The sequence below is a fragment of the Melopsittacus undulatus genome, chromosome 5, assembly GCF_012275295.1.
Source record: "Melopsittacus undulatus isolate bMelUnd1 chromosome 5, bMelUnd1.mat.Z, whole genome shotgun sequence".
NCBI lineage: Eukaryota > Metazoa > Chordata > Aves > Psittaciformes > Psittaculidae > Melopsittacus > Melopsittacus undulatus.
Window position 1 is genome coordinate 81023295 of NC_047531.1, and position 70469 is coordinate 81093763.

A 70469-nucleotide genomic window follows, 5' to 3' on the forward strand; every position below is an offset into this window, starting at 1 on the left:
AAACCATCTTCAAGCTCAGAGCAGGGAGCCCAATCAAGAAGCACTGAAAATACACCTGCTTTTTGATCTGCTGCTGTTTGAATATGGAAGACTCCTCAGTGACAACCCAGTAAAGCCTTTATGCTGGGGGAGTAAGGGAACACAGCACATGGTGAGGCAGTTGCAGTCTCAGACAAAGAGGAAGATTTGCCTGCATTTACTATTCAGATCTCCAGCCTGAGGATCATGCTAGATCTTCAGCTGCAGAACACCGATGTATCATTACAGAACATAGGCATTGTTTTTAATCTCTACTTTCCCTGTGCCTGGCCAAGCTACTGCAGCTTTTGACCCTTCTCCTGGTAACTGTGACTTTGTGGAGAGAGGGACTGCTGCTCTGGATAGTTACTTGGACACCAGTTCAGCAAGACAAGACAGAGCAGTGAGAAAGAAGGTATTTCTTCAACATGGTGTTCATGTACATGCTCCACTGCTGGCACTCCATGCATTTGAGGCTTTCTGACCAGCTACTGACCCTAAATTCCTATGTCTAGAACCTGCCTGTAGTACGCCCCTCCTAGCACTGTGCCATGCTGCCAGCAGCACTTAAGTCTTCTGCCTTAATCTGAGGGCAGGCTGGCAGGAAAAGCAGCTTCCACAGTCCTTGGAGCAGATAATCCACAGAGGAAGCAATGCAAGCACTCCCAGCAGCAGCTCTTAGATAGGCACAGCAGCAGGCACAGCAGAGCCCTCAGCTCCAAGCAGCTGCCAGATGCCAAGCTTTCCTCTTGTTGTCTTACAGCCATACTTGAGACCAAACTACCAATAATGTTTAGGGAGCCTCAGGTTAAACTGGTTTAGGCTATTGCAGAAAGAATGGATTTTCTTAGAAATTTAGAATGTTTCTTCTAAAGAACCCAAGAAAAATATTGGAAAGCTGCTACATGTGCTTCTTAAGAACACACCTTCCTCTTAACACTGACAGACACTTGAGAGAAGCCTTAAAGTTCCCTTGTCAAAGTTTAAAAAAGGGGAAAAAAAGCTTTAATTTAAGAAGTTACTGTTCCATGCCACACATGATGCCACTTTTTCCTCTGCACACACAACTTGAGGAGAGCATTTCCTCCTGCGGCCAGCACTTAGCCTCTGTCAGGCTCCTGTAACTCACTTCACAGAGGCTATGGCTGCGGCCTTCCCGAAAGTCCCATCATCATAAAACACTAGGAAACAAGCATGCTGTCATTTTATTAAAGACTAAGGGCAGGAGAAGCACAGAGCACAGGCAGAACTCGCACCTCTTTAGCAGACTAAAGCCCCCTCAAACGCCGTTTTCTTGGCCATGACTACAACCGCCCGCGGCCCCTTGAAACGAGCAGTCACTCATAGTTCCCTCTCCTTCCGCTCAGCGCTGAGAAGCCGCCGTTGGCACCGCCTCTCCCCTCCCTCTGAGGGGCGGCTCTTGCTCCCCATGTTCCGGTCTGCGCTGGGGTGGGCAGCGGCATTAGGTAGCCTTGGTGTTCGGCAATGTCGGGAGACAGTGAGGAGGGTTTGTCGGCCTTCGTCGCCCTGCATGGAGCCGCGCTTCGAGCCTCGGGGGTCCCAGAGCTGTACTGGGAGAGCCTGTGCCGCAAGCTGCGGGGCGAGGTGGGTGACCCTGGAGTCCCTGCGGGAATGGTGCTGAAGGAAGCCCTTTCTTCGGGGGTCTTTCTGGCCGAAGGGGCTTCTTAAGTGAGGAGGGGATGGCGAAGTAATCTGTCTAAACTGGGTCCTCCTCTCTCGGCTGGGTGAGGAAGAGAGCCGAGAGGTTGTTGCTCAGCAGGGGAGGGTGGTAAAAGCTTCGTGAGGGTCGTGTTACCGAAGGTGCAGCTTGGGAGTGTAAAAGAGATGGGGAGTATTGTGTGTAGCTGGTTTCGTCTTATTGTTGTCAGCGTGAAGCTTGAAAGCGTTTTGGGATGCAGGGAATTGGAGATCTCATACTGGAGGGAGGTGATGACTGTGTCTTAAAGCCTTCAGCCCTTTTTGCCGAAGAGGAATTTGAAAAGGCAGCAGCAGTAGTAGTAAAGTCAGGGAATTGTTATGTGTTAATGCATTGTGGTTTGGGTTGGCTTTTACCTGATGTTATTTTTACTTTTTCTCAGTTCATTTCCACACTGGTCTACCCTGTTCTCAGTCATTTATAACTGTGCAGAGCCAGCTCAGTCAGCTCCTGTTGTGTATGCACGAGTTACCTGTCTCAGGCATGTTTTCTGGGAGCGTTTTCAGCTAGTTGGTTTGTTCACTTATTCCTGAGCTGAGTAAAAGCTGCCCAGTTCTGTCAGGGAACAGGGTGGTGGGAGAAGCTTGTTCTGGTAATGTTTCAGCTGAAGCTTGTTGCACCAGGAGTCTCTGGATCTGACCCTGAACTAAAGGAGGCCGGATGGGCACAGGCCCAGCAGGGAGAATCCCTTTTTGCCCATGTTTTTAGCAATCATCTGCTTGCTCCCTGGGGCTTTGTGATGAGGAAGGGAAGTGAAAAATAAGTTGAAGAAAAAAGAGTAATTTTGGACAGCTTGAAAAGACAGAAGTTGAATTTAGAAGGTTTTTTTCACTTTGCACATGGACAGCTGGCCTTAGTGGTGAGGAAAGGTGCCTTGGGTTTGTTGGAGTAAAGGAACAGGGAACCAAGGAAGAGACACAACCTGAAACTGGTTGTCTGGAGACTTGGGAGTGCTCCAGGGAGTCTGGAGGAGTCGACCTGGAGAAGGAAAAGAAATGAGGTGAACTTTCAGCCTGGTAAAAGATCTGGTGGAACCTCAAGGTGTGGAGAGAGAAAGGAACTAGCGGTGGGTGCCAGAGGGCACGATGAGCAGGGGAGAAACAAGAGAGATGGGATAAGACATTGAACAGGAAGTGCAGGATAGTGGGGTAGGAGAGGGGACTATAATTTAACACCCATGTACAAGTAAACTAATCTGTAAATACCTGAACACTTCTTTTCCCTGTCTCAGTTTTAAAAGTCAGGGCAGGAGGGAAGCACAGCAAGTCATGAGATAACCTGAGTGTTTATAGTCAGGAAGGATCTGAATATGTTCCTGCTGCTTTCTGGCTGTTGTGTATCTGGTACTGCTAATAACAAGAATCCATATGTATTACAGAGAAAATAAATATACATTAACTGAAGCATATGCCCAGTTATAAACTTTCTGTTGTATTATGCCTCCTAACAAGCATACATGCAAGTGATTTGGAGCAGGGAGCATCTTCTGCTCTGCTTAAACAAGAAGGGATGTGTTGGAAGTAGAAGGCATATAAAGCTGATAAGGAAACACAAAGTTGCAAGCTGTTGCATTGCCATATGTCAGTAATATGAAGTTGGAGGTAGCTGGCAACCTCAGGGATGTGTGAAATTTAGAAGGTGAGACAATAGAGTGAGAGGCTATGGTCCCAATCTTTCTAGGGAGGCTAGGAGGGCAAAAGGCCGGATCCAGAAACCATATGCCCTTCTGTTTCATTTTGCTTGCAGTAGTGCTTTCTTCTGTCCTAAGTGTTCCACTGTGTGTGGAGAGAAAGATTTAATGACTTCAGCATGCTTAGGAAGATAAATTAGGCTGCTGATGGTGCTTGTCTCTACTGTTGCAACTTCTTGTGTTTTCTTCAGAAGGGCAAAAGGATATGGAGAAGACTGGGATGTCCAGGGAAAATTACTATGAGGAATGCTGTGGACTGAGATGAGCTCCTGGGGAGGCAGAGACTGAACTGCAGTACCAAGCAGTACATGAGCTATGTGTAGTGGCTGGAGGAGCAGCAGTAAAGAAAGCAAAGGAGGTGAAGGGGAAGGATGAAAACGTTTTGGGAGACTAGGTAATAACTGGGAGGTTGGATATCAGTACAACATGGAGCATTGCACGAGTTTGTTTCATGTGTGAGGGTGGGAGGAATTTTTCATTTGCCCTAACCTGCCACAAAGATTAAAACTTTCTAGCATGGAACTTGGAAAATTTGCATCAGATGAAAATCTCTCTTACATCAGTGCCTCTAGAACCCAACCCAGGCTGCTGTTTTCCAACGCACACACGTGCTTCAGCAGAGTGAGTACATTATGTAACCATGAGTTAAATTGGATTGCTCGTTCAAAACACAGCATATCTGTGAGATCAACAAACCTGCTTTTATTTATTGATCTTGCATTTAGCATTGGGTTTTTGTTTGGAGGCAAACTTTCTCCTGTTTCTGGCAGAAACTTGAAAAACAAAACATAAGCATGTGTAATGTTTACTATAAGCCCTAGAATTCTATTTCCAATGTAGTAGTTGTTTTATATGTTACTGGTGAAACCATGTATAAGCCTAGGAAGTACAGTGCCTGCATCTAATTTCATTCATAATCTCTTTTTACTGTTCAGCCATATGTTGAGTTATATGGCAGCCTTCTCTGTATTGCAGCAAGAGTTTTCTGGTGCTGGGATGTTGCTAGCAAAGGACTGCTTAGAGTGTCATCCCAGATAGAAATTAAGGCTTGTAATTAATTACTAGAAGGAATGCAGCATGATCAATACTACTAGACTTTACTTTCCTGAGCAGGGGAGGGCAGCCTGTGGCCTTCAGAGCAGTTTGCAGTAAGTCTAAAAGGAATCTGCTGAAGGTGCTCGTGCATGGTAACTGTCATGACATGTGCCTGCTTTTTTATCCCATTCTCTGGTTTGTTAGGTTTGTTAAGTTGGAATAGCACCTGTATACAAAGAGGGAGTAATTTTGCCCAAGCATGCTTTGCTTGCCAACTGTTGTGCCACTGAAACGTGTTGCTATCCCTTTGCTTGTCTTGTAGAGGTTATTACTTACTCTGGTGGAGTGCTTCATGCAAGTTCTCCCTATTCTGCTTCAAGCAAAATGTTATACTTTTAAAATTGGTAACATGATCCTATCCAGTGTTCTTTTGCTTAAGTAGTTTAAGATTTCCTTAATGGAGCTGCTGTGTCAGTGGGTTCACAATGTGACAGACCCTCAAAGCGAGGGAGGAAGAGAGGAGGACAGCAATGTCTCCCACAGCCCACTCAACAGGCTGTATTCACACTGCCCATGAGGTGCTTCTGCCAAACCCATCAGTTCACTACATCACTGTTTGCATTATCAATGATGAATTTAAAAATCCAACAAAAGCCTCTTACTAAGGTGGTCTTGAGCTGCTGCTCCAAGAAGTGCAAATTGCTTCAGATGAGGTATACACTTAATTTGCTATTTCAAGGTTATAAATTCTCTAGGAGAATTTCTTTTGTTAAGCGTAACTGTTGAAAAGGTATTAAAAGTGGGGATTTTTTTTTTGCTAACTGCAGCTGCTACAGTCTCATGCAGCTGATGCTCTGTTGACGGAAGCATGGCTTAGGCAATTCAAAGTCCCTTCATTCCTAAGTCTTTAGTTGATACTTAATAAACTGTAAAGCCAACAGCTTCTTTAGTGGTAGAACTTGATGATAACATCCATCATGGGTGTTTGGTAAATGGGTAGAGCCTGTGGTGAGTGAAGGCTGATCTCCGAGTCAGCAGCTGGCTCACCTCATGTCCCTGCTCTTACAAGCTCCTCCAGACAAAATGTCAAGTGCAGAAAGCATGTGTAGTGCCATGCTGTAGCAGGTGTCAAGTGGACTCCAGTGAATCACACTTGCAGTTTTACTTTCTGATGATTGCCAGGCAGTTAGCTGAGGTTTCTTCTGCTGGCTGATGAGGTTGATGGGGACAGCTCTTGATCCAGCAGCAGGAGGAGGAGATGTCACTCCAGGGAGGAGTGGAATTCGTGTCTCCTGTTGCGGTTTTGTGCTGCCTGCTGTGGGCTGGGATTAACACTTGTACAGTGGGGCAGATCAGGGAACTGATCCAGCTGGGAGCTAACCTGATGGAATAAATCATGAGCACCACTGACTGCCACACAGGGAAGGACTCACTTTTGCTGGGACCTGCCTGCAGTTACATGAGTGACTACAAATTTTACAGGCAGCTGAGCAGAGACTTAAAGCAATGTTAATGGCTGCTCTTAAAAGAGCAAGAGGTGGTGATATTACTTGCTGTTAAGAGTATTGTTATCCTCTTCTAGCAAAGCTGGAAAACTAGGAATAAATTAGAAATGCTGGTTTGATACCTGCTGAACTGGAAGAGACTAAGTCAGTGTCTGATTTTTTTGTTTTGTTTTGATTTTTAATGGGTGTATTTTTAACCTCCAGGGAGGTTGTTTACCCTAAGAAAAATGTGTATGTGGAATGAGCCAACATATTGTTGGCATCTTCTTTTTCTACTCCTCCCCCCCCCAGCCTAAAGGAAAGTATCATCCCCTGCTCCTCAAGGGAATTTCCAGCACTTCTCCACTTGGATCTAGTCTTTGATACCATGTTGTGGCTTAAGATCTGAAGTAGATGTTGTTTCCCTGCTACCTTCCTCCTTTGCAGCTGTCTTTGGGCAGCTATCTGCTTTGTCTGGTGGCGTTGCTTTGCTAATGTGGGGTTGATTTCCTCACCCTTCTGTTGGGGCCTGGCAGAAATAGTTATCCTGACGGGACATTCACATAAATTAATAAAACCTTGTAACTGCTGCTGGGATTTTACAGCTAGTAAATGTTGTTGATGTCTGAAAGTAATGACTTCTAATAATGTGGTGTCAGAGGCTAGGTGTACCTGCACTTGGCGTGTTAAACCAGTCATTCCAGAGGTCATGCTTCTTTCTCCCTCCTTGCTACCTTCTAGTGAGATCAGATTGAGGCAAATGATTTATCTACTCCTTCCCGATTCATTATGCAGTGTGTGAGTGACTTAGCAAAATAACTCTCTCATTTTAAAGGATTTGAAAAGTCTCCCCAGGCTTGACACATTCTTTTTCTTCTGAAAAGCATATGTTCACTTTGAAATCACAAAAGTTGTCAGCATAGTTTTAGTTCTGCAAAAGATATTCAAGCCCACCATTTGGCAGGATTTTGGGCAGAAGGGAAACTTGAGTAGACCTAGATAAAGGTCTTGCTGTGTCAGCAAGAATGCAAGCAATTCCCTTTCAGTACATTTGTAGAGGTAATTGTATAGACCCTAACTTGCAGCAGTATAAGGAATCTCCCAGTTCATCCAGAGGTGAGTGAGCACTGAGCATGGGCTCCGTTTTGTAGGGAAAGAAGAAGGGGGTGGGGGGGTGGGAAAGCATGCTGGGATTTTTTAACTGGTTCAGAGCTCTATTGGTAAAAGCTCTTTTTCTTCAGAGATCTTAATATACTTTATTATGGTTGTGGAGCCTGGGTAATACTGGGGTTTGAGGGTCTTAAGTTGTTGATTTTAGCAAAGTTGAGCAAAGATGTTCTGTTTTATGGGGAGTTAAACTAACAGACAATCATCAGTAGACCTCTTGGTACCAAAGAAACCAGAAAAGCTTCCTGCCAATATTAAATAAACTTCCCAAGCAGACAGTTCTATTAAATGAACAGCAGTATTTATTCTGTCACATTTTAGCTGTTAAGTTAAAAATGCCATTTTTTTTTTATAGGGCTGCAGTCCAAAAATGTCTACAAGCGCCTTTCAGTGTTGCATTATGGATATCAAGGTATTGCCTCAACCAGCTGCTTAATATTTTGTGTACTTTCCATCTCAGGTATTTGATGCTGGTGACTACTTTGGGATAATGCAAGTAGAAGAGGTGGATGAGGAGGAGGAAGGTGATGAAGAAATGGAAGAAGAATTGAAAAAGAAACCAAATCCTGGAAATGAACCTTGTTTCAAAGTTATCGTAACAAGTGAGAATGGGCTTCAAGCCTCCAATCCCAATAGGTGAGTAGTAATTTCAGAACTAGTGTTCAGCCTTTGAATAGTCTTAAATCCTAAAATTGTATAGGCAGTTTGCTTTAAAACTTGTTTGATCCTATTCAGAAATCCTCTATGAGGCAGGTCTTGCAAAGGGTACTAGGAGTGCAAGTATCTTAACGTTTCTTTTTTAAATCATGCAAGAAGATGTTTAGGAATTTATTTTAGTGAACTGAGGGAGAGAATAGGGAAAAGGCAACCTTGAAATGAATTCTGCAGAAATAAAACAAAACTTTGTATCTACAAGACCGTGTGTCCTTGGAATTAAAACCAAAATAACCAAAACCAAAACAACCCAATATAATTGTGATCTTTAAAATGTAAATCTTAGATTTACAAATCTCAGGTTAAGGAGGTATTAAGCAGCTTCAAAGTAATGATCCATTGACTATTAAATTTCTTCCAGCTGGCTAAAATATAATTCAAGAGTGTCATCATGTGATTGCATGCTGTGATGCATGCATAATTGAATATATCAAGTTACTGTTGCCTTTCTTCAGAATCAGTTTACCTGTCATGGATATGAAACTACTATGCAGCTAGGAAACAAGTTGCATAAAAAACAACTTAATATTGCAACACACCTTTTTGTGTTCTTACTGATTTCAAACATAGAACAGGCAATTTGTCATACATTAATAAATGGCAGTGAGGTGAACTCATCTTTGGAGAGCAAAACACGATTCTGCTCAGTTGTAAAGAATTTCTTTTGCGAGAACTTTGATACTTTTTTAGACTTCGGATGTTTGCCCAAGACCTAAAATCTGAATTTAGCCTTGATGGGTAAAAACAACACAGAATACAGGTATCTGCCTTTACATGCCTGCTTTAACTTAAGTCATTGCCTTTTTAAATCTGAGAACATGCTTGAATTGTAAAGTTCGAAACAGCACCTATGAGAATCTTGTGTTTCTTTGCATCATTCAGATGTGTGTGTGAATGCAGGAACAGAACACCAACACTCCTCTTTGCTAACATTTCCAAAGAGCTTGACCATAGCATTCTCTGGAGTCTTTAATTTTAAAGTTAAATTAGGTTCCTTCTGTATGTGGAATCTGAGATACAATAATCGTTCAAGGAAACTCGCTGTACGTGATAGCCGACATGTGTTCAGCTTCCTGAAATACATGTGATGGGGTGGTTTTGTATGGGAAGGTTGTTGTGGGGTTTTCTGTCTGTTTGGTTTGGGGTTTTTTAGCAAGTAGAATTCAGATCTTTCTCTGACTTGGTTCAGTGAGAGGATATAACCAAAATGTGGAGAACCCTTCTGTTGGAATAACTGTAGTTTTTGTAAAACTCTGCAGCCTAAAGATGGGTTAAACTTGCCAAGGGAAGTTGTGCAACTTGTGTATGGTTTTGGTTTAGGTTAGATCAGTAATTCTTTTAAAATAATTTTTTTCTAAGAAGGCTGAGGGAAGGGGATGACAGTCCCAAAAAACCCCAAAGAGAAACAATGAAAAGTACCTTTAAACTTAATGCTTACTTAATTTACTTAATGCTAAACTTAAACTTAAAGCACATACAGGACTGGAGCTCTCCACCTAGATAGCACAGCACTCATGGCTAACAAGGCTCTTGAATAATTTTGCAAATTAATGTATTGTTTTCCTTCTTTAGGCAAGATTATCAGGTTGATGCAGTAGAGTTAATAGTGATCAAAAGGGAAGAAACTTGTGCTTCCAGCCTTTAAAGGGAACTAGGCTTAGAAACAGAGTGCCCTGTTCTGTGTTTGCTCCTTGTTTTCATGAGAATACTAACCAATGCATAATAAGCTTTCTACAACAAAAACAGAGTGTAAGTTACTGCTGAGAAGTTCTTCCTAACCTGTAATGTCACTGTGTGTGCTCTGGGAGTGACTTCAGGAGTAAGAGAAGACTTCGTCATCGAACCATGTACAAAGAAGTGTGGCTCTTATCCATGGAACATTTGTCTGTGTACCTGTAAAAATGAACTGTTGTAACGTTACCAGAATTCTCTTTCAGCGTTTTCCTCGTTGACCACGCTTGGACTTACCGTGTTGAACACGCCCGCCAGCAACTGCTGCACGTACCTGGCTTACTGCACAGGATGACCAACCTCATGGGCATCGACTTCCACGGCGAGATCCCAGACGAGGGCAGTATCGAGCAAGTGTTGCAGGAAATGTGGAAATACAATCAGACCTACCAGCTTTCTCAAGGGGTAGGTCTCGAAAGCCTCATTAGGATGCTAAAAGGTTCTGAGCAATCCTGAGTGAAGACATTCCAGTCTATGGCTATTAACAGAGAGAAATTTTCAATTAAAAAAAACAAAAGTCCTTTACAGGCATTTAAGAATAAACTTCCATTTGGAAGGGAAGCAAATGCTGTATAGGGATAAAATGCACAATGGCTTGCTAGCAGCTCTCTGATGAGAACTTTAAAGGGAGGTTTATAGGGAAAGGAAGAGTATTCCCCAAAAGAAGTGGGGTAGAAGGATGAGATCTGCTGTGTGTTATGTGAGTGTTTTCTACTCAAACTTTCTCATTGTGAAGCAAATAACCTCTCATTAATCAACTGTCTCACATCAAAGTGTGCATCTCAGCTACACTTGCAGTTTTCCTTGCCTGTATATAATGCTTTACGTATCAGGAATATATCTACACTGTCAAATAACTTCACGGTTTGTATTTGGCAACTGGTGTTAGCTCACCCTCCGCTGAGAACCGAGTAGCTTCAAGATGGAGCCCAAATGTTTCTGGGCATAACTTACTCCAAGGGCTGCTACTTTTAGGTAGTGTGGATAAGATCACACCATGTTTGGTCTCTCTGCCCTGTGTAGTCCTTCAGCACTGTCTTGAGCCTTCGAGCACCTTCAAGTGCATGCATACTATTTCAGAAGAAATACAACACACAGCGTTTAGTTAAAATCCCTTTTGTAGGATCTGCATAGTAGCTCCTAGGCTATTGTAAGTTCATGAATCCTTTGGGCCAGGCCCTGATTCAGAATGGGCAGGGCTAACCCTGAGCAGCGTGAGTGTGACCAGCCTGCCCTAGTAGCTCAGGGACTCGAGGTCAGTTTCTGGAGTGGACATCTGCACTAGTTAAGGTATCAGCTTAGCTCACAGTAGATTTGATGTGACTACTTTTTCTTTAAATACAAGGGAGATCTGAACAGTATCTTTCATTCTTTCTATCCCGTGTCTTTGTTTCATGGATGGTTTGTGAGCCACGTGAAATTAATTGTGTTACTATTTGAAATGTGATTTCCTGGAAGACAATTCAACCTGTAGTTGAACTTGTCTTCTGTTTCTGGCACTGAGCTGCTTGAATATCTGAAGTCTAATCTCTGTGCTCAATTTCTGCCTTTGTAAAAAAGCCACAGTAGTGCTACCAAGGAATTTAAAGCTTACTCATTCAGGATTTTGTCATGTCAGGTGTGAAAGGAAGGGGTGCTTTGATGATGCAGCCTCAGCACTCTCACAACCAGCTGTTGTGGCAGGAGGCATTTCTCTCCTTAACTCTTAATGATGTAAACTTCAGACTCCTTTTAGCATGCTTATTCTGGTAGAAACCGAAGGAAAACTAATCCTACCAAACAGCCTTCTGCTGGTTTAGCTCCCTGAACTGCCCAGTTCGGTACAGGGGAAGCAGGTCTGGTGGCAATAGCAGTAGGCGTTGCCATGAGAAAGAGGATGGGACTGTGCAGCTGATATGGGAAAGCGCTGTTCCCAGCAGCAGCTGGATGCTAGGCTGGCTTAGCCTCAGAGTTGCAGGGATGAGAGTGTTACCCTGTACCTAAAACCTGCTCACACTCCTGGCTAGAGCAGGAAACAGAAATGTTGTAGGGGTTTCTGCCTGCGCCTTCTGTCTTGAAGTGCTTTTCTAGCAATTGATATGGGCAGGATGTCTCACTCTCTTTAATTGTACAGACTGCAGAGGAGAAGGTTCCTGTCTGGTACATTATGGATGAATTTGGATCACGCATTCAGCATTCAGATCAGCCTAGTTTTGCAACAGCACCTCTGTTTTATATGCCTCAACAAATTGCTTACACTGTTCTTTGGCCTTTGAGAGACCTTGAAACTGGTGGTAAGTGTGGTTGTTATTTGCATTTTTTTTATGCTCACCATAGAAGACAGGCCATGTTCTTACAAATTATTCACTTCACAATAAAATATTTCAAGACCAAAATGACTGCATATTTTGTAATGCTATCATATTTAAAAGTTCTCTGCCTGATATTTCCGTGATGTCTGTGAGATAGACACCCTTGAGTTGAAAAATTTTGCTGATGTTTTATTGACAGAGAACTTAAATTTTGCATCACTGTCTCAGGGAAACTACTGATTCAGTCATCCAAGAGGTTAATAAAATTTCCTGAAGTCTGTGTTTGTAGCTTTGAGTTGGAAAATTAAGTATTGTAAGTTAGGAAATGCCAGTAATTTACTCCTGTAGTCTTTGAGGTAAATGTTCAGTTATCTGAATACACTGGCATAAGTCAGATGGTTTCAGACTAATTTTTGCATCCTAAATCAGTCCTTACCAATGTTGTAAAATTAGACATAATTAAAGAACATTTAACTAATAAAAGGTTGTGGCATTGTTAACTGTTCAGCTGTCATTTATATGATAGGCCATGAGGAGGATTTTCAGTGGAGAATGAAAGGCAGTTCCTAAAGGTTCTCCTTGTTTTGCTGCAGATGAAGTGACTCGTGATTATGCTTATGGGGAAACGGATCGCTTGATCAGGAAGTGTGTTCTGTTACCATGGGTGCCTACAGAAGTGTTGGATGTCAATTGTTTTACACCAGAGCCGTCAGATGAGTATTACCAGGTATAATTTTAAGAATTAAATCTCATACTTCATCTCTCTTAAGATGAGGCAGTGTCTAGAAGGCATTACAAGAGTTCTGATTTTTGCCTCTTTTTAGGCTTAAATATTGATTCAGAATATAGCTATTAAATAAATGTGGTGAGTCAAGAAGTGTCAGATACAATTTTTACCTGTTTAAAAACTGAAGCAACCCCAATGAGTTCAAATATGCTACTGCAGTATTGCATAATGTTTTTATAAGCATTCTATGAGGTACTGCATATGGGGTACTCACCTTCCAGTTACGTAGTTGGTATGTATTCTAATAGGCTTACTGGTTGATTTTGTTATTGTAGCACCTCTGGTCAGTCTTGAGTTACAGAAAGACTTGTTTTAGTATTTTAGGAGTGGTTCTATTTTTCAGCCTGGCTACTCATTTAATGTTGTGGTTTAGAACCGTGAAATACTGAAGCAGAGACATCTTTAATTTGATGGCACTGTTGTAAAGTTCTTATCTATTGTGTTTTGAGCTCTCCTTTCTGCTAAAGGTTTGTGATATTTTTAAGGGTGTGAAATATGTTGTTTGGAATCTCCTTTTCATGAACCAAACCTGCTTGAGATTCCTTTTTAAGAAAAATGAAGAAACCTGAAGCCTGTGAGGATGCTGTGCTGGCCACTAACTGCATTCACAGTGCAGCATTTAAAGATGAATCTGTAACCCATCTGTTTCTTATGATAGAAGATATGCAGAAAATACTGGATCCAGCTTGTTATTAACAACATCAGAAGTGAGGTTAACCTGCTTCTGCCAAATAAAGGTATACATTCAAAATAGGCTGTCTGTAACCTAAGTCAGATTGGTTGGTTGGGATTTTGCATTTTTGGAAGAGAGATAGATGTTCTTTATAGGTAGATGAGAAATGGCAATGTACCCAAAGCTGATGTCTTACAGGTGTTCTGGCAAAAGTGCCTGGATCTCAGATAAGGCAATTCTTTGCATGTGTGTTAATGCTGTTTTGGGATGATCAGCTCAAGTTAAAGAACTGTGTGTGCAAATGTGTGCAAAGAGGATCCTCTTTTATCACCCTACCTTAAAAACATCTTCTCAAAGAAAGGTGTTTTACTGTCTTTCTGCTGCTCAGCTGTTCAGAAGAGATGACAGCAAAATATTAATACTGGAACCAACCAACAGAGCTTTCTTTTACTCTAGCATGTTTAGCTGTAGATTCAAGTCTTTTAACTCGTGACAGACCAATGAAGAATAGCTTAAGGCACAGCATATCCTTAAGCACCAAAAGTGAGATGCCATGGGAGAGATACCATGTTGCTGAAACTTCTAATTCCCCTATTTTCACAGAAGCAGAGCTGCATGCATAAAAACATACAGACTACTTCAGAGATGTGTTTACAGCATTCATAGGTGAACCAGCAGCTCTGCAGGGAAATAAAATTAAGTGAAAATATTTCCAAATGTTTATGCAAGTCATACAGTTTCAAACTGGTTTGCTGCTATTGCTGTGCAGTTTCTGCAACTGCTTTACTACTGTGGTAAATAATCATTTGTTGTTAAATGGGCTGTTGATTTTTACTGTAGCTAAGGATGTTATATTTCTTATTCTAATTTTGTTCTAAATAGAACAGTGAAGCCTTCAGGTTTATTTAAAAGAATTTCAGAGTTGTTACAACAACATTGTCAAATCTTAACTTTTGCCTGGTTTTGTTACCTAATTCTTGTCTCCAGCACAGACCACAAAGCTTGTAATTTAAGTGGTACTATGGGTAAGGATTGGGCAACGATTGCAGAAACCAGTGTCAGGGAAGGCAGCTTTTAATAAAGTGTCTGGGATGGAAGAAGTATCTCTTTCAGGTACTACAGTAGTTGCTGTTCTGCAGTAGTTCCCCATGTGTGAGTTGTGGAAGAGACAGCAGTGAATCCCTTGGTACTGTTCTGAGAATTGCAGTCATCTTTTAAATGTAAGGTTTGCATTTCTTCTTGTTCTTAGGTAACTGCAGGAATTATTTTGTATTTGTACTGTCTTACAAGGTGATGATTCAGACAGTTGATTATGACTGATTTTGTTTATTCTTCTCAGTTCTGTATTGTATTCTCTGTAAAAGCCATAAAGGTAAAGACATATGTCTGTGGCTGGACAGATATTTCACCACTGCAACTTGCAAGCAGCTGGAATTCTGGGAGCTGTTGCAGAACACCAGCTACTCTGGTTTCTCAAGATGCACTTTTCCCATTCCAGAGTTTCTGTGAGCTGCTTGCTTTGGCAGGGTATCAACAATGACCCGCATGTGCATTTGCTTTCAGCAATCAGAGGTGGTGTAAAGGTGGAGTGAGATTTCATTTTTTCCCAAGCGTGTTTACCACTGAAGACTGCAAAAAGCCTTTTGCTTATTTTTACAGGAGCAGAATTAGGCTTCTGCCTCCTATAACATGTTTAGTTATCTGTAATAAAAAAAATGCCTAAATGGAAAATTTTGTTGTATTTGTTGGAAATACACCAACTTTGTCTCTTATTGCATATGATCATCTATTATTTGGTATGTTGTTAATATTTAGGAGAGATAGGAATTTCTCAGCATGCTTTTGACAGTATTGATAAGCCCTGGTCTTGAAGCCATATTTCTTGTTCCTTTTTTACTAATAGCCTCTTACCTCTGATTTCCTTCTGCCTCTGCTTTTGTACTGATTGTTTTTCCTGAGCAGCATATATTACACAGGATTCACTTGCACTGAAAACAGTGGGCTGATGAGACATGCAGGTGGACCATTGTTTTTACTATGACTACAAATGCATCTGTCTATGTGTAGTAAATACTTACATGGAGATAAGGAATTGCAGAAAATGACCTGTAAAGAAAATTTCAACAGGCTCTACTTCAACAGGCTCTTGCAAATAAAACACTTGGAAAAACTTGGACTCATACTGAGTATTTTACCTGTATCTTCCCCTTAAAGGTTGTGTTTTTTCAATCACTTCTTTTATAAACCTGATTATGCACATTTTAAAATTCCGTTTGATCAAAGCAGCTGTTCATATCTGCTGAATATTGCAGAGTGTGACCTGAGGCTGTTCATTTATTCTCTGTTTCTTTTCTTGTTGTTTTTTCAGGCTATTTTAGCAGAAAACAAGGAGAAACTTCCTGTAGCAATAAACCCACCACTTTATGACAAAGACAAAGTTTTCAAGTATGTATCTGCAAACAAAATGCTTTTTTACCAGGGTTAAATGTAATGATTGCAGTGTGCTAAGGCTGAACGGCCTTTTTGAGCATCAAACACCAGAAGCAACTCGAAGGTGTGTTTGTATACGTACAGCTACAACCACTTGCTTTGGATTCTGACTCTGGTTCTTGTTGGATTCTTCAGAGTAGGTGGATTGTCACAGATGTAGGAAAGATGAATTCTAGTTTTTAAGTAAGTGCCACCTTGTGGGTGAAAGAGAAGTTGCATAACATTGTAACACTTCACTAACGAGTGTTAACTAAAGTGCATGAGACTAAAAACCTCTCTTTTGCACTACAGCATGTATATCCAGCAGGTTACACGTGCTTCTCTATGCTGTGTGAATATAATGGACTGTTCACTTTCATTAGATGAGATTGCCAAATGGGAATCTTGTCAAAACCTGGGATGTTTTAAGTTGGATATGTGCCTAACTACTAAAATGGAGTATATTCTGTGAAACTATTTCAGAAGAAATCTAGAAAAGCATTGCAAAGATAAGAGATTTTAGTGACCAAAACCAGTGGCACTGTATGGCTAGACTGCCTTATTACTAGTTGGTTCCAGAAAAACATACTGTGACAGAATGTGCTGTGAGTCGCATTCTGGGGTGTTTGTAATCTGACACTGGGATCCAGATTCTTGCTTGCAGTGATTTACTTAAGGGGTGGCGTTAGGCTAAAATGTATTTGGAAGGTATTCTAACACCCCAGCCTCTTGTTGAGGGAACTTGTTATTCACTAGATTGAATTGACTTGAGAAGAACTACTGAAAATCAAAGTCACTGAGTTAGGAGGCATTTGTTGACTTGCTCACTGATAGTCTAGGTTTCACTATGTAGCTGAAATCTCTGTTTACAAACTGAGGATGAGCTAAAGCTATTTTTTCATCCGGTGTACTTGCCTCTATTTCAGATGAGGGAGTCAAAGGTAGATGCATTCTAATAGGGATGGAAGGAAACAGTGAGGATGTTGGGAAATGTAGACTTATTTTTCACTGCTACATTTTCATTTTGCATTGCATATTTCAGGTGAATGGCATTGACTTCAGGGAGGAAAGGAAACACATACCAAATCTTTGCTGCTCTGAATGTTATCAACACCCCTGGCCCTGTACTCCTAGGGTTTTCCTCTCTTCTTTGTCCAGTTCCTGTCTGGAGAGGAGAAAGGGAGAGAGCTTGAACTCTGCAGGAGGCCAGAAAGTCCTCGTTGTTGTGTTCTGAATTTCATCTACTAAAGTTCCTCTAGGAGCAGGGTAGCATCTCAGAGTCCAGATGACCTAGTGGGAGCTACAGTCTTCCAGAGGCAGAGAGGCCTCTGGAAAAGCTTTAAAGTTTTTAAGGCTGCCACCATGGTTGGGCAGATAGGAATGTGTGAAGCTGGGTAGATGTGGGTAGCCTGTTAATGTGCATGCTCTACCTTGTGCATTACTACTGTTTTAGGGATTTCTAAGAAATTAAATGCATGAGGTTACAAAGTTCAGAACTAGGGACAAATTCTTAGTCATCTTAATTTCATCTTAGTTTCAAAGTAGAGCTAAAACAGAGAATGAGAAGATGAAATAAATGTTTAACTTGAATACTGAAAAGCAAGGGAGCAAGTGCATGTAGTTTGATATAGCAAAATTGCAGGTTCAAGTAGGTCTTGTAGCAATCCTGCCTTAGGGAGATTGTTCTGTCCAGCTGTGCACATTCCTGGCTTCAGAAAAAAGTGGATAAAAGAACTAAATATTTCAAAGACAAAGTTCATAAGAAAAGTCCTTTCAGTTTGTGCTGGGCTTGATCGTCTGTTGATCTTCTCTTTCATGTTTCTCTTTGGCTACATCAGTCATTTTTTTTAAAGATGCCCAAAATTGCTGGTTTTGAGATGGCAACTCTGTTTTGATTGGTCTTGTCAGCTCTGTGCTTTGGGAGTTGATCCTCATAACTGCTTCTTAGCTTTAAATACTTTGAGTAAATTAAGTAAAATCTAGAATGTTTGATCTTACTTGCACAATTCCACTGAATAATACCTTCTTTAATCCCAGACTTTGTAGTGTTCCTACCAAAGATTTTTGTATGACTGGGGCAGCGAATAATTTGGGAAGTATGGTTAGCTGGCTTCATTCATTCTTTTAAGTGTGTCATCAGTACTAGAATGAAAGGTCCAAAATATGACAGTACTGCAGTGTAGAGGTTCTGTCATTTGTCAAACTCTGAATGGGACTTGGTGCATTTCTTACCTGCCTGTATTTTTATGTACAGATGTGTAGATTTTAGAATGTGTGTTACCAGTTTAAGTAAAACCAAGAGAAATGCCATGGAAGATCCTAAATGCTCCTTAGATAGCAAAGAAATTGTCCAGTAGTTGTCAGGTCTGGCCTTTGTAGTCCATGTTCTTCAGGGCAGAGGTCTTGACTTTTTCAAATGTATGTGTTAATACTGGGTATACTGAAGTACCTGCGGGAATCTGACCACCAAAATCGGTGCTTTTATAGTGTTTCTATGAAATCTTCATTCTCAAAACTAAATTGTCTGCCTCCAAAAGCCTTTGCTATCCCAAGACTTTTATGGTAAGAGGATTGGCTATAGAATGGATGAAATAACTGAAAACCCTGGAACAAGTGGAATGACCTTATTTTCCCTCTTATCTTGATCTGCACCAATTTATTTCAGTGGTCTTCCTGCACTTAGTGAAGATAGATTGAGCTTCTCTGCTGCTTTTGTGCCGCATTTTTGCATTCTATAAGGAAGCTTTAAGATACATAATCCAGAGTGCTCTGGCACATGAGGTCACTTAATTCAGAAGCAAGACTTCAGGATTAAGAAAGCAGGTGATTTATTGTTAATATGAGTAGCACCTCTAAAACAGCATGTATAGCTGTAAGCTACTGGGGCTGGGGAAGTCTTTCTGGTAGTTGTTGATAATTGTATGTTACAGAAGATACCAGTATTTTCTGTGTATCTATAAAAGCAGCTCAGTGTTTAGTGGGAGATTTTTTTACAGAGGAGTACTAGTTTTAATATGTAACTGGGAGAAAAAGAGTACCAGAACCTTTCTTTAAGCTTGCTGTTTGGAGTGTATGAATGCAGGGCACTACCTGTGTGGCATAGGGTGATGCAGAGTGAAGTGAATTAGCACTAGGGAGACATGGATTTTTGGATGTGCAAGAGGAGATGACTTACCTCTCACTGAATCCCTGATTTGTGTAAAGAATGCTCAGCTCTCCAGCTGAGAAAGTAGAATCATCAAATGATGTCTAGGGAATGATGTAGAATAAGATTTATTGGAGTTACCAAACGCTGTCAAACTCTCCAGGTGTCCTTCCATGCTGTGTAAAGCCAATTGCCTTGTCCTCAGGCCTTTGTTAGAGCAGTATTTTACATACTGTTGCCTCTTTTTTTTACTGAACTAAGGGAATTTGCCACATGGGTTATGTTTTCATCTGGCCTTAAGCACAGATTTGTAGCACCCCTAGGTTATAGTTCAGCCTCATCGTTAACCTAGTTGGAAAAATTGTGAGAACCAGTTGATCCGTTGATAATGTTTACAAATATGTAAAGGGTGGGTGTCAGGATGATGGAGCTAGGCTTTTTTCAGTGATATCCAGTGATAGGACAAGGGGCAATAGGTGTAAACTGGAGCATAGGAGGTTCCACGTTAACATCAGGAAGAACTTCTTTACTGCAAGAGTGACAGAGCACTGGAACAGGTTGCCCAGGGGGGTTGTGGAGTCTCCTATGTTGGAGATATCCAAGGCCCACCTGGACAAGTTCCTGTGTGATGTACTCTAGGTTACCCTGCTCTTGCAGGGGGGTTGGACTAGATGATCTTTTGAGGTCCCTTCCAACCCTTGGGATTCTGTGAACCAAAGGTTTCAAAGGTATTTGCAGTAGCTGCAGCTGGAGGGAAAGAAAGCCATACTGTTTGGACTCCCAAAGATTCCATACTGAGTAACATCCACTAATTTCAGTAAAAACCTTTTTTTGAACTTTAGGTGCATTCAAGGTCTCTGGTAGTTCATATGCAGATGTGGTGTGGATTTTTTAATGGGGCTGGGAGGGAATCTGTATCAGACCTCACAGTTGTGTTTACTTCCTGCACGTATGTAATGTACATACTTACCTATGTTTTGATTGTTTAGAAATGGCTGTTGTGAAGTTCTAAGCAAATGAAAGTAGTCTTCTGAAGCTACTGAGTTAAACTGACAAGATTTCTATTAACTTCCTTCTGGATGACAGCAGGTTGATTTTTAGAGCTTTTCCAGCAACAAAGGCATTTAGGAGGGATTCTCTGTCACTTGAGGACCTTTTGTATAGAATTCCTGTTAGTGCTTCTCTGTCAGGGAATCATTGTCTTCTGAATTGCTATTTTTGTGATGTTTTAGACCTAAACTGTGTTTGAGATTTCTATGTTTATATACTATTTTTTTCTAGTCTGTCCCACTTCAATTTAAAGTCTTGTATTGATAAAGCATAATTCCTGTAGAAAGCCAAGGCTAAAACTTGTTTCTGTTCAGGCACAGGTTGATCAGTTTCAGAAACCAAACTGATGTTTTTCTTCATATGCCTTTTTCTTCTAGGGTTTTCACAGACATTCAGCAAGTCCTCCACAACCTGACACATCCGCGGTTTGTGTTCACAGACAATGAGGGAGAAGCAGACATCCTCTACAACTTCTCACACTTCAAAGATTATAGGTTGCAATTGTTCCCCTGATCATACAAATTGGTTTTTTGCTATAAAAACTGTGTTCCCAAAGGCCTCCCCAACCTTCCCCCTTCACCCAACAACTTCTCTGTTTTGTAGGAAGCTAAGTGAGGAAAGGCCTGAGGTAATGTTGAATCAGTTCCCATGCGAGAACCTCCTGACTGTCAAAGACTGCCTGGCATCCATTTCTAGACGAGCTGGAGGACCAGATGGACCGAGATGGTTGCCTCGTACTTTTAACCTCCAAACAGAATTGCCTCAGTTCATCAGCTACTTCCAACAACGTGACAGAAGGTGGTTCCGCTTCCTTGTTTTGTTTTCTTGATCCCACTTTTCCCAAAACACCAGTAACCTGCATTTGGTGCTTGACAGCAGTTACACCACCAGGAGTTTGCTCTGGCTGCATTTATATTCCGGTGAATTTTACCCAGAATATGTGAGCTTTTTAGGTACTTTCTTTAATGTAAAAGTAGTTAAGCAATGCATTTTGAAACAGAAACTTCACCGTGATTTGAATACAGAAGGCTATTACTTTTTGTCTGGTCAAAATCTTACCTCTTGTATTTAACAGACAAAGGATCAGAGCATGTTTGCAACATATGTTGATGATGTTATTTTTTTTCCCAGGGGACAAGCAGCAGTTGTTCTTGCATTGAAGCCAGAATGAAAATATTTTAAGTACTCGGGTTCTGTAAGGTTGTGAAAATAAAATTGAGTTTTAGTTAAATTAGCCTATAGCAGTTGTGGAGCTTTAGGGTTTAAATCCACGTTCTTTCTGCTGCTGCAACTGTCTTTGAGTGGATGGAAACTGAGATTTTTCTTTTGGTAAAAGAGAAAGAGAGCTATAGGGTACTGCTAGCGGAATAACCTCTTATGCCTAGCAGGGAGTATTCTGGTTAAAAGGTTGCTGCTTTGGTGATACTTTCTTATGGTGCCACCTGCCAGGAGTCTCATTTGGCCATTCTTTGCTCTATGTATTCTGGTATTGACTGGCATTACCAGCAGAGAGCATTCTTTCCACATATCCTTTGTGTGTGGTGGTCTGATTCCTTTTTAATATCAAGAATTGACAGTGGATGCAGTAGCATGTAGAGAATGGGAAGAAGGGGATAGGAATTCTCAAATAAACAGAATGGACCCTCTTAAGTTAACATTACTAACTTCAGCTCACTTCATAAATTTATCATGCAGCTCAGGAAGTCTCTCTGGATGCTTTAGTAGATGAGGAAAGGAGGGCATCAAATTTCACCCTGCCCTTACTCAGAAAGACACATTGAAAGACCAGCATGTTCTGGTTTTCTTCAAGGACATTTCAAAGCATTTTGCCTCTTGAGGTGACTAGGTACTGGAAAGTGAGAAGATGGTGATGTGCTTTCATTTTCTTGCAATATGAACTGTTGAGATACTGTGTGATTTCTCCCCAAAGAGATGAGTTATGGTGTTACTTAGTATGAATGATTTGAAGGCATTATTGGGGAATCAACTTGGAAAATTGTAGGGTACCCTACCAGAATGTTCTCAGACTCCTGGCAGAATGATTTCCACACCATGACCTGAGCATGTTCATCATGATGCTGTTGTTGGGTTGTTTTCCCCTTTTGAAGGAGTCAAATGCAGGAGGAAACTAACAGTGAGAGCATGCAAGGACCTAACTGAAAAGATCAGTGCAAGCTACCACTGCCTACTGTTCCCAGCTGTCAGTCAAAAAGTCCTTAGTTCTTGCACTGCTATTTTCTCAGGACAGTACACAAATCAGTTCAAGTGGATGTTCAGACAGATGAATGAGGTGGATACTTATAGGTGTTGGCTTTTCTTTCTGTCTCAGAGGAGAAGATAATCACTGGATATGCAAACCGTGGAACTTGGCCAGAAGCCTGGATACCCACATCACCAACAGCCTTAACAATATCATCAGGCATAGAGAAAGCAGCCCAAAGGTTAGAGAGCATGGGTTTGAATGTGGTTTAAATGGGAGAGCTGAAAAACCTGCTTTCTAAAGGAGGTCTGAAAATGCAAAGAAGGGAATTTATTTTCTTCAAAATTCATATGCTGGCCATAAGCAGAGTTTCAGCCAGTTCAGAACTGATTGATTCAAATTGGTCAGCTCCATTGGTTGCAGTGATGAACTCAAGGAGCCTGGTGTTTTCTTATTTAGGAAAATAAAACTTGCGCTGACAGTAATGAATCCTCCAGTGTGATGCAGCTTTAACACTAATCCTCAGACTGGCAGGTGAACACATATTAGCTATAGTTAATGTTGGTTGTAAATTGTGGAACTTTATTGCTTCTGTCCCCTGGCTGATCGTTACTGCTGATCCACAGCTCTGCACAGTGGCACAAAGCACTGTCTTTGCCAGCAATAGATGAATCATGGAGGTTTTTACAAGGAGTGTGCCATATGTGGTTATACCTCATAGTGTCACTCCAGCTTTATTTCTGTTGGTGTGTGGACTGCATGTATTTTCTGGCACGCAGGAATGCACAAAGAATGGCTTCACCTTTCTGGTGCAAAACAAGGTTACCAAAATCATAAATAAGATTAACATTGATTTTTGTTTTTAAAAAGGTATATCTGGCCTCCACTTCCCCACCTCAGTGTCAATGAGTTTGATAAAAAGTGTCTGTTTGGATAACAACATTGTGCATTCATGCACATGCCTAAAGAGAAACTGAAATGCATACAAGGATACCTTTAATCAAGATCTAGTGACTCGTGGCTTTCATTTCAGTTGAATTATATTTACTGTGAATGTTTTCCCTTTGTTGTAGGTAGTGTGCAAATATATTGAGAACCCAGTCTTGTTTCACCGCGAAGATGTGGGGATGGTTAAATTTGACATCCGTTACATTGTGTTGCTGCGGTCCATCAAACCACTCAAGCTGTACATCTATGATGTGTTCTGGCTGCGCTTTTCAAATCGGTAATTACCTTCCCCCCATTAGTGTGGAGGGGCTTAGAATTAAATCTGATGGCTCAGAAACTAAGGAGTTGTTTTATTCGCCAGGGCATTTTCACTTGATGACTTGGATGACTATGAGAAACATTTCACAGTCATGAATTATGCTCCCGGTGTAACATTAAAACAGGTAAGCACACAGTCCAGAACACTCCTCACTTTTCTGTCAGAAAATCTTCCAGTGCCTCTTTTGTGACTATGGCCAAATAGCCTATTTGACATTCACTTAAACAAGCAGTCAAGGTGGTGGAAGTACCCAAAGCAAATACTTCCCTAGACTCTTCCCTAATTTACCCCCGTCATCTGTGATTATATGCAGTAATGTAACTCACTTCGATAGACCAGTAAAATAATCATTCAAATGGCTGGTAATAGTTGTCAAGTGATCTTTATGAGAAGAAATACTGTAGCAAGGAAGGTATTCAGGGACTGTCTATTCTATAGTTCTGTACCTGGGTTTGTGTGAGTGGAAAATTGTATTCAGTGTTCCATTCTCTTGTCATCTGATTGCTCAATCATTCCTAACCAAAACAATCTTTGTTGCTGAACTGTTTTAGGTACACTGTGAAGAATTTATTCCTCTGTTTGAAAAACAATATCCTGAATATCCTTGGGCAACAGTACAAGTAAGTCAGCAATTCATCTTTCTTGTGTAAATGTTTATGAATCCTTTTTTACTCGTCAGATTAGCTTTTCAAAAAATGTTGGGTTGCATGGTTGGTTGTTTTTTTCCTCCTAAAACACACTTCATGTCTATCAGTTCCACAAAGGACATCAAATATTAACCTTTACTTCAGAAGCTTCTTTTAACCTAGTGCAATTCCCCCTCAAAAAATTTTGTTGTTAGCATTTGGGGGGTTTATTTCATTGTTCACACTACAAAAATTCTTTATATTTAAGTTGGTAAGGAAGCCAGTCCTTACTACCCCCAGGAGCCTGGGACAAGAATCTTCCTCCATGCAAGTTCCATCTTTGTTTGCTGCAGGTTGCCTGTAGTCTAAGCCTATGGCTGTGAAGGTTTATTATCTTATGCGAAAAGGCAGGGAGGTCCAGAATATAAAGTGTGCGAATCACTACAGGTGTTGCTCACATGACTGTGGAAAAGTGGTTTTCAAAGTTTTCACTACTCTTAGGCAGAATATTAACTCTGATTCTGAAAGGTTGAACCCCTGAGGTATTCAGCTTTTTGCTTCCTTTGTTTCAAATGGCTTCACAAGACAAGGAGGTATCAGAACAAGCAGGAAACAGGAGTAAATAGGGAATTACAGTACATAGTAATCTCAGTGGAATGGCATCACAGGGTTTGGTTTCTCTATTCTAAGCAGATCTGTCAGTCTAAAGATCTACCTGTACACTTCCAGATTAGTTTGCTGCGCAGCGCACTGGAGCTCACTCACAACATAGGTGGAACCACTGTTTGTTAAATTAAATCTTGTGTTTAAGACTGCAGTGCAGAATTTCCAGCTGCTGCCCAGCTGCTCTGTGTTAGCAAGCTGGCCAGAGCCCTGCCCCTGATCACTGCATTCATACTTCCCACAGTAAGACAGCTGGTTCCCTAATACAAGGGCATCTTTTATCTGCAAAGAAGCAGCTCCAAATACTATAGTTTGATAAAACATGCAAGAAGGTGGATGAGAACCTTCTCGTTGATCAGTTTCATCTTGTAATTCATGCTTGAAAGAAAAAGCTGAATGTAAAGAAATAGTTCAGAAACATGCACAAAACTGAATTGTTGCATTCTTCCATATTTATCAGGAGCTAGAAGATGCAGAATGAATGGTAGCTGAGCATTTATGTGCCTCTGCTTTCAAAAGTGTATAAGTTACCCAACTGTGGATTGATTTCCATAAATTAATTTACATCAGTTTTAACTAGAACCTCATATTCAATCAGAGAATGACAGGTTTTGCAGCATTAGGCTTAAAATAGTGTGGAAGAAGATACTACAAGGTATGTCAAAATACATACTGTAGGTTCCTCAGAGGAGTACTGTGTACAGAATAGGAGATATTACACAGTCTTCTCATTTGCAGAAGGAATGATTCACTGCAGTATAAACTCAATGCGAAAATTCACACCTGTATATTCTTGGTTTATTTCACTTTCATGTTGAATATCTGACTGTTTCTCAAGATACCAATGTAGTATGTTCTTAAGACCTCCATGTCCCCACCACCCTTTTAGGAGTGATATAAATGGCTAGAAGGTTTTTCATTGCAGAACGAAACAGAGCTAGAATACAACTTGATAGGCAGGGAGAAGGGGCTTAATTCTAATATGAAATACCCTATTTTCAGGATTTCCATAGTACTGATTGGCTTTCCAGAAAAGTCCCTGGATGTTGCTGGTTGCTTGGCACTTCCACTGTGTTGTCTTTAGGTCTAAATGCACATTTTGACACTAAGAGTGTTCAGATTTTCAGCTGTTGACTGGTGTAATTTATACAAACTCTTTAAAAAGCTGTATGAATGAAGCAATTGAAAACATGTTTCTTGCTTTTATGGAACCTCACTTCTCATTCAGAGACCTTTTTCTATTGCCAGGCAAATATTTGTAAGGCATTTGCTGAATTGTTCCAAGTTGCTTCAGCTAAACCTGCACCTCTTGGCATCTGTGATTATCCGTCATCAAGAGCAATATATGCTGTTGACCTGATGCTGAAATGGGACACCAGCAGAGATGGTGAGAAGCTCATTGCTTTGAATTCTTTGTATTTGTGGGCTGTTTCAGAAATTTATTTCTTCTGTCTAAACTCTTACTGTTTCTCAGGCAGTGTGAGCTGTGTGCTCTGTGCCTCACACTGACATTAAAGCACAGCTGGAGTTGCAGATCTGTGAGGTTATTAGCATGTGCCTTGCTGGTTAACAGGAATGGTGGAGGAGCTGTTAACTGCTTGGCTGAGTTTTTGCTTCCCTTCTGTCCCTGCTACTGCTGTTCCCTGCTTTTAAAAACAAAGCAAACAAAAAGCCACAAACCACCACACGCAAACCCCAATAACTGTACAACAATCTTGTCACTCTACCAGCAGCAAGTATTCTTTCCATTTATGGTGACAGAACATCTGAAATACCTGTCTCTCTGTGAAAACCTTAAAGAAACAGCCTACTGAAAGTGACTTCCAGACTTGGCCCAATGTCTTCAATGTATGGTTACTTAATTAAAGCAAGGAAGGGACCACGTTCACCATGGCAGTGCTATTGACGTCTTCAGGACCATCACTTAGTTGTTGCCAAGTCTCTGCAAGAACATGTGTGTGAAGTTCCTTTGTGTCAGTGCCACAGCATAGCTGACTACCCACAGTCTTTCCTTCAGCCAGTGGTGGAGGACTGGTAGCAAAACTTGCCAAACAGGGCAAATTCTTTGTTATTTCACCAGGAGGCTCAAAAACGTTCTTATAGCGTGGCCCAACACAGACACATGTCTCTTGTAGGTAGAAAAGCAGCAGAGGCACCAACACAAAAAGGACTGCAGGGAGGTATTAAACAGAAATAAGTGTACCCTTTTCTTGTGAAACTCTGATCACTGGAACACAGAAGAAAGTCATTGCTTGTGCCCAGGTTTGCCAGAGGAGTTACTAGGTGATACTTGTTGGGTGGCTGCCCCTAGCCTACTGCTGGAGTGGCTGAATCTGAATTATACGATAGACAACTAATCACTTTCACAGAGGGAAATTATTGAGAAACAGGATGTAAAATGGAGACTTTGTCATTCAGGTGGAGCAAGGTTTTTAATGTGGATCTGCTACATCCACATTGAATGCCTTTTACCTGTCCCAGAGCTGTCTTTAACGGGAGAGGCAAAGCAACTCTAATACTACTAGCTCAAGGAAAGCTATTGTAGTAAAAAGACCAAATTCACATTACATCTGTGGCTGAATGTGAGCTGCATGGGTCGCTAGCCTTATGAAGATGGGGGGGTGGGTGCCAAAGTCATGGCTGTGGTGCTCTAGCAGGCTGCGGACAAATAGGTTGGTTGCTTTTGTGCAGAGCAGAGTATGGTTACCTGTGCATCAAAACTTGCACCCTCACAGTCACTACACCAGGCAGGAAATCGGATCCTTTGTTTCTCTTTGCACAGCATGCAGTTGATTCTGAACTGTACTGATGAAGTTTTAAGAGAAAATTTAACTTGATTTCCTTTAGGAATGAGTTGAAGTGAAAGGTGGGAGTGGTTGGAGTGTAAAGGAGTAAGACTGCTAGAACTAGAAAGGCAGATATCTAGGAGCTTTAAGAAAGGAAGCTTTGTATTGAAACATGAAAGGAGAAGTTTTCTGGAAGATGTTTTAGACTTTCAAGACAGGGAGCTCCTATTAAATTGCTTCAAATTCTCATTCTAAGTGAGGCATTGGATTAGCACAGTGAATGCAGAATCTGTTGGATGATTCTTCCTCTGGATAATGGTGGTAGAACAGACCTCCATCCCTCCAGAAATAAACAAACCAAACCCACTGAACTAAACCCACCCTTCCAGCTTGGGTTGTAAAAGATGGCTTTTCCCAGGCGCTTTGTATCATCTCTGGCTTAAAGACAATAGTGATTCTGTAGAGCTTGTAATAAGAGGCAATGTTTGTGTTCCCCTTCACAGGGAAAAGAATTATGCAGCCTCAGATCTTGGAGGTGAACTTTAATCCTGACTGTGATAGAGCCTGCAAATACCACCCTACTTTTTTTAATGATGTCTTCAGCACCCTATTTCTGGATGAAACAGACAACTGCCATGTGACGTGTATTGTCTAGCCACAGGAGGCTTCACTCTATTAATTTCTTTCCCAGATAAGCTTAACAGCAAGATTTATATTTCAGTTCTGTGAGCTGCTGAGGCAACTATTTTCCTATACTGGTAACCCAGGAAAAAAAATGTATCAGAAGAATATGCATATACCATACACTGTATTGATAATCATTTGTCTGCATTTTCTTTGTCTTGCTTAGTTCTTTAAATCATCAGTTTGTGTTGACCAAATGTCTTGTTTGTTGAATATGGGGGACCTCAAAATAGCACAATAACTGGAGCAATTTACCTTGGTTTTCAGTAGCCTGATTACTTGCTTGCTGGGAGATGCTGCACAAGTTCCCTGTTTTGAGAGTAAAACTATAATTTACTGGATCATGTTGGAGTTTGTATGTCTCTTATTTATCCCTCTTATACAAAGATCTAAAATATTATGATGGAAAAATAGTTTTTCAGTGCAATGAACTCTAGGGTAAGGGAATTTAAGGTTTGATGACTCTTTCCATTTTTCTTACCAAAAAAAAGGGCACAGAATACTGCTGTGACAGCCTTGTGCTGCTGGCTGTCATCCTTAGCCTGCCCCTTAAAGAAACTAGGGTTTTGGGAAGGGGTGAGGCAGGAAATGAGAGGGATGCAGTGTCTAGAGCAGCACAGGAATGCAGAAGAGGCCTGAAGGAATTAAAGGGATCTGGAAAACTCTGCTAGGAGCCCCAGCAGTCTTTGGACTTCAAGGTGTAGGGCTTAAGATAGAGGTATTTGGGACTGGGGTGTCAGTTTGAAATGAATCATTCCTAATCTCTCTCCTCAAATCAGGGTTAACTGGCTGAAATTTAGCAGTTTAGGCTGTATTTATCTTGCTTTGTGTATATGTACAAGTTGCAAAAAGTACTCTGCCCCTCATGAAGTGTGTTATGTGGGTAGTATTTTTTAAGTTAGTTTGCAGCAATCGGGATCTGTTTGAGGGCAAAGTACAGTTATGGAATTGTACCAATGTTCTGAACGTTGATCCAGGCCTTGCAAATACGCAACATTATCCCTCATGATCAAGAAGGGAGAGGGGTATTTTAAGCTATTTCAGGCTGGGCTGCAGAAACTACTTTTTTCCACTGACTGGAACACAGGCTTGAGAAATAAACCATCTTTATCTTAGGAACATTCAGCCTGCCCAGGTGGGCAAAGGGAGAGGGGATTCCTCAGCCAGGAATAGTGCTGACAGCTCTGTCAGTCTCCAGCTTGTGAGTCAGAACTTTTTTGGACTCCTTACTTAAGTGTGAGTAAAGAAAACATGAAGTGCTTAACACAGATGGTGTGACTACTTCTGATAGATAGTAATGGGTACTGGAGAATGGACATAGGAGGCATGCAGTGCTGCTCATGGAATGAATTTGCTCTTGTGGGAGAGCAAAAGACACTTCCTGCCTACAAAGTACCTGAAAACATGAAGTGCTTGGGGATCTAAGGGAGGATGTTTCCCTCATCACAAAGGGAAAGTGATGTCACATTTAGCAAATGAGAAGAATGACATCTAGAAAGTAGTGAGATTTGTGTAATGGGACCAGAAGCTGTGGGCAAAAACAGTCTGTTGTGCTCCTGGACAGAACAGATCTTTTTCTTATAGAAAGCAACTGGTTGAACTAAGCATCCCAGATCTTCCTGTCCGCAGCCATAACCTCAAAGAGGAGAAACCCTGGTTTCTGTTTCTGAGCAGCTGAAGCAAGAAGGTGCTGGTAGGAGACATGAATAGCCATGATGCCAGTACTGCCCTGCTGGGCAGCAGATGCACCAGTGGCCCAGCAGCTAGCTCCCCTGTTAGGGGCTAGTAGTGAACTGGCATCCCTTTGAGGGTCCAGGTGGAGTATGTTAGTGCTGTTGGGCCAGAGCTGCTGGTGATGCCTCAGAGGTATGTGCAGGGGTCTGCTGAATATTTCGTCTCTCTCAGTTTCTGCCCTGATGCTCTGAATTTCCTGTTTTGTCTTGCCCATCACAGGGGTGAGGAGTGATGAAGGAACTGTCTTTAAGGCTAGAGCATCTTCTTGCTTTAAGGTGTTTTTCTGCTCAAAGCCATTTTAAAACAATAAAAACAGGAGTAAGGTTAGTAAGCTTACATGTACTTTAATACATTCAGCCAACACTAAATTGTACAGTGCTTCAAAGTGAAAAGGCACAAAATGTGAAAAAGATCTCATCTTAAACATTTCCAGTAACCAGAAGGGAAATCTGGCAGCTGTAGTGGGACACATCACAGCACTAAAGCACTGTGTCTAGTGGTAAACATGAAAGATTCAGACCACAGTCATGCCTGTCACTGTTGATTCAGACCACAGTAGTATCTGTCACTGTTAGGAGCAGCTTTCTGGAAACTGTGTTAATATATGGCTGGATTTCTTCCTCTGGACATCACAAAGTTGGAGTTCATGCTTATTTCTTGTAACAGAATGCTGTTGTCATATAAACTGTTGTCGTGGTTTAAACCAAGTCCACACACAGCTCTTTCATGCCTCCCCCCCTTGCTCCCCTGACCCCTGGAGAGTTGGGAAGAAGAATCCAAATAATGTAGCCCCCACGGGTTGAGATAAGCACAGTTTAATAGCTAAGGTATAACACAAATCACTACTGCCACTACTACTACAAACAATAATGATAAAGCCAATAACAAATGAAGAGAATACAACACCTCACCAGCCACTGACCCATAACTCACCCCACCCTGCCCGTCCGAGCACCGACCGATACCTCTTCCATCCCCCCAGAGCTCCAGCCCTTCCAGGTCTCTCCCGGTTACATCCTGGGTGTGACATGCTATGGTATGGAATAAGGGGTGGATAATGTCCTGGTTTGAGCAGTAGCAGTCATTTTTCTCCTTCTTGCTAGCTGGTGCAGTGCTGTGGTTTGACTTTCGGGCTGAGAATGATTGCTGATAGCAAACAGGTTTTGAGTTACTGTTCAGGTGTTTTGTTTGTTCAAGGCCTTTTCTGAGCTCATGCTCTGCCAAGGAGGAGGGGAGGCGGAGGAAGGAGAGACAGAACACCTGACCCAGGCTAGCCAAAGAGGTATTCCATACCATAGCACGTCATGGCCAGGAGGTAACCGGGAGAGACCTGGAAGGGCTGGAGCTCTGTGGGGATGGAGGAGGTATCGGTCGGTGCTCGGTCAGGCAGGGTGGGGTAAGTTATGGGTTGGTGGCTGGTGAGGTGTTGTATTCTCTTCACTTGTTATTGGCTTTATCATTATTGTTTGTAGCAGTGATGGCAGCAGTGATTTGTGTTGTGCCTTAGCCATTAAACTGTGCTTATCTCAATCCATGGGGGCTACATTCTTTGGATTCTCCTTCCTAACTCTCCGGGAGTTCGGGGAGCAAGGGGGGGAGTGAGTGAACGAACTGTGCGGATTTGGTTTAAACCACGACAACTATAATGCTGTACTATATAGAAAACTAGTGCTTTTATAGCAAACTAACAGGTAGTACTGATTGAAAACCCAGTCAGGGATACAGCCCTTTGTGACTTGCCTAGTAAAGGCATAATTGCTTTAAACGAGTGCTGCTTTGTCAGCTTGTAATAGTAGAGGTAATTCAGCTAAAAATAAAGTAAGGCATGACTTTATTTAGAAAATTCTTTTGGGCGAAAAGAATATCTGTTTGGCTGAGAACTGTTTATTTGGATTGCTTCTTGTCACGATTGTGCTTCCAGACACAATAGTTGAGTGCAGAAACCAGGGTTAGCCAAGCTAGATAAGGAATCATCAAATAAGCTGCTGTTTTGTTGACTTTATACCAGGAAACAGTTGCAGCTGTCGCCGTAGCAGTCACAAGCAGGAGAATCACCAACCCCTGAAACACAGGAAGGTGGTCAGCGTTGGGTTTGCTTGATGAGTTTTCTTGACTTGTGTGCCTCTTTCACTCTGACACTTGTTAATTCCTTCTCAGAAAACCAGGCAGCAACAAAAAGGAGAGATTTCTGCTGAATTATAAGTCAGTTTGACTCATAAAACAATGCAACAGTCACAACAAAGGGTGTTGCTGCTGAGAGCAAGAGAGGGAGAATAAAATCTGACTCGCCCATACCTTCTTTTTTTGTTTCATTCACTACAAACCCAGTGTAACTTTGAGCAAGTCACTTAGCTAAGTAAACGAGTCCAGTCTTTTCACGTCACAGATGCAGCCTGAAGAGATGTGGTGTGAATGAAGGCTCATTTTCAGGGAGCAATGATTGTAACATTAAGCTTTCAACTCAGCACCTTGCCAGTGACTGCAGAAGTCTATGATTAAGAAACTAACTTTTCCACTTACCCATCCCATTTTGCGAGCTCTAAAAAATATTGGAGTCCATGAGCAGTTTAATGCCAGCTGCCCTGCATACAGACCCAGAGGAATCACCGACTTCTTGTTGAAGCCCCCCAGTTCCTTCCACACCAGGTAGGAGCCGTATCTGGAGAAAGCAAATGGAAGCTGTAACTCAGCACACCGGTTAGAAAGCAACCACACATTCTTGATCAAATGAAGCAACTTTAGTGCTAGGGTCTAGGTTGATTTGAAAAAGTAGACATCCAGGCACTACTTGGCAGAGTAACTGATAGCACAGGGTTGATCACCTGCTGTGGACAGCAATAGAGAGAGATTAATTCCCTATCCTGCCAGAGTACTCATTTCTAGGTGCAGAGCAGCAGATGATCTCCTGTGTTTCAGTCTTAAAAGAGGATGCCATGCTGAAATGGAAGCAAGTCCAAGATGCAAGGCTAAAGGATAAGTCTCTAAATAGTGAAGAAACTGTTAATTTTGGTACTGGGAGATGGTGCTTTAAAAATACATTTAAAAAAACCCAAACCCAACACAACCCATTCCCAACACAACCCATTGTTTAAGTGGATGAAATGAACACAAGAGAAGCAGGAACTGAGTGGCATCCCAAAGCACTAGTGAGGGTGAGGATGTATGGTGTTAGAGCAGGAGGAACCATATAGCCACTTTTCAAAAGGAAGGGAGATGAAGATGGGGAGAACAAAGATGTTTAGGAGTTCTGTGGAAAGACTCAACCAGAAGGAGCACCCAGCACCCTTCCTGTCTGCAGGATCCCAGCTGCTGAAAGATCTTCCAAAAACATTCCGAAGATTTTGAACAGATCTTCTTAATGCTACAGAAGATTGGTTTGCTGGAGGATCCCAGAATGTAAGTTGCTAAAGACAGGAATTCTCAGGGTCTGGGAGATGTACTAATATAAGATTTGGTTTTTGCACTGAAGAAGCCTGATTAGAAGGAGCATTGATCACCTACAACTCTTTTGCTCTTGTTTGATTAGTCATCAGCTGGATTTCAATCCAGATGACTGCATAGCCATCCCAGGTGACCACAGTAGAATGCCCTGGATGAAATGCCAACATCTGGAATTACACCCCTGTCTTAGGTAAGAGTAGACAGATTTCTATCCCGGCTGGATGTGAACTGGGCTGTACACAAGGCTGGACAGCAGGGGGCTCCTGTGTATCTCTGCTGGCAGCGGAGCAAAGCTGGAGACCAACTTTTAAGCATTACGGTTTCTAGGAGCAGACAAACATCCATAGGATTCATTTGTAGGTCACACAAGGATTTATGTTTTCCTGTTTAACCCAGTTAGTGACACAAGCTTGCTTCCTGGACATTACTTTCATAGGGGCTGAACTCTATTTTCAAACTGCTCTGAAATCCCAGCAGTTTGACTGCAGTGTTAGAAAGAGGAAAGGGGGAGCAGGGTGAGGTAAAAGGCATTAAGACCCGAATCTGTTCCTAAGTTATTTACAGAGCCACAGTGTGGGCTTAGAGTTGTTCATAATCTAACTTCAAATTCAGACCAATATCACAACATACAAATCTAAAGTTAAATCTTGAGGAAGGCTTGTAAGCTTATTAACTCCTCCTTTTAGCTACTTCTTGCTCTTAATGTATTCAAGATATTCTAAAGGAACCAGATGTCTTGATCAGTCAAGGAAGGCATGCACATGATGAATTACAGAAGAAAAGGTGTGGTAGTAAGTATGATCTTTTCACTGATGTACATAATCAGGAGCATCCACCTCTGAATATACAGATTCCGATAGTATCAAAGTATGTGATAAACTGTCACAACTTGAAGGAATGGCTTCACAGGAAAGCCACTCAGCTCTTGTCCCTTTGATCAGGCATTCTTTAACTCTCAGGACAATAATGATCTGATTCAAATGCTAATAACTCTTGGAATATACGAGAGTAGAACAGCACTTTTTAAAAGTACACACTGCAGAGAAAGTAAAGAGAATACTGATGGGAAAGGAGGGACAGTACATGAGGCTATAAAAATGACAAAGCTTTTCTGGAAAGCAAATCAAATGAGCAAATGTGTGAGAGCCAATTTAGCATTCAGATACAGTTTCAGACACTGCATCACTGCTGTATTTTGCAACAAGTAGTGTGGTATTTAAGATAACCTGCAGAATGACTTACGCAATGTTCACTTGGAAAAGATCTGAAACTTCATATAGTTAAGTCAGTGCTATATACACAGCACTTAAAATGTACTGTTGTGATGGATGAAACTAATGGGAGATGGGAGGGATTAAGCCATAAAAGGCATATTGCAACCTAAAAACTATTACTGTTGCATTAGCAACAAGGTGTATTTGATAACTGAGAAAAAGCATGATTGATCTTGCCGTGTAACTAGTTCTTAATGACCAACTGCAGAAGAAAGACAAAGCATCCCTTTGTGCTTGGGGGCTGCACTGACCTCTACTGAGGCTCTAGGAGCAGAGTGCACCCTCTCCTCTGTGGCACAGCTCACCAGAGTTAACATAAAAGCATGCAGTGTTGGGTGGACAGCTTCTAAAGCAGTCTGTGAGAAGTATCAAAACCACCCAGTCTCCTGAGACATCCTACTACCTCTATAAATATTTTTACCACAGCTTATTAAAGGTAACAGCTGCCAAAATACAGTATTATTAAACTTTCAAGGTCCTTTGGGGATGGTGTTTAGCTGTGTCATTCCTTGTTCATTTGACAGGAATTGCTCTGCTGTTAAATAAGGAGTCAGTAGATGTTTCAAACATTTAATGTTTAACACATATGTTTTGATTTTAGTTTCTTTTAATTGCGCTCTGTTAGAACAGTTCTATCCTAATTCTCTCCCTCCCCCCTTTCTTTTAGTATCATTTTCCTGAAACTCCTGAAGGACATGCATAGAAGAACTCCCAGTGCTGCTTTACTCCATCATTGACAGCTTGGCAGATATTCCCCTCAGGATGAATGAGGAAAGCAAGTTAATGGCAGCTTTTCAAACTCCTGCTTTTGATGTGGATACTTGTGCATACAAGATGTCCTATCAAACCCACACACAACTCCCAAAGCATGTCTCTACCTGTTAAACAGGCAGCTTGACACAGTTTCTTATGAACTTACAGCCACGGGAACACAATCATAATTCTTTGGTACAGCATTATACAATAAGCAACTTTGATATCAGGTAAATGCCTGAATACAATGTGAAAAACATACCCCATCGATGTATAGATAGCTCCCCAAACAGGAGCAAACGCCCAATCAGGTGGGCACCAGGATGGCTTCTGCAGAGATTCGTACCACACCGTCAATTGCTTTCTGGTTAGAGCGCTTCCTAAGAACCTTCCTGCAGGGGGCAGGAGTGTGAAACCCACTGCGGGGGCCCAGGCTGACACCACGTCCATCGGAACGGTGAATCTGGAACAGACACGAACATGTGGATTGGCAGAGCGATTTTAAAATGCAACTACAAAACATGTCCATTTCTAGCATTTCTACATGTCCATTATGTATGTGAACCGCAGCCTGAGCTTGTCACTGGGAATGATGGCAACTGAAATGAATGGATCTTGTACCAGGTCCGCTGGACAATACTCACTCCCATAAAGGAGCCTATTACTTGGTGGTGGTAAGTGAGGCCTTTACTTCCCTCTCAGCTTTGTGCAGTATGATTACTGAATTTTATCTGCATAAATATCTTTACCCATTTTGATATCATATGAACTACACTTGGGGAAAAAAATACACACTAAGAATTCCTTTGTATTCCTGTATTCACCAAAAAGCCCATTCACTCAATGAGATCGTACTGTCAAGAGTAAGAAAATAGTGTGTGTTTTCCTGTGCTCAACAAAAATAATTGTATCTGCTGTGCTTCATTTTTAGCCTCAAAAAGGTGCTGAGAATGCTCAATGCTGGTAAAAGTGATGTGAATTAGTGGCAGACACTTGAGAAGCTGACTCTGAAAATAAACAGCAGGGAGGACAAGGAAAAGGTAAGTACTTAAATGATGTTTTGCTAAACAAGGAAGGAGATGGCTGGTGGAATCATCCAGTCACTTGCAGCAATCTTAGCTGCCAAGCCCATGAATTGTGCTGCATTCAACTTGCCCACAGAAATAAAACCAAATCATGCCTTGCTCTGGTAGGACTTGCTGGTTTAGAGTACAGGCAGCAGTAAAAAATGTAAGCAAGGAAACAGGAAAAAGCTTCATTGCAGATTTTCTGGCCAAAAGCCAAATGCTACAGAAAAGCAGTGCTTAGCTTGCTAAAATACAAACAGATTAGGGGCATGATAAAAAAAAGGCAGAACCAAAATGCAATGCGTTATTTTTTCAAGTATACAGTAGGCAAATACACCCAATTCCTGTTCTTGTGTCCTGGGGGAGGGGGAGAGATTGCAGCAGTGGGGAGAGGGCAACTGTGGAAGTCCCAAAAGAGAAAACAAGTTTTGGAACAACCAGTATTTCACATGCTCATCAAAGAAAAGTGCTGTATTGACCTGGCTGTTCTCTTGGCCTACATTTAAACGTTTTTATTGCTGTAGTTCTGACTGTTGGGATGAGGAGGCAGGAAGTGGGAAGAAGAAATCCCCCTTGTAACAGGTGTCCTTAAACAGAAAGGAAATGGCTCACAGATGACGTTGCACTGTCACAGTTCTGCTGCTGCAGTGTTCAAGGCCAGGGTGCTCTGAGGAACCTGGTCTAGTGGAAGCTGTCCTTGCCCATGGCAGGGGGTTGGAACTGGATGATCTTCAAGGTCCCTTCCAATCCATTCTGTAATTCTGTTACACGGAATCATGAAAAATCCTGGTGATAGAAGCAAAGCAGAATTTTGAGGCAAACCAGCATGGAGGGACTGGTAAAGCATGCAGGATTAAAAAGCTTGCAAGGAGTAAGCAAGAAAGTGTGTGTAGGCTGCTGGGCTGTGGGCATGCCTTAAGGGAGAGTCATAGGAGGGCAAGGAATAGGAATGCACACAAAAAAATCAAAGCAGGACAACAGTCAAAGTCAAAAACAGAACAAAAGAACAAACAAGTAAAAAAGCTAAGTAGGGAAGAGCCCATTGCTGTTGTTACTGCTGCCATATGGATTCTGCTTACTATTTACCAGGGAGCATCTTAAATGTTCTTTCTCCTGGCCTAAATCTGTAGTGCTACCCTCCTGAGGGAGCAGGCTGTCAGCTGTGGCACACACTACTTGTCACCTGTATTGACAGCATGAAAGGCTCTGCTCTGACTAGGATGTGAAGGAATTGCTATGTGCAGGAGCAACAAGATGCAATGGGAAAAGAGCTCCAGCACAATAATTCTCTTTGGTTGCCTTCAGATAAGGAGGTTAAGTTAGAAATTTAAAGTTACTAAGATCTCATTAATTCCTAACCTTGCTGGTCTTGCTTTGCCTACAGGGAGAACATTAGGTTTGGTTCTCTACACATGCTGCAAAGTGCTGGTCGCCTGTGCAGCTCCAGCATAGCTGTCAAATGCCAATATAATTTTGTCCTGGTTTGAGCAGTAGCAGTCATTTTTCCCCTTCTTGCTAGCTGGTGCAGTGCTGTGTTTTGACTTTCGGGCTGGGAACGGTTGCTGATAGCAAGTATGTATTGAGTTACTGCTCCGGTGTTTGGTTTGTTCAAGGCCTTTTCTGAGCTCATGCTCTGCCAGGGAGGAGGGGAAGCCGGGAGGAAGTAGAGACAGGACACCTGACCCAGGCTAGCCAAAGAGGTATTCCATACCATAGCACGTCATACCCAGGAGGTAACCGGGAGAGACCCGGAAGGGCTGGAGCTCTGGGGGGATGGAGGAGGTATCGGTCGGTGCTCGGTCGGGCAGGGTGGGGTGAGTTATGGGTCGGTGGCTGGTGAGGTGTTGTATTCTCTTCACTTGTTATTGGCTTTATCATTATTATTTGTAGTAGTAACGGCAGCAATGATTTGTGTTATGCCTTAGCCATTAAACTGTGCTTATCTCAATCGGTGGGGGCTACATTCTTTGGATTCTCCTTCCTAACTCTCCGGGAGTTGGGGGAGCAAGGGGGGGAGTGAGTGAACAAACTGTGTGGGTTTGGTTTAAACCACAACAAATTTTTAAAGTGATAAGCAAGGACCCAAAGGGGTTTATGCTTTATTTGCCTCTAACAATACCAGGGTGGCTTCCTGCAGGCATTAAGCTACTGCACTTTGTCAGTGGTTCTGTCAGCTTCTCCCCAGGGAAGAGTCTGAAAGTGTTCTGCAAGCTGAAAGTGCTAAATGCTATCAAATTGGAAAAGTACTTCTCTGCTGCAGTTACTGGTGAATAAATGATGTTGCTATATTATTTATTTTTGCAGGACAAACCCCATAGTCTGTCTGCATGTCAGAGGAACAACACTGAAAGCTCTTAAGCAACATGAGAAAGAAAATCAGGCAGGCAAACAGCAATGGGGAAGGCACAAAGAACTGGGGAAAGTGCAGCCATGCGTAAAGAGGAAAGGGGAAGTAAAAGAAGAGATTGAACATAGTGGCTGGAATTGAGTGTTGGTGTCCCAGTCTTTTGACTACTCTTACTCCTAATTATATACTATGTTTTCCAACAGTATTTCTCATTACTTCTCAAGCTCTCTTCTTCCAAAATACTCTCTCTTGCGTAATACCAATGAGACAGAGAAAAGAAGGAACATGCAGCAAGATCAGAACATGCCTGTAGGGTAGACCACATCTGTCCATCAGCAGTGGCAGCTGATTATTTTAATCCACAAGAAATTAAATACTGATGTCAATTTCCCATAAAAAGCAGTAGCTGACTCAGGGAGCAGCACTAGTTGATTGTGGAAGAAGCCATGTCCATCTTGCTCTGCTTACCTGGTGTAGGTCTTTAACACGAGCATAAGTAAAAGGCAAAGATGCACTGGAGAACCTGTGCACTGAGCCGCTGCTGCAGTGTGAGTTTGGTTAGCTATGCAGCACAGACCTCTGTGAAAGTAATCACAGAGTATATAAAGAATTATCAGCTCTTATCCTTTTAGGGTACAGCTGATAACCCCAAAATTACTTGGTGATAACTTACACAGCACAGGTTTGCTAACACAGCCCCTCTGGCTACAGGTGAATTACACAACCTAGAAATAATTGCTATTTTCCTCAGCTCTACTTCAGGGCAAGATCTGGTTGTGCAATATTCTGGCACCCTGATTTTCATCCTGAAGAAACACGCATGTCTATGGTGGTACCTGCAGTGTGTGCCCACCAGATACTGCCTCTGAGAACCACCATAGTTAGAAATCTTTCCTTCCACACACACTTGTTTATTTCTGTTTCCACTTCTTATCTCTGCCCTGCAACGCTTTGTTCATCATCCTGCCCATTTTCTGTTTAGCCCTACTCTGAGTTCAGTCAGTTTAAGCAGTATAGTGAGGGCACAAGCGGTACTGCTGCTTGCACTGTTGGTAGAGGCAGGCACAGAGTGTGATGTGGTGATATAGGTGATATGTATATCCCGTATTGCTGCCCGCATAGTTCAGCTTACCAGAGAAAGTCAATGGTTTTTCCAGCTCTTGTACCTTGGAGGCTTACAGAAATGGGGGGAATCCTCTTACAAAGCAGCACAGAACAGGGATTAGGAAAGTGAGTGAATCTGCTCACTGGGATCCTTCTGAATGGATCTGAATTAAAACTCAACAGAACTTCATGCTGTTCTGACCCATCTTCCTTCTCCCAAGTTACACTGAACTGCCCCATGAGGTCTGACTGCCAGCTAGACACTGTTTCATAACCTTAAGTTATGCAAAGTCCTTGCACAACTGCAACTTTAGCATGGCAACTTTCACCTTTTTATGATCTTGCCACTGAATGCTCGAATTAGTAAAGTGCATTTTGTGTGATTTATAAGCACTACTTGAAAACTCAGAAGGAAAAAAGACCTTTTGCCCTTCAAAAGATGTCAAATTAAAAGCCAATTGCAGAGACCCTCGAAAGAAAACACCGTCAGGTTAAGAGTGGCCTGAACTGATCATTGCCAGGCGCAGTGGGCCGTGTGAGGAGGCAGAGAAGGACTCCTAAAGGCCCTGGCAGCGGGTTCACCCGACACCTGTGACCGGTTGGCTGCACAGCTGGACAGCGGTACCTGACCGGTGAGCTCCTGATGCGGAGAAAACTCCAGGGACAAACTTGCCAACAAAGTTTCAAGCTGACAAGCAGGTATTCTTTATTGCGGGGCCGGGAGACACGGGGGTAACTCCTTCTAACGTGTGTCTCCCTATTGCTACACAAGCCATCCTTATATAGTCCCTGGGCATACATACATATTCATGAGGTTACGTATGGATTACATCACTTTCCAGAAAGCTCCCCGCATGCGTACAGAACTGTGGTGGTGGTCTCTGAGGGTCCTTTACTTCTTCCAACAATCTTCATCACTTCTGGCAGCCTTTGAAGCACGCGCAGTAGATGCTTGTACCAGTTTAATTGGTTCGTTAGCACCAGAGACACAATAACCCTCCTATCCTCCTACTTATCAGTTAGTTTACCCACAGCCTATCCTGGACACCTGCTATTCCCAGATACTCCTTATCGCTGCATCCTGTTTTTCTAGACTGTTTTTCTTAAGACTACATCAATTATAACGATTTATCTTGTGCCAGTATGTTCTCTATCTGTACTCTATTTTTCCTATGTATTATGCACCTCAGTAATTTCCCACTGCTACTGTTACAAACCCATTGAACTTAACATTGCTTAAAACTAATTCTAAAGGTTTATATATTCCGTGATTTTGTGTTCCCCTTGTTTCACTCCGCAGGCAGAACCGCGACGGGCGGTCCCCGGCCCGTCCTGCCCGTGGGGTCCCTCCGGCCTCCACAGCGGCCCCTCCACCGTCTCCTCCATGCTCAGCCCCACAGTGAGGCCGCCATCACATCCATGCCCGCTCTCCCACCGCTCTCGCTCCTCCTACACCGTGAGGCGGCGGTGCCGCCCTCCGCCCGCCCGCGCCCCTCCTACCGGCTGCGCCCGCCCCGAGGAGCGGCCTTCCCCCGGCGCAGGGCGGGAGGAGCGGTAGTGCCGTGTGGTGGGCTGCGGCCCAGGCCGGGCTTAGGGCGGCGAGCGCCGGGGCTGCCTCCCTCCCTCTCTCCCTTTGCTCCTTCCCGGCGCCCGGCGGGAGGGCGGTTGCCGGCGGGGGCCGCCCGGTTCCCGTGGCAACGCGGGGCGCGGCGGCGCAGGCGGGCGGGCGGAGGCCATGGGCAGCTGGGCCGCGGCGACATGGCGGCTTGGTGGCTGCAGAGGGCGCGGCGGCCTCCGCGCCGTACCGCGGCGGCGGGGCAGCTCCCGGCCCGGCGGTGGGCACCGGGCGGCGACCCTGAGCGACCTGCTGCAGAGCTCGGTGGGGGGCGAGGAGCCGGACGCGGCGGCGGCGGCGAGGCAGGAGCGGCGTTCCCCCCGGGAGGGCACGGTGCTGCTCTTCCCCGGGCAGGGCAGCCAGTGGGTGGGGATGGGCCGCGGGCTGCTGCGGTACCCCGGCGTGCGGGACATGTACAGCCTGGCCGAGAAGGTGCTGGGGTACGACCTGCTCTCCCTCTGCCTGGAGGGGCCGCAGGACGAGCTGGACCGCACCCGGCACTGCCAGCCCGCCGTGTTCGTCGCCTCCCTGGCCGCCGTGGAGAAGCTCAACCACCAGCGGCCTGAAGTGAGGGAGCGGCGGGGCGAAGTGGGGAGGGTGAAGTCGGGCCCCATGGCGGGGAGGCCGAGGCCTGGTCCCGGCGGCACCCGAGGGGCAGTGGGACACCGGCTGATGTGTGGCCTCGGGTCTGTCTCTGTGCAGGTGGTGGCGAGCTGCGTGGCGGCGGCGGGGTACAGCGTGGGGGAGTTCGCGGCGCTGGTCTTCGCTGGAGCCATGGGCTTTGCCGAAGGTGCCCGGGGAATGTGCTGAACCCCCATAAGGGTCTCCCCTCTGCCCTGTGCTTTTCCCACCGTGTTCCTCGCGCTTTTGGTTTTGGTTTTTAATTACAGGCTGTATCTTACTTTCTACTTCCACTGTTCACTGTGTAATACAGCATTAAAAGCGTTGACGTTTCACAAGAGTAAACAGCCGCCCTTTCTTGCGCCGCAGATGCAAGGCGGTGTTGGCTTTCCGGGGCTCCTGTTTACCGAGCATCTCTCTTTCTCTCCTTAGCGCTGTACGCGGTCAAAGTGCGCGCCGAAGCCATGCAAAAGGCGTCGGAAGCCGTCCCCAGCGGAATGCTCTCCGTTATCGGTCGGCGAGAGGCAAATTACAAATTTGCCTGCTTGGAAGCCCGTAAACACTGCGAGTCTATGGGGATACAAAACCCCGTGTGTGAGATATCAAACTATTTGTTTCCAGACAGCAGAGTCATTGCAGGACACTTACAGGTATTGCTTCAGAGTAACTATCCCTTCAGCTGAGTTTAACGCTTCTCTTTTGTTACGTAAAACTTTCACTTTGTGCCTCTGTGTGGAAGTTATGTATGGCCTTAGTTTGCCCTCGGTTGTCGGGTAGGGAATGGAGTCCCTTTGCCACAGTGAGGCGGTTCTTGTGGGGGTGAACTGGGTGAACCTTTGTCGTGCAAGACTCTCACTTCTCTCTCTCTCTTATAGGCTTTGGAGTTTTTGCAGGAGAATGCCCGAAAATACTATTTTACACGTACAAAAATGCTTCCGGTCAGTGGGGCTTTTCATACCAGACTTATGGAACCAGCGGCAGAGCCACTGGCCGAAGCCCTAAACTCGATTGAGATTGAGAAACCGCTGGTCTGTGTCTATTCCAATGTTGATGGCAAAAAGTACATGCACTCAAAGCACATTCGGAAGCTGTTAGTGAAGCAGGTGGTTTCACCTGTTCTGTGGGAGCAGACCATGCATGCTGTGTATGAAAGACAGCAAGGAACAGAATTCCCTTATACATACGAAGTGGGGCCTGGGAAGCAACTAGGAGCTGTTCTCAAAAAGTGTAATTTAAAGGCCTGGAAACAATATAGCCATGTAGATGCTCTGGAAGATGAGGAAGCAGCAAAGACCTAAGTAACCTGTTGAGAAAAAAGTCCATGCAACTTGTTTTTTTCTACCTAAATTTTAAAAGGATAAACTTATTGTGCTCCCGGAAGAGGAGGTCTTAAACATTTTTAGCTTCCTGTGATGAAAAGAGCACTGTGCATGTAATCCAGATGAACATTTTCCTTTCTTTGTGTGCCTCAGGTGTGGGAGGGGAGAGCAAAGTCTGGCTCTTCCATCTGTGTCAGGACTGCAGAACTGCCAATAAAGATGCCAAACAGTTGCCTGTTTGGCCTCAATCCTGCAAGCAGTTTTCCCTCTCTTTTTCCTGTTTAACTGGGGTGTGTGTGTGTGTGTGTGTGTGTGTGTGCTGGAATGGACTCAAGTTGAATGTCGTAATGTGTACTACTGTATCTTGTATCCACATGGAAACAAGGTAGAGCCAGCCTGTTGGCCCCGGGTTGCTGAGGGCTTTGTGCTGGGCTTTGAGGTGCGTTGAGAGGAGCCATCTGGTTGGTACAGCTTTTGGTACGTTGATGTTCCTGTTTCGTACCTCAGTTGGTTTGCAGGACTCTTATCCCTGTAAAATTCTTGCCAGGCAGAAGATGTTATGAGGAACACAATTTTCTTCATGTTAAGCTATAAATGAACTCTAGAGCTTCTCCTGGTGTTTTTAGTGCTGTGAGGTGAAGGGATTGTTTAGTCTGGAGAAGGCTCAGGGGAACATTATTTCTCTCTACAACTACCTGAAAGGAGGATGGGGAGAGGAGGGTATCATTCTGTTCTCCCAAGTAACAAGTGATAGAACAAGAAGTAATGGCCTCAAGCTGTACCATTTGAGGTTTAGACTGGGTATTAAAACCAATCCCTTCACCAGGAAAGTGATCAGTTGTTGAAGAGGCTGCACAGGGAGCTGGTGGAATCATTGTTCCTGGAAGCAGTCAAAAACCTGTGTAGATGAGGCCCTCAGTGCCATGGTGGACTTAGCAGTGCTGAGGTAATGGTTGGACTTGATCTTAAAGGTGTTTTCCAACCTGGGTGATTCTATGATCACTGGCCTATAGTCCACACATAAACAGAACTGATTTCCCCTCCAGCTGTCCAGTGTTGGTTGTGCTAAGTCACACAAGAAACGTTTAACTGAAAGAAAGCTTTTCTTTTGCTGAAAGAGAAGCTCCCCACCCCCTTGCAGAAGTGCAGGGCTGCTGTCCCTGGGTGAGCTTCGAAGGCTGAATTAGCCTTTAGGTGACTTTTCTTGACAGAAGCAGGACACAGCAGCGCTGGGAACTTTGCAGAAAGATCTTGGAGGCACCTTTGTGCAGAGTGAACCCTGTGGTGACAAGAGTGCTGGGGAGGAGGGTTTGAATGCTGGTATTTCAGTTCTCTCCATATTCTTGGTTGCGTTCTGCCAGCTCAGGTGTTTTCTGGAAGCAGGTGATGAGCTGCAGAGGAGTGGGTTTTCCAGAGCCCTCCCAGGAAGAACTGTCCAGTTTCTTTGTGGGATCTGCCTGTCCTTGGATGAGTCAGGGCTGGTGGTGAGTTCTAGAGTTGGTGAGCTCTGAGGGAGCACACAGTAGCTCCAGCACCTTCCCTAGTGCCTACAGTGCTTGAGGGGACACTTAGAATGGCATTAACACCACATTCTTGGGTTTCGATTCTGTAGCCATCTTTGGTTTATTAAAAGAGGTCCAGTTATTCTACAGCATGGCACTGCCTGAGCAAAGATACCCACAGGGTGTGTAAAAAACATAAGCTTGCTTGGTCTGCAAGAGGCACAGAGAAGCTTAGGAAACAGGAGAGGGTGGTATTTGGTAGGGAATCATGAACAAACAAGCAAGAAGAGGTTCCATGGTGCGTGTTGAAGTGTGACCAGGAGCTCCAACTGAACTCTAGCTTTTTTCCTGTTTTATTTTTGGTATTTTAATGATATGTTTAACAGATAGAATTACAGATTGGTTATTATTGCGTGGCTATTGTTACTTAAATAACTACACACACCTTCAGTAATATATTATGAAATGCAGAATAACTTCCAGTTACAGTATTAATCATTTCATCATTTCACATGTCTGAAAAGTGAATTAAAAATATTGGCCTCAATTAAATGATGATCACTTAGTAGAGTGTATTATTCAGCAGTTATTTTTGTGACCTGACACTGGCAGCTGAGCCTACCTTTACAGTACAAATTCCACTTTTGGCATGTGTAAACATTAACGATTAGTAAAATCCAGAGGAATTTGTCAGCCTAACTGCTGGAGTACGAGCGGCTGCCAGTGAAGGGCTGGCATCACTGTCAACAAAATTACTTAAGTGAAGGCTCCTGTGTTCCATGTGAGGTGCTGACAGTTCCGTAAGTGTACTAGAGTTATCATTAGTGGTTAGGATATCTCAATTAAATCCCATTCATATTGCTGAATTATGTGCTGTTAGAAGCTTCGGACTACATCTTTTAAGACCAAAAGCCACATTACTTTGAAACCAGCTTTTATGATAGTTGGAACTGAGCTTGGCATGTTGGTGGCAATTTATATCAACTAAAAAAGTGTTATGGAGGCCTATATACTTCTGAATCGAGAGCGTTTGGGGTTTGATTTCTCGTAGTGCCTGGCAGCATGCCATCACATTGGTGGTATAGCTGTAGATGAGCAGGAGGGTGTCTGCTGTGTTGTGAAACTTGCCTGTGGCTTGGTAGAGAGTAGCAGCATGTGGAGTAATGAAATATCCTGTATCGTAGTACTGTTATCTGCATTTCTTTTACGTGCTTACTCATCTATCCCTTCTGCTTCTGGAAACTGAATGTTTAAGACATGAAAAGCCAGCATGGTTCCTTCATCTAGGAAGAAACAGAAACAGGATGTGGGAGGAAAAAAAAGTCAAGTGCCATAAACTCTGTCACATGAGGAAGTGTGCAGTAAAAAAACAAAGACAATTAAATTTGGGTCTCCTGAGTCACAGCGCAGAGCCTCTTTGCTCAGACCCACAGGTAAGAGGAGCCTCTCAGTAATGACCAGTTTGCACCGATTTTTGTTGCAGATGCCGTTTGTGTTTCACTTGCTTCATTGGTTTGATTCCATTTCTATATTCCTTGAGACTGTGTTTCCTCCAGAGAGGAAGGAGAGTCTTTTAACATGAAACGGTTGAATGAAATAGTCCAGTTGAGCCTTTTTAAGGATTTTTTGAGATGGGTGGTTGGGATCGTAATGGGATTTGAGCACCATTCATGAAAGAGAGGAAATAGTTTCTTAATTTGGTTAAGCTTGACTGGGTTTGGCATTTGTCTCCAATGAAGAAAAGAGTGGTTCCAATTGCTTCTCTGATGTAAAGCAGGGACTCGAACTTGAAACTCCCACCTCTCAGATGAGTGCTGAAATCACCAGGCCATTACATATATTTTCCTGTTTCAAGAGTGCGTTAACTGTAGCAGTCGCTCGCCTAGGCAGGAAGCAGGTATCCCTCTACTGAGGGGAATACCCAAACCACAGAGATGCACTTTCATTTTTTTCTGAAGAGTCTATAACTGTACAGTGAAAGACAGCTTCAACAGCAACGAGTAGGGAAGATGCACCCAGATAGAGAGAGGAACTTCATATGGTTGGGGCGCATTGTCGAGAGCTGAAACTCACCTGTGTCCTGATGGCAGTCTATGGGCTATGCACAGGTGATACACCATCTCCATCCTGCAAGCTGTGCTCAGGTTTCCCTTAGGCATCTCCTTACCCCTAAGCACATGCCTTTCAAAAAGACATCTGTCATCACAAAAATCTCTTTTCCAAATTCAGTCAAATTCTTGATTCTGGGTAACTCAAAAGTTTTACTTTGAAAAGAGGCAGAAGAATATAAAAGCAATTAGTGGATTTCTGACAAATTCTGTAAAGGTAATAGCTTGGCTTGAGTGGCTCTCAAGCACTATCAACCCAAACAACTTGCTTGCTAGCTCATCCTAACCTTTCTTCTTCCAATAAACTATCCATATGCTAATTTCACTACCTAAGAATCAAATCAAGCCTGTCCTGTAGCCTCAGGTAGCAAAATGCACAAGACAAAACACTTAGTAATGTGTGATAGCACAGTCTTGGAAAATAAAGTAGATAACACTGTGAAACATTTGAAGCAACAATTTAATTTTTTAAAAAAGTATGGTTTTAATCTTTACTATTGCTTTTACAGTGTTAAAATTGAAAGGATGGCCAGCATGCCTTCAGTCCTCCTCACATCCAGAATCTCTTTAAGAAACTCATTTATATGAAATAGACACTTTATATTGCAGTAAAACAAACTCAGAAAGACAGACTTTCTAATTGCCTGGAGTCACATTTCAAAACTAGCAAGTCAGGCAGTTATCCAGCAACAACCTCCTTATTTTAAACGTTTTTCTTCTTTAAAAAAGGTATGAAACAGCAGTGACCCAGCACTAGCCTAGGTTTTAAATATAAAAGAGATTTTTATCAGTGTAAATTTGAAAAACAAACCAACTGCCACCACCTGGGTGTTAATGATATTGGTCAGAGTCCAGCAATGACCTCCTATTGTAATTCTCTGTGTTAATTCTGCAGTCCATAATTCATGGCCCACCAAAACGCAACAACCAGCAACGCTGCAGGCACCAGCTTCTGGCAGACGCACCTAAAAGGAAGCCTGCAAATCTGTGGAAAGAAAAGGGAAGGGAATTAGAAAGAACAAAGCAGCAAAAAAGGTGGTGCAGGAAAGCTAACAAGAATGCCTCCATGTACGGTTAATGTGAAATTGAGAATACGGTCTGTGGCTACTGTGAATGCTGCAGTGGCAGGGTAATATCCAGCCTCTAAAGAATCCTCTTTCCTCTGGGGTAAACATGGTGAAACACCACTGGCAGAAGGCCTGCTGATCTCCCCTAGAGTAGATCCTTACAGCTGCTTATGGTGGGGGAGCCCCATGAACTGTGTGGAACTTGGGCAGCTGTCTGCAGACATTTGGTATGCTCTGCCTATAAATGAGAAGTTTCAGCCTGAAAATTAAAACCAGGGGAACAGGGGACACTAACAAGCTAAGGAATAACCCCAAAACTAGAGCAGCACTGTATGCTTTACTCATTGACACTTCCATGGAAGTCAGGCATTGCTGTTACCTACTTGTCAACCAAAAGATGGGAGAAAACAGAGAGCGCATACCCAGCTTCCATAATCGATGATCCTCTTTGTCCAGTTATTGTTCAAAAGAGTTCCAAAGCTTCTTATAACACTTCCAATAATATTCCATGTCTGGAAAACACTGATAGCAACCCTGAGGATGAACAAAACAAAAAATAAAACAAAAAACCATGGGGATAAAAATTTATTCTAAAAATTGGCAAATAAAAAACCAAGTTTTAGAAAGCTAAAAGAAGAAACCTAAAACTCTAGTATGTTCCTGTCTATATGTACATGTATATTTCTCTCAATACTTAGGAAAAAGACTTGGCAACTTCATAGGGCTTTGAAAGCTAGAGATAATTTGATTTCAGAATTAATTGAGCAGTAACATCAGACAAGGAAACATGCAACCTTATGCCTTTGCCGTTGTTTCAAACTGAGGACAGCGCAACCCAGAGAGAGCTGTTGACCTCTTATGAATCACCATTCGGGACAGCAGTGTAGGACTGGCAGCAGACAGCAGAGAACTGCATTCTCTGTAAGTCTGCAAGACATGACCAGCATCTTTCTGAAGTGAGAAGAGGTCGAACCACACGTGAGTACTTGGGGGTTCAGGCACAGATTATGTATCTTGGGTTAGGACGTTACTGCATGGCAGTTAACTGACAGTTAATGACTATGACAAGCGTGTCAGCTCACAGCAGATAAAAGGCAATTCAGACTACTCTAGCCACATTTTCTTGTAGTGCATGCAGTAACTTGTTCATCCCTGAAGCATCACACTTACTAGGCTGCAGATCTCTCATTGCTTGGTTGTGCTTAAAGACACCATCTAACCCAGAAATTTACTGTTAAATACCCAGCAACTAAGTCTTTGACTGTAAATGGCTGTAGTCTGTGGCAACAATTTGCATTATAAAGCTCTTCCTTGGAAAACAAGCTGCAGTACTTGTTTTGGTGTTTTAGCTGCTGTAGGAAGCAGTAGTAGTAGCAATAAAAAACCTTAGTGTTTATATAACAAAACAGTACAAATTATCTGTCTATCTTACATGCTTTTTAAGGGGATTTGACAGTGCCTGGAAGGTAACTTACCCATGTGCCAGGTGAAGCAGCGTGTCTTCAAACTTCCTGTGGTACCTCCTATTAAATTCATCCCCAATCACGGCTAGCTGACGGCCAACCTGGGTAGCTGAGCTGTAAGGCATTTGGAATGGGCACTTTAGAGGAAAATACTGCAATTGCAGTTCTCTAAAAAGCACTCTGTAAAGGTCTGACACAGTTATTCCCCTAGCAGCTGGAATAAACTGGGCATGTAAAAGAAATGTTCAGGGTTTCTTTCCCTGTTATTCATGGCTTTATTGATTAGGCATCTTACACCTCTACTTAGAAGCATACAGAAGTGTTTTGGTGTTTTCATAAAAAGCCGCATAGCTGGCACTCTTAAGAAAACATGCTACTTTTTTAGGCATCTTGTTTCTTTTATACAAGGCAATGGAATTCTGGTTTGGGGTGGTTCTTTTGTTCTTTTGTCCCCCTAAAGTCAAGATACTGAAACAACCTTCGTATCAGACCTTTGAAAATATTTCATCTTACACAGCCGCTGGCTTTGTCATCCAACAGGTTTATACCAGTGATTTCCACAATGCAGTGTGGGTCTCCAGCTAATGGGTGGCACCAGGGTATGAGCTGACCAAAACCTAAAGTCTCTTAGGGAGGTCCCAGAGTGTGTAGAACCTTGAACTACCATGTCTGCAGTACACGCTGGTGCCAAAAACTGTCTACACTTTCCTGATGAAAATTTCAAACTAGACTTAGCTAATTTAGACTTTTTGTTTTGGTAAAAAATAGTATGACTATGCATTGTTATTACAGCTTGAATTTCTGCTGAGATCTGTTCATGAGATCTGCTGAACAGTAAGTGGGCTTAAGAGCTTAATTCTAGAGATCTGCTTAAAAAAACTTGGGCTTGGTTTGGTCAGTCCAACTACAAACAAAACACAGAAAGGAATTTTCACAGATGGGTGAAAGGCAGCCCCTGGCTCTTGAACTGGAAAAAATCTATGTATGGGATTAAGCAAAACCCAAAGCAGCACCATCAGTTCGTTATGAGAGGCGCCTGGAGAATTATGTAAAAATGGCTTCCTCAGCTGTTTGCTATAACAGGTGGGTTTCTAATGAAGAGTCACATCTGTGTCCCTGTGCAGGATAAAAACTTACAGACATTTAATGCAGTATAATCTTGTGTGATCACTGTTAAGCACTACAGGTTATCTGCACTTGCATCTATTCCATTTCCAGTAGTATTCACTATGATTATTTGGCTTAGCAGTCTTCTGGAAAGTCTGGGCTTTGTATATGGGAGAAAAGGGGGGGAGAGATAAGCGACAGGAAGGACAGAAGTATTAATGCAGCATGATACCTGATATTGAACTCCATTTGCTCTGTGGTGTCTGGAATTGTTTGGCGGTTACTGTAGGTTTCCTCTTCTGGTGCTCCATTGGAGTAGCTGGAAAGGACTAAGTGCCCGTGGACTCTCCTTGTTTCAGACATCTTATTCTGCAACAAGTCGTGGAAGAAAAGCCTGTGGCTTCTTGTAACAGAAGGGCTTTTAGTTTAGATGGAAAGTGTTTAAAGCGCTCTTAAAGTTACCCTTTTTACTTCCCCAGTCAGAACACGAGCATTGCGAAGGTAACTATTTTGAGTAGTCAAAGGAAAGTTTCAGTGACCCAGCAGATGTACCGCAATTCAGACATGCACTGTTTAGATGGCTGTCACTTCCTATTGGCTCAAAACAGCCTAGAAATTGGAAAATCTAGGTAAATATAGCTAGTGTAGATAAGTATAGTTTCTCAGTAGTTTCACTTAGTACAAGATGCTTTCTGGCACTGTTTGCAATGATCTGCCTTGTAGTAAAAGATCCCTGGGCAGCAAAGTAGAAAACAGACAATTTGAATGGGGTTTTGTAAGTCTTTAACTTAGCTCCCCATTTACGCTTCTTCTTCAGCTAGAGGCTGCTACCATGGAAATTACAAGCAGCTCCCCATAGAAAGAGCCTACAATAAAGATTTAAACAGATTAGCAGCTTTCCACATGGAAGAGTAGACAGTAGGAACCACTAAAATCAGTGGAGCTGCCTGCTTGTATGATGAGAAAGTTATTTACAACCACTATACAGACTGTAGCTCCTAAGTACTTCATAGAATGTGGTCCTCTGCTCAGTGAAAAAAATGGCAAAACTTAACAGGTTTCTGTATTGGCAGCACATCTCTAACATTTCGCCAACAGCCCTGAAGAGGTTCAGTTCACCAGCAGCAGAGCCTGGAGTGGAGCTGGTGTTTTTGTAGTCGTTACAGTTGTTTTACTTGGCTTATCAAGAGAAATGACATCAGAGCTGCAGACAGGGATTATTTCGAACTACATGCATGCCCTTGGGCAGGTAACACTCCTCCTGCCCCTTGAACATTTGCTGTGCTGACAGGCTCTGCCTGTTGTCTCAAGGCTGCCCGATGATGAATTTAACAACAATCTTCTGGAGATGCTCTGTTTTTCTCTGGCATGTTTTTGGCCAGCTCTTTTATGATCTCTTTGCTTCCAGCTCTATCATTGGAGAACTGACCCCCTTTGTCAGTGGCATGATCCTGGACAGCAACAAAGGGGATTTCCCCTGGCTGTATTCCTCCTGGCTGTATTTCTTTTTCCTTTTAAGCATGCTGTTTGTGGGTCAAATGGATAAAACTCACATAAATTTTTCTCAGAGATGGAGCTAAACCAAGCAAAAGGTATCTGTCATAATGCTGCTTGGCAGGGGTTTGGTTTGCCATGTTTCTGTGGTCCTGTAAGCTCTTTTTCCTTAAGCTTTACACTCATAATGAGGTTGGGGCCTTTGTGCCCTGAGGGAGCCTTGATCTTCTTTCAATATTTAGATGAAATTTACATTTTCCACAAAGCAAAAGTATTAATAATAAATGTATATGCATTATTTCATAAGCAAACATGCATAAATGTGTTACTAAATAAATGAAAATACACTCTGTCCTACAGAAGTGAACTGTACCTCTTACTGATGACTAATGTGGCTGAGCAAAAGCATGCAATGGATTAATTTTTGTTGGGTATGAACTGTCATGTGCCATAGAGTTTGTCGTTTAATATTCTGTTTTCTTCCTTCTACTTGTAGCATTTCTGCTTTACTCATACAGAAGTTCATAATCTAGGATTTTAAATATATCCAGACTTCTGAAGAGCTGTGTAGTTTAGCAGTGCCAAAGATGAGCTGGGGTCAGGCCTTCTGTATTTACTGCAACCACTATGAGGGAGTTTTATGACCCAAATCTGTTCCTGAGGAGAAACACCACGGTGCTTTCTTTGAAGGGGGCACCTATGGATCTGTACATAGGAGTGGCAGAAACTGAACATGTTTTACAGGTGAGTTAAGGCTTAATTTATAAGATAATATTTTTAAAATAAGAGTAGTTTCAGATGCTCTATTTTCTTCAAGATATGCTCTGTCCTGTTTTAAACACTTCCTTTTTTACTCTATGTCTCTCTCCTCAGTCCGAACAAAATTCAGGAAAAAGAAGGTAATGTCCATAGGAAGCCTTTGAGCTATCCAGCACCATACCTGATTCCCAGCTGCCCAGTCACCCCAAAGACTGTGTAGCTCTGAATCAGGTGAAAAGGCTCAAAACATACCCCACAGTGAAGCTCTATCACTTTAAATATATCTGTATTTACCGGAGCAGGCACTTGAACTGACTCTCTTTATTTCCCAGGGGATCATCTAGACCACTGGGTTACTGGATGTAGTGGTGGTCAATGACTAATTACATTACCGCAAATGTATCCCTGTCCATTTTTTGTGCAAGGTCTGATGGGACACATGCTACTGCAGTACAGACTGGATCACCGAGGGCAGCTCCTGGTTTGAGACCTCCACCAAAACTCGGGCAGGAGCTCCAGAGCGTCCTGAAGATCCATGACTGAGAAACTGGGAATGGCTGAGCAAGGCCGAAGTACTCACTTGGACATGCAAAGTGTCAGCTCTCTAGGTACAGTTAATCTCAGTGGACTGCACAGAGAAACAGTCAAAGGATGTAGTGTTGGACTTTTCAAGGTTAACCAACCCAACTGTATGGTCACGCGTACAAAGTAAACATCTAAGTATGTAGTGATGTATTGCTGTAGCCTGTGAGCACCGCAGGGAGACTCAAACAAATGGAAACCTATTAACATTTTTTCTTCATAGCTTATAAAGTCATTAAAGGCGTTTAGTTAGTAAGTACTATAGTGGATAAAATGTATTAAAACCCAGCACAAAAAGTCCATTGTCTATTGCACAACTAGACTGTTCTTAGCCTTTACAACTGTGCATTGTGAAGAAAAAAAATCTAAAAAAGGTATTTTTATTTCATTTCTAGACTGGATGCGAGTTTCAAATACATGGGCCCATACAATGGAAATGTCTATCTATGAGATGAAAATTGTCTTCTGAAAAAGTCTTGTGGTAAGTCAGTGCACTACAGAACTCAGACATGTAAACAAACAATGCCACAACAAAAGCCCAAAGCACAACATATGCTACCTCACACCTGTTAGGATAATACCTTCTCCCACAGGCTAAAAAAGGAACTGTCGTAGCTCATGCTCTGCTCAACTCAGCTGCAGCCTGGTATGCTGGCTTTGCCCACAAGTTGTCTGGATGTAAGGGCAAGCCAACAAAGAGGGGATTTAGGATGTATTTTATGGGACAGACGTAACAGCAAAGGCAGTCTGGTACGGCTACTTCTTGGAGATGTACAAGATGGGTCTGCTTTAGTTTCAAAGCAAAGCGTAGCAATTGCCTTCCTGGCAAGAAAGGAACAAATCAAGACGATTTACTGATTTCTGTCACTGTTTTCAAAATCTAAGTATATACAGAAATGCATGTAAAAGGTGCATTAATATGGACCTGTTCTGTTCCTCAAGTCTGCACCCACGCAGGACTGAGCAAAAGGAGTGTGTGTGAAACTCCACAGGCCCTCTGGTTCTCCAAAGCAGGAGGTATTGATCTTCTATCCCTCATCTCACACTTTCCTTCTTTCTCTCATTTATACAGAAAGAAAGGCAAACTGATTTTGGTGTACAGAAACCAAGAGGTTGTACATGTGCATGAGTAGTGGCTTGTGATTTACAAAGCAAGTGACCACAACAGAGTCCTCAAAATACCTCTGAGGAGGTGGCAGGAGAATCCTGTGACAGTGACAAACAACATTTCCAAATCAGCCAACCAGACCAAAAAGCTCATGCTTCTCTGAAAGGCTTTGACCGAGCAAGCTAAAAGCTTAGTTTCAGTAATGAAATGCCTTCAGCAGAATAAACAATGTATTTCAAGTTAAATGCTTACTTAATGTTTTGTTGAATAGAAGCCTAGATCCAAATTTATATCAAAAACCAAACAGCCCTCTAAATGCCCAATTATATGATGGAAATTGTGGCTTTTACGAACAGACTGAATAATGAAGTACCTTGGGTAGAAAAGGTATGTTGATGCTGTCTTTACTTTGCAGTGTCAGTTTTTTCTATTTGTGGCTTTTCTACCTGGCAAAAGAGAACAGAAATCTTGACAAAGGAGCAGGTTGCTAAACCAAGTATGCCAGCAGGTGAGTTGAGGAAAACAAATGCTCCTGAAATTTACCTGTAGTCAGTTTAATTAGATTTGCTGTGGTAATACTTTTTAAGACAAACACAATGATAATTCAGCATAATGTACTGAATGCATTAATTACAATTTATGTATTTTATGAGTTACGTATAGTGTAATTTATGTATACTTTATCTTGCATGTACAATCTTAAGTATTTTATGCAGACATGACAGAGTAAAGCTGTTAATAATTACAGTATGTGATTTAGTGTGTTTTAAAGCTGGTTTTGAAAGTATAGAACAACTACTAGTAATCTAATGGCAGTGTTCAGGCTCAAAATTCCAAGCACCTGCATACATAAATATGGATTGCCACATAGGACCCTCATCCTTTTCCTCTTGAGGTGTCAAAGCATATCTCAGGCTGTTTCTGATTCTACCAGCTGCCCATGCAAACTAAATTTAAATGAAAAACAAATAGAGGCTTGTTTGTTTGCATATATAACCTCCAATCCATAGCAAACTCCTTCAAAACATGACATCATCCTCCCTGTTGCAAATACAAATCTCTATGCCATTTCACAAGGGCAAGTCTGATAAAATGACTGAGAGATTAAGAGCTAGTTGAGATTTCATAGGAACAGGAATTCTGGACTCCCAGGGTGCTGTAGTCAGGAAAAATACACTCCAAAATCCCAGGAAGTTTTTGGTTTGTTTTCTTTAAGTTCTGGGCTCTCCTAGGACCCTTGCCTATTGACACATAGCAGCCTTCCAGTATCTGAAGGGGGCCTACAGGGATGCTGGGGAGGGACTATTCATTAGGGACTGTAGTGATAGGACAAGGGGTAAGGGGTTGAAACTTAAACAGCAGAGATTTAGACTGGATATAAGGAAGAAATTCTTTACTGTGAGGGTGGTGAGGCACTGGAATGGTTGCCCAGGGAGGTTGTGAATGCTCCATCTGTGGCAGTGTTCAAGACCAGGTTGGACAGAGCCTTGGGTGATATGGTTTAGTGTGAGGTGTCCCTGCCCATGGCAGCGGGGTTGAAACTAGATGATCTTGAGGTCCTTTCCAATCCTAACTATTCTATGATTCTATGACTCTCCTCCTGCCTTGCAGGACAGAATGTGTAAGCCACAGGCAGCACATAGGCATATGAACTGCAGCCGTGTCTACAGGCTCTCTCTGCCCCTTCTCTTGTAGGGACACCTGGGCTTCCACAGGCCAGCCTCCTGAGCCACCACAGCTGACAGCAAAGCACAGCAAGGCAGCCATCAGCAACAGCAGTTGCTCTTAGAAAGATGAAAGGTTAAGTCACTGTTAACTCGGTTTTGGGTAGTGCAGGCTAGTTAACCCAGGTTGCTGGACTAACTCTTAAAGCAGTATCAGGTCAAGGACCAAAGATAAATTAATTCTTTGTCTCATCCTGTATTTCCAGTCAGCTTAACATCAATGACCTTGGAGACTATTTACACATAAACACTTCTTCATATTGCCTCAAACAGCTATTAAAGGCACACTTCTGTAAATCTACAAAATACACTACTTCTTTCTTGCATTTTATTTCATTTATGTTTTTATGCTCAGTAAGTCAACATTCCTTCACTGGGAACTTAACACAGGGTTTCTTACCTCAACACAGGATAGGAAAGAAGCGTTTGATTGTATTTAAAAGTTAAAAAAATGCATTCCTTAAAGTAAGTCCTGTGACCTCAGGTGAGAAAGAAATGCATACAGCAAACTTCAAATGGAGGAAACCTTTTAAAGTAAAGATCTTGCACAGGGATTTTCTGTTTCAGTCTGCTGAAAATGTTTAAGGGGCCCTGACTGAAATTTCAAGTCAAGACTTCAAGAATCTCTCAAGATTTTTATGCATCATCAATATTTGCATGTTGTCTGCCAGAGCACTCAGAAAACAGCAGTCCTCATGGTGACATTTAATATATGACTGTGGAGAAAAACAAAAGGTTTCTGCCTTGAAAAATAGATAGTACTGTTATGTCCACATTAAAAAGCTGTGATTTGATAAGCCTACAAAATAGTCTAAGTATTATTTTCTTTGAAGAATCCATTGATTCCTTCAGTGCTCCCAAGCTTATTTCAGGGACCTCTAAATACTCAGAGAAACAAGGTGGGGAGGTAAGGCTGGTGTCTGCTGGAAAACATTAAACTTCCACAGAGTTTTATAGGAAAAACTAAGAACATTGAAGAGAAATATATATCTATACTAAACTGAAAGTAGCCATTTCCACTTAAAAAAATAAACATTTTTTCTGCCACGCTCGGCACAAAAGTGACAGCACCACATATCTCAGGGATGTCACCTTTGTTCCACTTGTTCGCAAAGAGTTAAGGTTTGGATTCTGTCAGAAAGCTTCTGCTGTTAACATCTACATTTCCTTTTCAAAACATCTTCTGACCTTTGTACTTCTCAGTCTCATCAAGGGGTCAACATTCTTTTATGATAAATACGAATTCGTTTAAAATTGTTACCTGAATTGCATGGCTAAGCTGTAGGAGGTAAGTACGACAATGTATATAGTTTAATAATCCATGAATGAACCATAAAGCTATGGAAAATGTTTCTTTGTTCACATTTATTCTAAAATTTTGTATCTTAGACTTTTATTTTTTAAATCTCCTAAAGAGGGTGTGATGCAGATAGAAAAGTTGTTATTGGTAAGCAGAAAAATTCATGCAGTGCTCATAATTATTAATACAGATACATAATAAAATTGGAATACTTCAATCTGACATTAACATTCATTCATTCAAATTGGGAAAAAAATAAAAATAGAAATCTGATGTACTTAAGAGACCTTGTTCTACCATCCCCTCCACCTGAAGGGTGAAGTGCCTGCAATGAGCCTGCTAGCATTCTCAGCAAACAGATTATGGAATTCATGCCTTGATGCTAAATACAGGATTAAAGGATGCTGATTGCCAAGGTCATGATGTATAAAATATGTAGGCAGTTGCTTAGCTTCAACAGACCAAACAGTACTGTTAATCTAAACCTGCTCATTCATATTCTTAGCAAGCTGGCACATTTAAGATAGCTATGGGCTGCCATTTTCCCTCAGCACTGAGCAGCACAGGACACATGCTGTCATGTACCTCACACCTGCAGCCTGTCCCATTCTACAGGGACTCCTAATTGGACTTGTCAGAAAACTCAGCATCTTCTATGACTTTTGGTGGTCTTCTCCTACAGGCACCTCTGCAATCCCACCTACTGCTGCGAGACTGGGAAAATGAGATTAACTCTTGATATGCAGGTACAGTGTAACTCTAAGAACTTAACTCACTATTTATGCTGTCTTTCTTATTCTGCATGTCTGTATACAGAATTTAAATGCATGCTGTTCTCAGTTTTGCTTAGGCTTCCTGCACTGGTAAAATACTGACAGCAGTAACAGTCAAACACTGCAATATAATTACTATGATTTACAATCCTAGTTCACCTACAATATTTTAGTGGTAAAAAAATACTAATTAATAAATTAATTACAATTAAAATAGACTATAATTAAAATTAACTAGTAAAGCTATTAATAACTATTAAAACTATTAGAAATAATAAAACTAAAATAATATTAACTATATAATAAAAATAATTACCAGGTTCCCATTGGTAAGGTATATTCCACACATCTTGCAGTCAGTGGAATTAACAATAAAAATAGGGTGTCTTAAATAAAGCAAATGTATAAAACCAAATGAAGAGCAAACAAAGTAAGGTTTTATGCACAGGAGTCATCTTGCCCCAGGGCAGCGCTGTATTTCTTCAAACACTATGTTCTGCACTCATTTTCTTTTTCCAGATTTGTAGCCCTTACTCATATTTTGATTTCAGTATTTGGCTTTCCAGTTTCTTTTCAGATCGTTACTACATTTGGAGGGGTTTTACCGTAGGATCAAGCTCTGGCTTTGGCTAGCAGGAGTTACCCTGAAGAAGCTGAGCGCATTCAGGTTTAATTATTCCTCTCCAAATGGTCTTACTGTCAATGGCCTATTGAGACAAAGAATCCTTAAAAAACCCTACCAGACACCTACTGACCAGGCGAAGCAGGCACTTTTCTTACATTTCTTCTTTCAGAGAGGCAGGGTCTCAACAGAGGTGACATCCTCACACCAGATCAAATGCCTTGAATAAACATTGATTTTCTTCTTCATTATACTCAGTCCTAACTCCTTCTCAACTGACATATATTAAATGGTAATAAAAAAATAAATAATCATAACCACAAAACTCAAAATAAATCTGTCGATGTACCCATGAGAGAAAATGACAATGGCAGACCGCTTGTCTTGTTGCACATATATCCCTCTGGTATGGCCTAGCGGAGACTCTGGCTAATACTCTGCAATTTACAAATCACTCTGCACCTAGAGATCTTTTTTATCACAGAATTCACCATGCGCCTGTAATCACTCCTTGTAGAATTACTTAAACATTACATATACTGCCATACAGATTTCTTTATCCCTCTCTGCTGTTGCACATCAGTCCTGTTATCAGTGGCACTGTTATGAACGTATACAGATACAGAAACTGAGTTATTCAGGAATATTAAAAATGTTTATCGGTGGCACACTCTGCTATACATTCTACTGTGCAGGCTCATTCCGAGGGCTGTTTCCTGCTTTGCTAAGAGTGAAAGCACACGTACTTCGCTCCTCATTTGCTTAGACGGTAGCAGCCGAGCAGAGCACGCAGAGTCCCACAGCATCATCTGCCCGGGCTCACGGGCTCACACCCGTCCCTCCCGGAGGCTGAGCACCAGGGACAGGGAGCTCGTTGCCGACGCGCGTCTCCCGGCCCAGGTCCGGTGCACCCGGCGCTTCCCGGCACCCGCTCCGCTCACGGCGCTCAGCCCCTCACGGCCTATGTTGTACAAAACGCCGATCTCCCCTCCGGGGACCAAAGATGTTGCGGTGCCAGAGCCGGCAGAGGTGCACGGGAGCGGGCTGCCCGCCGAAACGTACCGGGATTCCCCCAGGGCCGGCATATATAACTCCCCCCCCAGCCCTGGGGGCAGGCGCGCAGGTGAAGTGTGGGGTTCCGAACCGCCGGCCGCTCTCAGTCCCCGGCACCACAGTCCGGGTCTTCCCGGGAGATCCCGGCCGGTTTCTCCCCGTTCCTCCCTGCCCAGGCAAAGCCTCCTCCGTGCCGTGCCGTGCCGCACCGCGCCATGCCATCCCTCTCCCGCCGGGACCCGCCGCTCATCTCACCTCACCTCAGCTCGGCTCCACTCGGCGCCCAGCGCTGGAAGCCGCCACCACCGCCGCCCTGCGGGCACACAGACCGGCGTCAGGAGAGAGGGGTCCCCGCGACCCCCGGCCCGACCCCTCCGCGCCGGCCACTCACCGCGGCGTCACTCGCAGACTGCCCCTATTGTCCGCCCGCCCCGGCCCGCTCCGCTCCGCCCCGCCGGGGAACCCGCCGCCCCCGCGGGGCCGGGCTCGCTGCCGACGGATGAGGAGGGCCTCGGAGGCAGCGGGGCCGCGCTGGCGCCGCGGGGCGCGGCTGCGGCGGCTGGGTCGGGGGCGCCGAGGTGGAGCAGGCCAGGCCGGGATGGCCCCTCGGGGGGACAGCAGTCACCGGAGTGGGGTGGCCCCTCCTCGGTGACGGGACATGACGGGACATGATCTCTGTGCTCTCACCGGTAGAGATATGAAGTGCAGGATCAGGCCCTGCTGTCCCCTTTCGGCCATGGACCCCTTTTCCAACTGGTTGGCTGTAGGTGGGCCCGTGTGGTTTTTTCAGCACCCCAGAGTGTTGGAGCCTACCCTCATTGTAGGCTTCGGGGTAGTTTTGGGTTTAGTGGCACACATCTGTGCTGCTCAAGAATGCCTTTGGGCTTAAATACATCATAATTTCAAGATAGTCTTTAAAATGTTGGGAATGCTGTGGTACTGTTCACTTTTAAACAGGAAGGAGCAGGTTTTCCTCTTCATTCAGTGTAGCAGAAGCAACGGGCAGGCATCCCCGGTGGTCGCCAGGGAGCTTAGGGAGAAGAGTGGGGGACAGAAGGCAGGAGAAGCCATGGCAGCACAGCCAGAGCAGTTCCTGAGGGGTTAAAGAGAGAGACCTTTTTTGAGACTTATTCAAATCGTACTGAGCTCTTGCCAAAACAAGTTTAGAGAGGTCAGGGGACTTCAAGTGTTTTTCCCTATTGATAACAGTGTTGTGAGCGATTCAGTTGGTATCTGTCACCCATCACTAGAAGAGCTTTAAAGAACCCAAACCCCCTGTTGCTCCACACTTTATTGTCATGTCAAACAGGAGACATCACTGGTTAATGCTTGAGAGTGGACTTTGCCCTCTATTTGTAGTATGATCTCATCTCAGTGTGAGGGAAGGTAAACACCAGGAGGAGCAGAATGGTGGCACAGATACAGCACTCCACCTGAAGCTGGGATGTCCACAGACTTTTGCAGCTAAGTTTCTAAATGTAGAAAAGTGTGTGTGTGTATGTACACTTACACAATCCACTTCTTTTTACACTACACATAATGATCCTCCTTGGAACATCCTTGTCTCCCATCTTCCGAGCATGAGAGTGCTTATCTTCCAACTCATGCCAAGGACTGTGTTGTGAGGGTGGTGTTTACATTTATACATGCAATTGGCTAGATAATAATTGCCTCCAAAGTACAATAAAAGGGAAATTAACCTTGGTAATATTACTTTGTGCCAAAGATTTGTCATATTTACGAGTTCTGATATTTCAGATTTAGTGTTTACTTTGCTTCGCATCAATAATAGTTCCCCTCCTGAGACCAGGCTTAATTTTGTACGTACAGGTAACCTTGTTTAATTGAGCTGACTAAAGCTTAAAATAAAACAAGCAAATGTCATCATATGAGTGATTTCTGTTGCAAAGATAGTGCATTGATGCTACTACAGCATTTCCTGATAAAATAATAAGCATTATTGAGCTGCTCTCAAATTCTCCCCGACTTCCCTTGTTGGAACAATAATGTTACAAAGTGGAGATGCATTAAAAACTAGAGCATCTATTATTAGCTTTGATGTAACACTGTCGATGTAATTGTCAGAGAGACAGCAAAACAACAGCTTTTTATGCCATGGAACTATAACTTCGATTAAGGACTGTTGAACTAAGCTAAAAGACTCATGTTAAAAAAAAACCCAAAACAACAAAACCTGTTTCTGTCCTTAATTAATTATTTAACATATTTCCAAAGTGGTAGTTCTTCAGCTTTCCCCTGAGGTATGATGGATGCAGGGACAAAACAAGGATTGATGGCAAGGAGAAGAATCAGGTTTGCTTTTCTTGCTGCCAGCTGTCACAGCAGACGTACCTTCTTGGTTGGAAGAAGGCTGTGAATACTGCAGCATGTTCTCTTCTGCTGTCAGAGGTGTTGTGGTGCCAGAAAATGTCCACTGCACGTGAATGAAGGAAGATACACTGCATTTTGCGGCTTCTTTCACATTAAGCTAGGGAATATTCAATAGCTCTGGTTATATGAGTTATTAAATTTAACTGTTTCTTTGTAGTTGCATCCTTGAAACTGAGACTATTACCATAGGATGATCTAGTAAATCATAAAGCATATTTATTATCTTCAGACTGTTTGGGGAATTAAGGCTTTTAGGAAATACAGGTTTGTATCAGTTATTTGCTGGATGCCAACATGCTGCAAAATGCTTAATTCAGCTACTGCCTTGATGGATCTATTTTTATTTTTTAATCAGCAATTTGTCTCACAGAATGAGTAATTTATTTTTTCCATAGAGACTCTTTGGATCTCTGGAGTTCATTAAATACCTTATTATTGTTTTGCATTGAGCCTATCATATGATGTCAGTAACCTCTTTTGGGAAGGAATTTTGTGTATGTAAACCAGGCTTCTTTGCACAGGCACTAATGCCATAACTGCTTAGGTACTACTTCTCTCACACAGTTTTTGCTGCGAATCACAGTTGTTGGTAATTTGAGGCAGAATTCACACGTTTCCTCAGAACAGTATCAATACAATAGAAGATATTTCTGCAGCCATGTGGTGATGAACCTTGTTGTACCTGATGTGCTCAGACAAGGACTTGAGCTTTGGCATGAGAGACCCTGTGTAATTTTAGGTATCACAGAATCATAGAGCAGTTTGGGTTGGAAGGGACCTTCAAAAATCATCTAGGCCAACCCCCCTGCAGTGAGCAGGGGCATCTTCAACTAGATCAGGTTGCCCAGAACCACATCAAGCATGACCTTGAATGTCTCTGTGGACAGTGCATCCACCACCTCTCTGGGCAACCTATGACAGTATTTTACCATCCTTGTTGTATTTTTTCCTCACATCCAGCCTGCATCTCCCCTCTTTTAGTTTAAAACCATCACCCCTCGTCCTGTCGCAACAGGCCCTACTAGCATCGGCTCTCCTCGCTACGGACACAAGATGGCGGCCGCCGCCCGTCTCCCTGGCAACCGAGCTCTCCCTGCCGCCGCCACCGCCCCGGAAGTCCCGCCCCGGCGCGTCGCGGTTGCTAGGGAAGGTGCCGGAAGAGAGGCCCTGGGGGTTGGTGGTGCCCCGGCCGGGGCGATGGAAGCGAGCGGCGGGCGCGGCTGGGTCTGAGGGGGAGTCGCGGCCTCTCTGGAGCCGGCAGGTGAGCTCGGGCAGCGGGTGTCATCCCTCTCACACCGCACTCCCGCACACACACGGTGCGGGCTGCAGCCGTTGGGGGACATCCTCGGCCTTCCTTCCCCCACCGGGCCTATCGCAACAGCTGAAGATCCCTGTGGGATCGCGACCCCTCCTCGGAGATGGAGGGGTGAGGTAATCACCGCGCTTAGGTTCACCCTGCGGGCCCACTCTCGGAGGGTCCCTGGGAGGGACAAGGGCAAAGCTAGACAGAGTCATGTTCGTGCGGCTGTCACGATATGTCGTGACATGTTGGTGAAGGCCCGAGTCCACTGTGGTTCCCTGCGGGAGCATGTGTACGCGTGTCCGCTCTTGGCGCATGTGGTGACCTCTTGCTCCCCTGGGTCCTCGTTGCCTACACCCCAGCCGCACAGCCCTTCCAGGCTTCGTCTCCTTTTTCTCCCTAACATTATGGGAATCGCTGTGGCAGGCCCTCCTGGTCTCCTTTAAAGGAGCAGCCGCATCGGCAGAACTGGATTTTCCAGTAATAAACTTAATTATGAAACACAATTACGTCTTCCGACTGTTAGAAGCAAATAGAGCTTGCTAGATCAGGTGCCGCAGGCAGTGGCACCACTTGCTTATGCTTATCTTTGCAGTGGGAAAAGCTGTTCCGCAGTCAGCATGAGTAGCTTCCATAGTGGTGATAATGACAACCAGGGTGCTTTTGGATCTCGCCTTCACCGCATGAATTTGTGCCAGGGCAAGAGGCCCTCATTTTGGGATTAGGCTGATGCCAAGCTTCCTTGTGTTTGCTTGCTGTCCCTGGGACCAGTCTGGGCAGAAATGGCAGTGTTTTGCAGAAGTGTCAGGCCTGCTGTACCTGTATTAGATATGTGTTGTCTCCTGAGTAGGAGGTCTGGTGCTCTGTGAAGGATTTGACTTAATGAACCATTACCCTACTACATGCAGGAGGCAGGCTGGGGCTATGTTATACAGCTGTTTGCCATTTTAAGGATCTCAGCTGACCAGAAGTTTGAACACATGGTTATCTTGTGCAATCTCATCAGGTTGTCTGGCATACCTAATTGTAGATTAGAGGATTCCTGTAGAAAACTATGTTGTATTAAAGTTGTATCAAAAGTTCTTATTTTCAATTATATAGCTTAATATGACTCCTAATTTGTGGGTTACACAAAATGAGAATATTTTATTCACAGGCCAGTTAAACATCATCTGAGATGGTCAAACTGTCTGCATAAACCAAGGACTAATTTTTAGTCTGCTGTTGTATTGCTAACCTTTCTATCGTCCTGTCAGGTGATGGACCTATAAGGCCTAAAGTTCTCAAATCAGGAGAAGAATATTTGTGGCAGAAGTTATCTTCAATTTTTAGCTTTGGTTTAATTTTTACTCACTTTCCTGTGGGCAAGTCTTCTGTTGAATTGTCTCTGGCTTCTGAAATCAAACCATGCTGTCTCTGGGAGTTGTATAGCGTAACTAGTCATGGAGCAGTCCCACCTGCCACCTACCACAAAATCCACTTGCTGGATCAGCACATGCAGTCTTCCAGGGTTCCTAGCGGTAGGATATGTAGTATGTGTTGAAATCTCATCATAAAGAATCCTACAGAAAGGATGCTATAGCAGCTGTTGCATCCTAGGGTAAAAATGAGATTACAGCATTAGAAGTGTTGGCAAAGCAGCCCTGCGTGTGGCAGTGCTCCCAGTATCCTAATCTTTGCCAGGCAGCAGCTACATGCTTCTATCAAGGCAGAGGCCCAGGTGGCTACATTTGTTTGATGCAGCACTTCTGGAAGAACAAGCCCTGAGGGCAGTTGCAGCTTAAGGATGCTGGAGCAAGTCACACTGGGGAAGTAGGGAGACGGATCAAGGAGTTGGGTAATAGAGAAATGGGTATAGGGTTGGGGCTGGATGTTGGTAATCTGATGGGGTAGTTTGGAGATGTGGAGGACATGTTTTAAGGCCTTTTGAAAATTTTACGTTGTGTTTGGTTAGTGTTATTTAAAGCATTTCCTCTTGGAGGGGCAATTCTATTCCAAGCTGACTAATCCCTGAACTTTTAAAACCACAACAAGCATGTGTGTGATACTAGTGAGTCACTGATGATGAATCATGCATACTTAGTACAAATAAATGAATCCCTTTGTTTCATTTATTTTTGTTTTGGTAGTATCTGGAGGACCTACAGAAAAATCATGACCTTGTAGAACCAGGTGTTGTTTAAGCACACAGAAAAAGACCCTGAGTCTTCATATACTATTTTTTTAATCTATTTAAGCTTGATTTCAACTTGTCTTATCAGCATGAATAAAAATAAGTATATCTAAAACTCTTTAAAATCGAAGCCTAATAGTAAACATTTCTGCCTTGTGGAATCTGGTAATTTAAGTGGTCTAGGAAGGAGAAAATGGGAGCACTATATAAGGGACTATGCCTCCCAGGAAGAGAGAAATCATAAGGCTGTTAGCTTGCTGACAAATGTACATCTCCATATGTAGTCCTGGAAATTGAAGACCCCTTGAATTCCAGCTCAGTATCTTAGTTGCAGAAATTGTATTAACTACATTCATTACTTCCATTAATTACACCACTACATTAGTAAAGTCATTTGAAGTTTTAATTGGCTTTTCAATGGAAAATTTTATGTAGAAGGAACAGTAGGGGGTGTTACATGTGTGTGTATCTGCTCTATCCCACTCCCTTGCATGGCAGTTTTTGTCCTGGGAGAAGGGTATGCCAAAGAATCTGCTTTAGGCTTAATAAGATTTTCTTCTGAATTAGCACTTCTCTGCACTTGATTTCTGTGAAACATAACTATGAAGATTCACTGGGCTGCATTTGTAAAAGTAATTTGTGAAATGAACTGCAGAAAGACTAAGCAGCAGCATTGAAACTGCTTATAAGAGCTTTAGCAGTTACTATCATTTGCTCATGAATGTATGTTAGCTTGCTTAAGTTACATATCAATCAGGCCTAGATCCTGGGATCATTACTTACTTAGAGACGGGGTAGATAAGTTCTTTGTGGTATATAGTGTACTGTCCACATCAACTGGATTGTAGGATTTTGGCTGTTGAGTATGTATGCACGAAGGATGATATGCTTCAATTCATGCTTCTTTGCCCCCATCTTCACTGGTATTGCATTAAAGCACAACTTAAGACGGTATAAAGGTGGTCTCACCAAACAGCCCTTGTAAAGGAGAGTGCGAGCTGCTTTCAGAAAGCTTCGGCCTGCCCTTCACAGAAGGGGCAATTGTGGGTGCTGGGCTCATCTATGCCTCTTCAGTGCATTTGTTCTACATTCCTACCTTACTAGATTTGCCTGTCTTTCTCGAACAAAAAAGGAGAAGAATGCAATACAGTGTATCAGAGGATTGACAAAGTGACACAAGCCCTCAGAACAAGACAGACAGTAATAAACTGGAATGAGTTGAGCGAGGTGGTTACCAAGGTGGTCAGGGGGCTGAAGCATTTGTCTGGTGAGGTGAAGATGAGCAGCTGTGTTTCTCCAACTTGGAGGTGACTTTGGGATCACAGCCTGCCTCTGAGGAGGTTATTTAAAAAGACAGACCAAGGCTCTTTAGCAGGGTGAAGGGTGGGAAGGTGAGAGACATCAGGCACAAGCTGAGAGAACAGTTCCAGAATATATGGGGGAAAAACAATACCCAGCACCTTTTTCTATTGAGACCAGTCAAGCAGTGACACAGGATGCCCAGAGAAGCTGTGCTATCTCCATCTTTGGGGGTTTCAGAATGTGGCTGGATAAAGCTCTGAGCAACCTGGTTTGACCTTATAGCTAACCCTGCATTGAGCAGGAGGCTACACAAGAGACCTCCTGAGGTCCCTTCCAGACGGTCCTGCAGCCCTAACAGGAAAAGCTGACCTGGACATGTGAGAGATCTAATGTAGAAGGTGACACCTAGGTGTCGTGAATTGAAATGCAGCTTATAAGCACTTCCCTAGCAACCGTAAATTTGCAGCAATCCTGCTGTTAGTGTTTTAATCATAGAATGGTTTTGAGTTGGAAGGGACCTTAAGGACCATCTAGTTCCAACCCTGCTGCCTTGGGCAGGCACATCTTCTGCTAGACCACGTTGCTCAAAGCCCCATCCAACCTGGTCTTGAAATAAACCCTGCTTGCAGTGCAGCCTTTTCCAAACAAGTCTGTCAGTCTCCAACATTTCACCTCTATTTCTCATTTCCCACCTTTCATCCTCTTCAGGGAGGTGCCTTTACCCAAGCAAAGCAAGAGGCAGGCAGTGTCCCCAGTGCCCCCATATTGCCTTGCTAATGATATCAACTTACCCATCTCCCCCTTCCCCACTAGAGCAGAAGGCAAAATCAAAGCTGCATGAAGTACAGAGAAGACAATGCAAAGTTTGTAATGTTACTTTGGTTCCCTTCCTTGCAGTATAGGAAATCATGATTCTTGGTAGAGCATGTAAAGGATTTCCCTTGGAAGAGTTGTCTTTTTTTCTTCTATGATCATGAGGTGATCCATATGAACTCTCTTCAAAATAAAGCAAAAACGTGTATGCACGTAAGTCTTGGTTAGAATCATAGAATCACAGAATGGTTTGAGTTGGAAGACCATCCAGTTCCAACCCCCCTGCCATGGGCAGGGACACCTTCCACTAGACCAGGTTGCGCAAAGCCCCATCCAGCCTGGCTTTGAGCACTGCCAGGGATAGAGCATGTATTACTTTGCTGGGCAACCTATGTCAGTGCCTCATCACCCTCACAGCAAAGAATTTTTTCCTTATGTCAAATCTAAATCTACCTTCTTTCAGTTTAAAGCCATTTACCCTTGTCCTGTCCCTTCATGGCCTTACAAATCCTCCCACTCCAGATTTCTTGTTGGCCTCTTCAGATACTGGAAGCTGCTCTGAGGTCTCCCCGAAGCCTTCTCCAGGCTGAACAAGCCCAGCTCTCTCAGCCTGTGTCCATAGGAGAGGTGCTCCAGGCCTCTGATCATTTTCGTGGCCCCCTCTGGACTTGTTTGGGCACATCCATGTTCCTCCTCTGAGCTGTCTATCCCATATGTTTGGTTCTGTAATCATTATACAGTAAGTGTACAACAGTGATTTCTGGCATTAAGGTATTTAGTGAAAGATGTGAGTTGTGTGCCCATTCAGAAAAGGTGGATTGGCTGGGGAGCGTGAAAGTTCCTTGTAACTAGTGTCCTTGTTTGCACTCGTCCAGTTCACAAATGCAATCCTATTATTTTCCTTGATTTTTAATTTAATTTGCTGCTTCTATCTTACATTAAAATGCTTTCTAGATGTCACTTTGGAGGTTTTCAAAACATGGCTGGATAAAGCTCTGACCAACCTGGTTTGACCTCTCTAGATGCCACTTTTCATCCGCTTTGACCTTCCTGGTTTGTGTCCTTTCCTGTTTTCAATTTCACATCTTTAAACTTTTCTTTACTAATAGGTTGATTCTGCTTTAGGATAATGGCAGGAAAAGTAAAGTGGGTAACTGACATAGAAAAATCTGTTCTAATAAACAACTTTGAAAAAAGAGGCTGGATTCAGGTGGCAGAAAATGAAGACTGGAATTTTTATTGGTAAGTACATTAAAAATACCAATTTCTAATTTTATGAAGTATTTTAATGTGTTACAGTAGTAGCATCAATAATATAAAAAAGTATATTAAAAAGTGAAAGATACAGAAATTATCATTGATTTACCACAGTGCTCCTAAGAGTATAACATTGTTTCTGTAATTTCTTAGGCTACCACTGGTCTTCTGTTCAAGAGTTGCATTGGTAGACTCCTGTACATGTGCAGGCCTGCTAAAGTCATTGGGGTTCCTCAGGGTGGAAGGTTCCATCTGCATGGATCCATTCCCATGCTACTGATCTCAAGTATCTTTGCAGTTTGCCAAAGATATAGTCAGGGAATGGAAAGTCAGTGACCTAGCAAGATACTGATAATTTCTGGGAATGCCAGTTGGGAACAGCCTGGGGGAAGGCTGTGCTCAGTGTTTTTTGAACTGTGATATTTGATTTTGGGTTTGTTTTGGGGTTTTTTTATGCAGTAAGCAGTTTTCCATTACTTTTGGAGGGGACATGTGGCCTGAGGGGAATCTTTGAATGTATCTTTTCCCCAGATTTTCTGGCAGCTCAACATAAAATAATCCAAGAGTACCCAGTTCCAATATATGATTAAATATTCTTTTATCCGTGTGATGGAGTCTTGCCGTGTTACCAGAGTCCACACTTCTATAATAAAGGCTTTGAGGACTGTACTTCTTCATGATAATGATTTATATGCAGACTGATTATTCAACATTTCAATACTTAAAGTGACTGTGAAGTTAAATCAGAACAATGGTGAAAGGAGGAGAGTAAAGAATCTAGCTTCTCTTTTGGCATTTGTGTAATATAAGACCATGGAAATGCTGTCCTAGACTGCAGTAATGTATTAATTGGCAGAAACAGTACTCTGTACATAAACCAAACAATTTATATTGTCCCTCTCAAATATGACAGAATGGCAGTTTGTGCTGCCAAGTGTACCCTTTGTGAACCACTTATTCAAATGGGTAGGAATCTAGTAATCTTCTCACGCTTTTGGAATGTGGTTGAGGGGAAGTGGTGGAACAGGGCACTCATAGAGACTGTTGTGTGACTGGTTGTTTTGTTTTGGTTTTTTCTCCTTGAAATGGTAATGTAGCA

The 70469-nt window shown here is 42.9% G+C and overlaps 4 protein-coding genes across 4 annotated transcripts in view; 3 read left to right on the forward strand and 1 right to left on the reverse strand.

Annotated features, from left to right (window-relative positions):
• Nucleotides 1-1437: 1437 nt before the first annotated feature.
• On the forward strand, nt 1438-28541 carry TTLL12 (tubulin tyrosine ligase like 12). The gene is made up of 14 exons (XM_034062989.1): nt 1438-1623; nt 7572-7747; nt 9763-9961; nt 11670-11829; nt 12441-12574; nt 15676-15752; nt 20349-20465; nt 20575-20769; nt 22301-22412; nt 23245-23396; nt 23481-23562; nt 23990-24058; nt 25976-26114; nt 28017-28541. Exons 1-14 carry the CDS (start codon nt 1504-1506, stop codon nt 28166-28168), a joined length of 1884 nt encoding a protein of 627 aa, XP_033918880.1. The 5' UTR covers nt 1438-1503; the 3' UTR covers nt 28169-28541.
• Nucleotides 28542-31810: 3269 nt separating this feature from the next.
• Nucleotides 31811-35855, reverse strand: TSPO (translocator protein). Its single transcript, XM_005148185.4, has 3 exons — nt 35662-35855; nt 32452-32590; nt 31811-31992 (listed from the first exon to the last, which is right to left on the reverse strand). The coding sequence occupies exons 1-3, from the start codon at nt 35847-35849 to the stop codon at nt 31816-31818; spliced, it is 504 nt and encodes a 167-aa protein (XP_005148242.2). The 5' UTR covers nt 35850-35855; the 3' UTR covers nt 31811-31815.
• Nucleotides 35856-41412: 5557 nt separating this feature from the next.
• On the forward strand, nt 41413-43728 carry MCAT (malonyl-CoA-acyl carrier protein transacylase). The gene is made up of 4 exons (XM_005148188.3): nt 41413-42099; nt 42235-42322; nt 42586-42803; nt 43029-43728. Exons 1-4 carry the CDS (start codon nt 41653-41655, stop codon nt 43449-43451), a joined length of 1176 nt encoding a protein of 391 aa, XP_005148245.3. The 5' UTR covers nt 41413-41652; the 3' UTR covers nt 43452-43728.
• Nucleotides 43729-63678: 19950 nt separating this feature from the next.
• Nucleotides 63679-70469, forward strand: part of TTLL1 (TTL family tubulin polyglutamylase complex subunit L1) — a 19988-nt gene continuing 13197 nt past the window's right edge. Inside the window, exons 1-2 of the mRNA XM_005148183.3 lie at nt 63679-63786; nt 69223-69355. Of these exons, the coding sequence (XP_005148240.2) occupies nt 69243-69355 (113 nt within the window). The 5' untranslated portion in view covers nt 63679-63786; nt 69223-69242. The remainder of the gene's footprint in view (nt 63787-69222; nt 69356-70469) is intronic.

Bases quoted from the DNA above. Each gene is read 5' to 3' on its own strand.
- TTLL12 (XM_034062989.1), top strand. From the start codon at position 1,504: ATGTCGGGAGACAGTGAGGAGGGTTTGTCGGCCTTCGTCGCCCTGCAT. The intron at 12,575-15,675 runs GTATAATTTTAA...TTGTTTTTTCAG, and splicing joins CGTCAGATGAGTATTACCAG to GCTATTTTAGCAGAAAACAA. The intron at 20,770-22,300 runs GTGGTTCCGCTT...TTTCTGTCTCAG, and splicing joins TTCCAACAACGTGACAGAAG to AGGAGAAGATAATCACTGGA.
- TSPO (XM_005148185.4), bottom strand. From the start codon at position 35,849: ATGGACGTGGTGTCAGCCTGGGCCCCCGCAGTGGGTTTCACACTCCTG. The intron at 32,591-35,661 runs GTATGTTTTTCA...TGCTTTCTCCAG, and splicing joins GCTATCTATACATCGATGGG to ATACGGCTCCTACCTGGTGT. The intron at 31,993-32,451 runs GTAAGTGGAAAA...CCTGTGTTTCAG, and splicing joins GAGCTCGCAAAATGGGATGG to GGGTTGGTGATTCTCCTGCT.
- MCAT (XM_005148188.3), top strand. From the start codon at position 41,653: ATGGGCAGCTGGGCCGCGGCGACATGGCGGCTTGGTGGCTGCAGAGGG. The intron at 42,323-42,585 runs GTGCCCGGGGAA...TTCTCTCCTTAG, and splicing joins AGCCATGGGCTTTGCCGAAG to CGCTGTACGCGGTCAAAGTG. The intron at 42,804-43,028 runs GTATTGCTTCAG...TCTCTCTTATAG, and splicing joins TCATTGCAGGACACTTACAG to GCTTTGGAGTTTTTGCAGGA.